This window comes from Rhipicephalus microplus, chromosome 4, assembly GCF_043290135.1.
Source record: "Rhipicephalus microplus isolate Deutch F79 chromosome 4, USDA_Rmic, whole genome shotgun sequence".
In the NCBI taxonomy this organism is placed as follows: Eukaryota; Metazoa; Arthropoda; class Arachnida; order Ixodida; family Ixodidae; genus Rhipicephalus; species Rhipicephalus microplus.
Genome location: NC_134703.1, coordinates 88,523,029 through 88,595,117, shown reverse-complemented (window position 1 = coordinate 88,595,117; position 72,089 = coordinate 88,523,029). Strand labels below are relative to the sequence as shown.

Below are 72,089 nucleotides of genomic sequence, written 5' to 3'. Positions count from 1 at the left end.
GGTAAACTCTACCAGCATTGCGAGTAGAGACGTGTTGTATACTTTGTCTAAAGAGAAAGCTAGAAAGCTGCACGTGGTTTAGTTCTGCGCTTATTTTCTCTCTGATGCGTTCACGCAACGTGTGACTAACTTGCAATACAGAAAGGAGGGGAATCCTCGGAGGGACTTGTCTTTTCGCTCAACGGAATCATGTGAGCAGGAAACAGTCGACCCGAGGAAAGCACGAGGAACATTATTTGTTGTTTTGAACCTTTGACTACGCCATAAGTTGAGATGAATCAAAGTGGGCGAAAACGATGTTTTCTGTCTGTGCGATCTATATACCCACAGCCTTAGAATAACGCGTCCGGTGCTCTAACACCCAACAATGACGAAAGATACTCCCTCGTTGAGTTTGCTGTGTATTTCTGCGCGTTTATTCACGTACAGCAGCTATTTTAGGCTCATAATTTAATTTTCCAACAAGGCACTATATGTTCGCTATTATGGAAACATTACTGTAGCTCCCAGCTAGGGCCGTAAGTTCCGTGCATTCAGACAAACCCCTTCCCCGCAATTTTTTTTTTCGGGTGATAATAAATTATTTACTACACGCCTTCTCATTGACCACCAGTTGCTAAAGTTAGCCGTGCTACACATAAGCACTCCCCGACAAAAATCACCGGGCACGGCCCTGCTCCCATCACTGTTCTTATCATTATCCTGAGGCGGTGAAGACTTCACTGCGCGAGAATGTATGACACAAAATATAAGCCCGCCACAACGCCGACGTGCATTCGAGCGAAATATAAGCCCCGTGCGGTTGCCTCTAAACGCAGGAAGGTCGACTCAGTTCACGGCTGGGGATGTACGCATCCATCGCACACCTGCGCATTTCGATCGGCAAGAGCTAAGGAGTAATACGGGCGTGGTATACATAACCTGCGCGCTGAGTGTTGCGAGCTCATTTATGCCGCATATATGCATGGGAACAACAAGTGAGCCTCGGGGCTGGCCACTCGGAGGCAGCAGCAGGCCATAACGAGTCCGATGAGCGCATCAGCTGGGCCTGCGCCGGGGTCAAGCGCGCGGGGTCGGAGCCGTTTCGACGCGGTGCCGATGCACCACCGGTAGCCGCTCCACATATTACTCCGGCCCACGCTGAAACGTGCAGCACTTGCAGAAGCTGCGTGAGAGACTTCGCCTGCAGAGTAAGTCCCACGGTAGACTCGTGGGCATGGCTGTAGGGGCTTTCTTTTGAAGACAATGATTTTCTCGGCCTCTTCTGGTGACGTTTTGTAACTTTGGTGATATAATTAGAAACAGCCATCATATAAAGTTGAAAAAAAGGAAGGTCATTTTAAATATTGCATTGTATTTCTTTTACATAAGAATGTATGGTCAACATTGTATGATGGCTGTTTCTAATTATATCATTTAGAAACAACCATCATACAATGTTGACCATACATTCTTATGTAAAAGCACTGCAATGCAATATTTGAAATGCCCTTTCGATTTTTTTTTTTTCGAAGTTGAACATATAGGGAACAGGTAAATCTGCGCTTTGCCGATTGCAGACACCCCATACTCGATCCCAGAGGCAGTCACAGCGCCCACCGATTGTGTCGTATTTTACCAGATCAGAATGGTGTCACGTCGCTTAAGTAGCTGTAAATATAAAAAAACAATACACTACGTTTAACAGCGTCGATGTGGACCATCCCGTATGAAGAGAACATATAGGTTTCGTCTACCTGCTGCTTGCACATTTGTTCGCCTGGTTATTCTCGCAGCTTTATTGTAATATATACTCCCATTCAATTGTATTGAACGTTATCGCGCTGAGCGCATCGCCCAGCATCGCCGCTGTATACCTTCTCTTCGTCACTCTCCGTGACAAGTGACTAAGCATGTTCTGTAAGCGTGTACGGCGTTCACGAACGTATACCATTGAGCACTACATGAATCGCTGTTCGCTTTCCTCATGGTTGCCGCGGCAATGCCCCACCTCCAGTGCACTGCACGGATTTAGTGAGGCCGATTATAGGTGCGCTCGCATCGCGGCCGTGTGTGCGCGTGTGTGTACGGCGTCGTCCCAGCGCCACCGGTAGTGCCTCCAACACTTACGTGCCACTTTTATGCGTGCACGAGCGCTCGTAAAAGCGCCGCGCTTCTTCATGCCACTGTTAGCGAATCGCCGCCGCCCAAAAGAGGCGTCCACGGCGGCGAATTTTATTATCATTCCACGGTCGGGTTTAAGGGTGTGTTGAACTTGACCGAGGGTGGACGACGCCGGGTCGAGGCCGCTTTGGCCGAAGCAGCAGCTGCGGCAGCGGCGCTCTGCGACCAAGCAATGATGCATCGCTCTGGAATCGGGGGAAAAAGAGAGAACTCAATAAAGCCCGGCCAGTGTAGCCTTGTTTTATAGTAGAGGGGCCCCTTTTGTTCTGAGAAAGCTGTTTTCTGCAGAGGAAATGAGGCTTAGCACATGACCCTCCCACACGTATATGCCTTTCTGAATGGGAGCCGCCGAGTATTTCCGCCGCCAGTGAGTGCAGGTCCAATGGTTGGCGGCTTCGTTTCTCATACTAGGAGCAGATAAACAACCCGACAAGAAAAAAAGCCGTAATTAAAGGGGTCTGAGTATGCAACCTGCTAAGCACAATATTTTCTTATATACGAAGAGTTCGTTTAAGAGTAATGAAATGCACTGAAAAAGAAAATAAGAAAACAATAGCGGAGGAGGTTGACGTCGTTTAACGTTTCAGAAAAAGCGCAGTGACACGCGTCATGTGAGAATGCTAGTACTTGGAAGGCTAATTATTTATTTCAACCAGGAGATTCTTAGAAGTAGCTTGTGTTCATAAATATATGATCTCCGTGGTAAAAAAACAATGACCATGAACTGACGCATACAGTGTGCGCGCGCTTTTGTGTGCGTATACATTGAGGCGCACTCTATACGGAATCTGTTTTCCAGCCTCGTGGTCAACGTAACTACAGCAGGAAAGAATCACAAGAAAGCAAGCAGATGTCGATGGCACTCGTGTCCTCTGCACTCAAAGTGGATGATTGGGCCAGTTGGTGGTTCATGTCATCGATGTAGGCGTTTTTTTGTTTTTCGAAAGACATCTGGGCGCTGCCATCTTTGGCTGTTAAGTTGAGGTTTTCTTGTTTTTGTGTATCGCAACGTGACTTATTAAGGCCATGAAATATCGTGCGCACCAACCAAAGCAGTTTCATGCGTGTGGATCTCAGACTGCAACTGTTCGTGGTGTTGTTAAAGACACAAAGCACAAAGGTTAACCGCCCAAAATAGCGGCACTCAGACCCAACCGTCAAATAGTGTATACTGCGTGGTATACAAAACACAAAGGACAAGCAGACAACAAAGGACAAAATACAAGTAGACAAGGACAAGCGCAAGACTGCGTTTGTCCTTGTCTGCTTGTCCTTCCGTGTTCTCACCGCGCAGTATAAGTCGATCATACCTCTATATTATATTCTTGTATGGTCACTCCTTCAGCATGCTCGGAACAACTCCGTATCACATACAAGCCCCTCAGAGCACATGACCTTTTTCTCAGGGAAAGCAGGCGGCATGCACTCTGATGTATCATCATCATCAATAAAATTTCACGTCCACTGTTGAAGCATAGTCAGGAAAGAAATAGAGGATGAAAAGAACACGCGTAAAGCAGAAATGGAACGAATGCTTAGCCAGCTTACAGGCGCGATGCAGCAGATAACAACTACAATGCAGCAAATACAGCAACAACTCGCCACCCTGCAGATGAGGGTTGAAAACAACGAGCGAAGGTTACCAGCTAGCAGCTGCGGGCCCCTCAAACAGACTGGGAAACCGTACCACAGACCAGTGGACACAGAGACTAGGGAGAACACTGGCAAATATTAAATTTTACTATCATCATGGCTACTCACAATATTAAAAATTACGTAATTTGGCAATGGAATTGTAGAGGATACGCTAGAAAGCGGGGACATCTTCAACAGTACCTGATTAACAAGGAGAAGCCAGATGTGATACTTCTACAGGAAACTAACGTTAAAGCTAAGTTATCCGGTTACAGGTCATTTCAGGATAGCGCTCCTCGGGACAAACCGGCCGTCGCGACGCTAGTCAAACGTAACCTAACCGTAACGCAGCATGAGATAAAGGTAAACGCGATACCGCACCTGTTGGTGGAGATAGTACCTCCAAAGAATCGAGACAATAGTCTCTTCATTCTTAATGTGTATAGTAGCCCTCGACTTAAGCACCGCTTCCGCGCGCTACTCAAGAAGGCGGCCGGCATCGCGGGGACCCGAGCGCTCCTCGTAGCGGGAGACTTTAACGCTCATCATTCCGCATGGGGCTACAAATACGAAAACCTGAAAGGCAAACACCTATGGGAGGATGCTCTACTGGAGGGTCTCACTCTCATTACCGACCCCTCCGCGCCTACGCGACAAGGAAATAGTGTTTGTGCTGATACGTCACCAGATCTCGCGTTCGTTAAAAACATAACAAACGTATGCTGGACGAATACACAGGAGGATTTGGGCAGTGATCACACTATTGTAGAAATTCGTGCCAATGCGGGGCCGTGCAAAAAGAAAAGCAAGCTACTAAAACTTGTAGAGTGGGACAAGTTTAGGCAAAACAGGGAAAATAGGATTGACTCCTCGGAAAATATCGAAGATATAGAAAAGTGGACATCAATGCTGAGGCAAGATGTCGCGGCAGCAACGCATGAGGTCCCTCCTGAAGCAAACCTCCAGGTCCTAGATAGTAAGCTCCTGCATATGTGGGAGGCTAAACGTAGCCTACAAGCCCGGTGGAAAGTACAACGACACAATAGGACTTTACGTAGGCGAATAGCTAAACTGAATAGAGACATCGAGGAATACGCTTTACAGCTTTGCAAGTCACAGTGGGAAGAGACGTGTAATAGCATGGATAGCCGGGTAGGGTTCACCAAGGCGTGGAATCTCCTCAGGTTCCTGCTGGATCCAGAGGAGACTAAAACAGCATATAGGCAAAATGTCAACAAGATAATCAACGTCTACAAAGGCACCCACGCAGAACTCTTGCATGAACTCAGGATGAGATACACTAATCCGACTAGACCCGTGCTCCACTCTGAATACAAAGGCACTGCGAACGAGTGCTTGGACAGACCTTTCAGCATTGCTGAAGTACGCGCGGTGCTGCACAGGCTCAACACGAAATCATCGCCCGGACCAGACGGGGTTACGAACAAAACGCTTCGGAATCTAGATGACACATCGATAGAGCACCTCACGGTTTTCCTTAACGAATGCTGGGAAAAGGGACGTATTCCCCGACAGTGGAAAACCGCCCGCATCGTTATGATACCCAAACCAGGAAAGCGCATACAGCTGGAAAATCTAAGGCCGATATCGCTGACGTCCTGCGTTGGTAAGGTCATGGAGCACGTGGTCCTCGCGAGACTAACAAACTTTCTCGAGGACCACGATCTGATTCCTCACACCATGCTGGGCTTCAGGAAGAGCCTCTCCACGCAGGACGCCATGCTACAACTCAAGCACCAGGTAATAGACAGCATGACCACTTCTACCAAAGCAATCTTAGGCCTAGATTTAAAGAAGGCGTTTGATAATGTCAAGCACTCGACTATACTTACCCGAATAATAGAACTAGGACTCGGTAAAAGGACGTACGACTACGTCCGTGATTTTCTAACGGACAGGACAGCGAGGATCACATTGGGAGAATTAGAGTCAGGAGAGATAGAGATGGGCAGCGCCGGCACTCCTCAGGGTTCGGTGATTTCGCCCTTGCTCTTTAACCTCGCACTCATAGGGTTACCAGCTAAATTAGAAGAGATTGACGGGCTCTCCCACAGTCTGTACGCAGACGACATTACTCTGTGGGTAACTCGGGGATGTGACGGCCAAATAGAACAGACGCTACAGCGAGCCATCGATACGGTTCAAAGATTCCTAGAGGACACGGGCCTCACCTGCTCGGCTGAGAAATCGGAGCTACTGGTTTACAGACCTACGCGCAGAGGTCGAAAGCCCAAATACAGCGAACAAAGCGCAAATCACGCAGAGGAAGCGATACAGCTAACGACCTCGGAAGGCCAAGTCATTCCCAAAGTAGACGTTATACGCGTGTTAGGCTTGTATATTGCAGCCAATGGCCACAATGGCGAAACTGTTCGCAGGTTGGAACACGCGGTAAATCAGACAATCCGACTTCTAAAACGAATTACGAACCGACATAGTGGTATGAAAGAAGGGAACACTATTAGACTTGTGCAAGCCTTTGTCCTCAGTAGAATCACGTACGTTGCCTCTTACTTGAATTGGCACGTCGCCGAGAAGATAAAATTAGATTGCTTAATCAGGAAAGTGTATAAGCAAGCTTTATGCTTACCCATGAACACAAGCACAGTGAAATTATTAGAACTAGGCTTGCACAACACGCTTGACGAATTAATAGAAGCGCACAACGTAGCACAGTATGAACGACTTTCTAAGACTAAAACGGGCAGGTACATCCTCGAAAAACTGGGAATCCACTATCACACGCAGCAAGGCGAAAAAGCCGACATAACCGTGATGGTGAGGGAAAAGATAGTGATTCCGCCGTTGCCCAAAAATATGCACCCGGAACATCACACCGGCCGAAGAAACCAGAGAGCGCAGGACTTGCAGAGAAAATTCGGAAATTGCAAGGAAGCGGTATTCGTGGACGCGGCCAGATACGCGCGAAGGTGTGGTTACGTGGCCGCGGTGGTCGACGGTAAAGGGACATGCATGACGAGCGTTACGGTGCAAACGCCACTGACCGAGACGGCCGAGGAGGTGGCCATAGCACTCGCGGTGGCGACCACTGAGGCCGAAGTAGTAATTAGTGACTCGCAAGCAGCGATACGCAACTATGCGAACGGTCGTGTCTCCCGAGAGGCGCTGCGAATCCTAATGACTAACGAAGACAAAATTCGGGAAAAAAATGACACTTTCGTCATATGGACCCCCGCACACACACAAACCCCGCTGGCCGGCAACGAGGCGGCGCACGCGGCGGCTCGAGCACTCACGAACCGAGCCGTTGCGAACGCCGACGCCGCCTCGGACGAAGTTCCACGCGGGGGGGAGTGGGAGTGGGGGGACCGCATGACTAGTTACCACGAAATAACGCAGCACTATAAGCTAGAAAGGCGAAAGTACCCTCCGCCACACAACAGGTTAAATAAAAAACAGGCAGTTGCGTGGCGACAACTGCAAACATATACTTATCCGAATCCAGTTCTCTTTAGTCTCTGTTACCCTGATCTGTATTTAACAGAAAAATGCAAGGTTTGCGATGAAAGGGCGACACTTTCACATATACTATGGGAATGCTCGAGTTTAGATGAAAGCAACGATGAAAACCACGAAGAGGCAGTTTCGGACCGCAGGACACGCTGGGAGGGGGCTCTGCTCAGCTCCTCATTCGAACAACAACTGTGGGCCGTCCAGCGAGCCGAGGAAGCCGCCCGAGCCCAAGGGCTCGTGGCCGACGCCTAGGCCCGCCCCAAATCAACTTCGCTGGACTTCATAAATAAAGTTATTCTTCTTCTTCTTCCACTGTTGAACGAAGAGCTTCTCTCATCGGTCCCCAACACACCTTGCTCTGCATGACGGGATCTTATATTTATGCCTGCAAATTAACAAAAAAATTGTTGGATATGCTCCCCACGCTCATGTTCCAATTTAAAAAGGAAAAGTTCCGCTTATTCGCAGACTACGCGCTTCGCATACTTATTGTCGCTGGCAAGCAGTAAAAAAAGAAGGGCTTTCAATAGAATTTGACAGATTCTGACCGAAAGCAAAATGTATGCGAACAACAAAAGTCAGTTATTTGGAAATGTAAGTTAAAACGAGAAACTGCAGAAAGATAGCCCTATATAGCAGTGCGAAGAATAAGTATAATCATAAAAGAACTGCCGAACAGATTATACGGCGCAACGTGCTATTCTAACGCGTTTCTTCAATGTAGTCAGTATTATTATCTCCCTGCGCCTTATGTCGTACGAAACTTCCAAAGTGTATTCGAGAAGTGCATAAAAAGCACATAATTAGAAGGCACCCCGGCGTTCTCGTCGTCGCCACGCAAGTTCACATACACGCGAAGTAAGAAAAAGCAAAGCATACTGAGCTTTTACCCCATGTGGGATTTTTAACATGCACCTATATCTAAGGGCACGGGTGTTCTTACCTTTCGAATAATTATTGTTGTGTTTTACCGTCCCAAGATCATGGTATCACTTACAAGGGTCGCTGTAGTGGAGGGCTCCGGAAATTGCGACCATCCGGTGTTCATTAACGTGCACTTAAGCATATGTACACGGGCCTCGGGCATTTTCACCTCACTCGAAAATGTGGCCTCCGCGGCCGGGATTGGAAACCGTAACCTGCAACTTAGAAGTGTGGCAACTTGGGCTAGTTGGTATGGCATGACGATAGTTATAGCGCGCGAACAAAACGACGACACGACGAGAACAAACGTCGACAAACGACGAGAACAAAACGTCCTTCTTGTCTCTGTGTCGTCGTTTTGTTCTCGCGCTATAACTTTCGTCATAACCTGCAGGTGAGCAGTCTTGCATCACTCTTCTACCGAAAGGCGTTCGTCATGGCCGGAAGTGGAACCCGTATACCGGAACTCAGCAGCGAGATACTTTACCTTCTAAGCTACAATAACGGTGTGTCGCATGGCTGGCTCAATCACAGTGGTTAAAATAAATATGTTTACCAGATAAAGAGATTTTAATTAAAGATTGGCACGTGCCAAGATAATCACATAGTACAATGATTGTGGACCATGGGCCACAACCATTGCACTATATCCACGAATTTGAGCAGTATTCAGGAATGTTTTTTCGGTGAGTATTTATGTGTAGAAGGGCCAACTTTAGCAAGTAATGATCGATGTGAGGAAGTGTGAATACTCTATAGCATCACCTGAAACGCTAAAGCCCGATAAAATTTTCGAGGGTGCCTCAAACCCACTCTGGTTACAGCCCTGTGCTGAATAGAATAGTTTATTTGTCCGTTCAGCTATAGTGGTAATGGTAAAAATGAAAGCGCACTAACATTTGTTTATTCACTGATTTATTCTAATCTAGCGCTTACGTTGTATCCTTATTTCATGTTGTCTTTGTCACAGCCATGCCACAGCCATAAGGGAGCTTAAATTGAGGACGACGCAGCGAGCGATAGAAAATTTGTGCATTACAAATTACGTGCAATAGACTGGTGAAGAATTCTGTAATATAATACCCTGTTAGCAACGCTGCAGCTTTGAACGAAGCTTTACGCGTTGTATGGAGAAATAAAGTCAAGTGTTAAAATGTAAATAAAGTTTGCTCAATATGTAACGGTACATTAGCACAAGCTGAGTTAGGTAGGAAATTCGCTTGCTATATAGAACGTTGTTTCGACTAGCAACTATCATAGAAAAAGGAGCTGGTAGTGCTGAAATCAATGTGCTGGTCATCTGCACTGCACGATCGGTTCATTATTCACAAACGTGTTACTATGAGTCATTGTTTCTGGAAAACTGCATTGTGTAACAGCCAATGAACGTTGTGACTCGTGCATCTATATCAAGAATTCTCTTTTGTTTGTGTAACCGATGCGGAATGCCAACATTTGTATTTACTGTGCGAGATGCACAGCTCTGCGCTGTATACTGTGGAATGTATTCAGTTTTATCGTTCAATTAAAATGCGTTGCTAATAAAAACAGTAAAGAAACTACTATTTTCCGACTACTCCTTTTTTTCTTGCTTTAAACAAAATTGTCGCACTTCAAGGCTTGCTGGCTGGCGCGCATTCAATACAAATATTTCAAAATATTTCCAAATGTTTCGTGGACGTTTTCAGAATCCGAGAAAAGTAGCCACAGAAAGCTGTCAAAAAAACTATGTATGCTGCAGCAACACAACCAGAAAAAAAAAAAACTGCAAGACGTGTTGTTTTCTGTTTGCGGTTCACAAGGCAGTCGAGTGCTTAGCAGACGACAAGCAGCTCGGCGTTTCTTCTTCTCTCAACAACAAAAGCGTTGCCACAGCAGTACCAGCAATTTTTTATTGTCTTGTTTTTAGTTTCATAGTTTGACCTACCAAACACCGGGAACAAATTGGCGCCAGTGGCACAATTATCGATTATCTGGAGGTTATACTAGCCGACCTAGCCATGGTCACGGTGTGACTGTGTTCCTTTGGCCGCGGCCCAAAACGCAGGTTTACTGCACGAATACACAGGCACTGTAGCCGAACGCTTCGAACCAAACGAGAAAATCCGGTGGTGGGAACGAAGCGCCCTCGCCGAACAGTTACAACGTTATCTCTGTCTAAACCTAAGCCGGCGCCGAAAGGCCAGCGTGGCAAATTTGTCAACCACGCCGCCCGCAACCACAATCAGTATTTTTTTCTCAGGGTTCTCCAAATGGCAGGCACGAAATAGCGGTCGTCGTACAACCAAACGAGCAGCCAGCATGCATCTCACGCTAATTTCCTGCGCGCTTTTGTTGCCCGCAGCCGGAGGGCCAACAAGAATGGCTTCGACGCGGCAGTGAGGCGCCTCAAGCCGGTCCTCTGATCTCTTCCGCTCCGGAGCAAAAGCTTCCGCCACCCTGGCCTCGGGAAAAAAAAAACAACGTAAAATGGGGTCTGTGGGCAGGGGGGATATACGGTTCTGGCAAGGGGTGCTTGTGAGTGCTTCGGGAGCAGCTACGCACCCCCTTTCCGTGCCTAGCGTCGTCTATTTCTTTTCTGTTTGCAAACGACAGTGCTTTTGGGAAACGAATTTGGCACGCCTGGCGTGGGTGCTTCGTGCACTCAGATTGGCATGGTCTTCAGCCCCGAAGGCTCTCCTCGTGAAGCGGTTGTACGGGCGGCGCTTCGTACCAAAGAGTTGAAGCTTCGTCGTCGTCCTCCGCTCATTACGACACTGCGTAGCCTCTGCCATCAACTACCTTTCGGCTTGTCCACAACAGGGCCGGCGGTGTCCATCGTTACCTTTCTTGGAGGGGGGAGAGATGATGTGCGTGCAAATAACATAATTGCATGCGGCGAAACTAGCTTTAAAATGTCAAGGGATTATGAATTGGAAGAAAGGGTAAAGTTTCCTTTGCACATCGGCACTACGGGGACGCCTTTGTATGATGTCTGCATCAGGGAGGTTTAGAAATGGTGCATCAAGCATCGTTGCTTACCTGAAGCACCCCGCCACTGCTGGTTTCCTTTCGTACGCTCGTTGGTTCGCGCGTAAACTTATAAAACTTTGTCACCTGAGTGAACAGTCGAGCGCGATTCGAAGGTTATCGCGTGAGCGTCGACCGAGAACTACAACAGCGCCACGTCACCGAATTGTCACTTTTTCGGGGAGAGGGTAGTACCATGCAAGATTCACTCGCTCTCTTTGTTGTTGCTGAAATCACTTCCACCCGACGAAGCTGTTTAAACTTGGCAGTGCCGAGAACCAGCTTTGCCACATCATTCCCAGAAATTTCGTTAGCGCTCGCGGAGATCAAGAGCCTACGAAAAACACACTTGATCGCAATGAATGGAAGTTTCGTAATAGAGAGAAAGGGGATTCGTCGTAGGGGCGATCGTAGTATGGTACGGAACAGCCAACGAGAGAGAGAATGCGCAAATCTTGATTACGAAACGTGCCGCTTGGCCCCTAGGAAGTTAGGTAGGTCGACGCTGGCGCAATAACCTTCATATCGCGCTTAACTGTGCATCACCAACTGTTGCGTGTTCACGGGCATTGTCAGCACCATCTTCCAGACCACACGCAACCCTCACAAATGGCTGCAGAGCGGCTTCCTTTAAACGCCTTCACTTAGTGTCTGCAGATGTTTATCAAGCACTGTTGTTCCCCATATGCCTTTTACTGTAGCATCACCAAAATGCTAGTCTGTGCGCGCGATAGATGTTTACGCATGCAGAACTGAATGCTTTACGCGCGACGCCTTGCAGGCCTGCCCAAACCTTAAGTGTACAAAACAGAATGACGACCCAGCGCAAGCGCCAATCAGCAAGCTCCGTTCAGAGTAGAGCATTGGTCAAAAGTTCGCAGGCCACGCTTTAGTATATACTATAAAAATACGAGGGATGGTAGCCTGCAAACTTTAAGCCACTACCCATGTACCAGTTGCAGCGAAGAAGCAGTCAAGGGGAATGGGGAGGCGTTGTCTTCTGATTCAATTGACTGCAACGAACTCGCATTGTAGTAAGTGATTGTTTATTCGGATAAATATGTACATGAAAGAGAAAGCGAAGAAAATTTTACAGATGACCATGCTGTCACTGTCTAGCGTGAGCTTCTGGCATCTCAGCGATGGCCTGCGCTGAATGACAGTATAGAGGGCAGGTAGAGAGGAGTTATGTACATATGTACACAGAAGATTTGGTCTCTTGGTTCGCTTGTGGAGCGACTTGCTCAACATAGTTTGTCACCGGCCCCGCACACCGGCACTGTTACGTCAAAAACATCCTACACAAGCATTTTCAAGCATGAGTTTTTCTCTCCTTTTTTCTCTTTGCGTCTCTCTGATAACATGATTGAAAATCACGCGAACGCTATAAGATGATGCGCATTGTAATCCCGTACTCCACATGCAAACAACATTTGGAACACGCATACGATGCACTGAATTTCCTGCGACTCGAAGGCAGAGTATATCGGAATCAGATACCAAAACAGCAGCGCCCACACTCCCTATCCGCAATCACTTGAGCTGTATGTGCTTAAGGCTCGCGAAGTTCTCTGCCTGTTTCGCGTCTGATTTCGGCAGCCTTGGTGAGCACAGTGAGCACGCTGTACGCAAACACTCACGAATACTTATATGAAGACATCCTAACTCGAGCTTGTGCGCGCAGCGGCATAATACTCACGAGGTTCCTCCCGGCTACCATGGACACTGCTGTTAGAGTGCTCAGCGCGGCAAATTTAATAGTAATCGCAAGCACTCCCGCACTCATCGTCAGGAATCAAAATCACAACAACTACATCTAAAAAAATGGACCCGCGCTTGTTAAGCACCGTATACGTTCTTATTCGAGCCTAGATTTATACTACATCTAAGTATCGAGAAGATTGTACGTGTCACGCACGTATTCCGGTCGCTTTTGCCATAAATAAATAAAAATACGGCAGCTTTACACTATAGTAGTACCAAGCTTGAAAGAACTGCGGAAATGGGCAGCCTTCTATGTTCCTATTCAGTTTCCTCTTTATTTTCTCTTTTTTCCTTTTTATCGTTTTACTTTTTGTTTAACCGTTTCTTTTGCATTTCTCTCTCCATGCAGCACATGCGTCCTCTTTTGTTTCTATTTTTACACGTGGTTTTCCTTGCGTTACGCCAAGCAAAGAAAGCATACAATCGCAGCATACGACAGTCCGACACCCTAACGTGGGCTGAACCTAAAAGTGTAGCGTGCACCGTCCCTTACGTTAAGTCAAACAACATCACTAATCTTCACGTTTCGTCCCCAGTGGATCACTGATCAATCTCTTGGAGTAACGGCTGCTCTCGGATACGAACGTTTATTGTTTGTGGTAGCTCGCAGGAGAAATAGGCGTTTAAAGTGAGAAACAGCAAGAAAGCGTTCTCAGTCCTAAATAGGTGTCCCCACCAGCCCGGGAAGCGGTTGGCAAGTGGCGAGCAGCTTGTGCTCGGCAGGCCAAACTTCGCTGATCCACCAGGCCGCACACTGCTGACCCTGTTACTTCGGCCGTCACTGCACAGTTACTTTGGCACATGCATTCAATGCAGAGCAGCGGCTCGGTGTACGCACGCTCTAAGTTACGTTACAGTACATTACGTTATACATCACAATATATTACAATATATTAACCCCAAACTTGCATAATCGTCTTTTGTGCGACCATAATTCCGTCTCACTCCCCCACAGACATGCATATCCACAAGGGGTAACCGGGTTGTTCATACCAAGGCTTAATGTCTCCCTTGATTAAAAAAAAAAGGGGTGGGGGAAGAGGTCAACTAAGCAGTAACATATATGCATAAGGTGCAGTGAAGCAAACTGTCTCTCGAACTAAATTAAACGGATGCTTCCGGATGTTATACAAAGAACAATGCGATAAAAGCTCGTTAATTCAAACTGGGAGCCCCTTCTTTTCATCGCTACTCGTAGAAGTAGGCCCACAGTGATCAACATATGTTGCAAAACCATACCAAGACAAGTTTACCAGAGATGCAAAACATCAAAAACAGCAGCATTTCTGGGCAGATGAGAATTTGGACGCTGCCCTGAAGCTAACGGGCAATCTGAAACCGATGTTCATTGGGTCATGACAGCACAAGCAAAAAATAAAATGGAAAATTACGGATTACTTTTAATTTTGATTGCATTAACTCTGGAATGTAGACAAAACTGTTTTGGAGCATAAATAGCGTCGTATATTTCGACTTTGGGGCTCACTGTTCACATGAATGAATGTCGGTGCTTGTTCCTGTAGTATAACTTGTTGATGAATTGATTCTGTTCGCTATTAGAGCTCCACGAACTTAATTTAAGAAATGATCTGCCACAAGCGTGTAGTAGCGCCTAATTCAAGATAACGAGCACAGAGGTGACATTTTGTTCTATCCAGGCAGTGTGGTGCGATGTTAGTTCATTCTAGCAAACGACTACTTATTCAAACTACGCTTAATTCGAACAATGTTATAGTCCCCTTCGAGCACGAATCAACGAGCTCAGAGTGCTGCACTTAAATAATGTGATGATCCAATCAATCACTCTAAAATGGTCATTTTCGAAAGGCTTTTTCAAAGATCACTCAGGACGGTAAGGGTTGGAGATATGCAAGCTCGAAGTTAGTAACCAAGCTACAGCACCGAATATTATTTTACTCGCTGCATCGAGGACCTCAGGCACGAAAACGCTATGTTTCATTACCACCTCTCCTTTCATAAAAAAAACTACCAAATGCATGCGTGTTTGATATTACACGAGACCCCTAATTCACAATTGAAATAATAAAAATTGACTGGTAACGTAAAGAGACCAAGGTGAACTTTATAATTCACGAGCATGTATGTTAACGCTCAGATGCCTCGTGAAACAGTATGCTGTGCCAAGAATTAAGCTGGCACATGAACACAACAATCGCGATTAAATCATCAATAATAACTTTGGATAGTTATACAAGTTCACTGCACAAAGCACTGCTGCAAAAAAAAAAAAAAAAACTCCAGCGCTTGTCAATGGGGTGTTTTGCTGCACGTGACCAGATGAAGAGGGCGCGGGAGGAGCTCTCCCAATAAAAAAAAATGGGAAAAGGAACCGGGCCCCCCGACCTCCCTCCTGACTTTAAGCACTGGTGTTTACTTCCCAAATATGGCGTTTGCATGCATGACTATTATGTACAAACAACACTTCAGGGGAAGATGGAAGCTTGAAACGATTAAAACAATGTCACTGGAGGAAGCACTTCCACAAGCGGACCGGTCTTCGTCAAGGGAGCAACTGCCTCGCTTAGCGACAAACAATAACTTCAGCAGGCAAGTTTAAATTGCTCATAGAACACAACACGAAAGAACATTGAAACGCAAAACGAAGCTTACGTGGTATTCCTACGTGTTGTCCTCTTCGCATAGTTTGAAAATTTTTTGCTGATCTTATGAACCAACTAGTCCAAACAGATGCCATACTTAAATAGTGATAATAATTTATGGCAATCTACGCGTCAGACCACAATATGATTTTGAGGCTCGGTTTAGTGGAGGGCGCTCGAAATTTCGACCATGAAGCGTTCCTTAACGTGCTCCTAAATGAAGTGCTATATGGGCTTTAGTATATCGCCCCCATCGAGATGCGACCAATGCGGTTAGGTTCGATCCCGCGACCTTTAGTTCAGCAGACCAAGTGCCCTAACCACTATAACAGCCCTGCGACCATCAGCGGATTTGGTATTAACGAAATTACAATAATAAACTTACTTTCTTTGAATGCAACGAATAATGCAACGAAAACTGTTCTTACAATGAAATTCAAATGTTCATTTTCTGCTCACCATGTGGTGGAGTTGTGGAGGATTGCAACGACACAATATAATTATTTTTTTAAACAACCCCAGTGGAAATCACGGCACAGCGCAATGCCTCCGCCCTGCCCCTCCACGGTGGTCTAGTGGCCGAGGTACCCGGCTGCTGACCTGCGGGTCGAGGGATCCAATCCCGGCTGCAGCGGCTGCATTTCCGATGACGGTTAAAATACCGTAGGCCCGTGTGCTCAGATTTGGGTGCACGTTAAAGAACCCCAGGTGGTATAAATTTCCGGAGCCCTCCAACACGCGTTTCTCATAATCAAATGTTGGTTTTGAGACGTTAAACCTCACAGATCTATCAATTAATGCATTCGCCCTGAACCCTGTCAATGCGAAAGAAAGAAACAAAAAACGTATTGTGCGCAACCTCACTAAGCGCGTGAAAGAATGAGAACGAATTTCTTGGTTAGTCATACTTGAATGCTCACCCGCCTTCCCAGTCCGGCCATGACACAACCTAAATCAACAGACAACGAAGACACGAAAGGGCACAGAGGTCATTTGTAGTCTTTAGCCCTAGTGTAGTAATTTTAAGGTAAATAATTATGAAATGAAGTGGACGAAAACCCGGCTAATACCCCCTTCCCATCTTCATTTTCCACCTGAGTCCCCAATTCAACCCGCCAGCCAATATCAATTCCCCCCCCCCCCTCCTTTTTTTGCCTTTTCACTTTACGCGTATTTCTCCTCTCTTCTATTTTTGAGACTGATACAGTGTGAGCAATGCGTGCGCCGACAAACTGCTGAGAAACACAGTTCGCGCCTTGACGAAGCCCTTGTCGGAACTCTGGTTCGAACGACATTTCGAGTTCAATGGCATGCCATATTATGTACACGTACTTACACAGACACACACGCTAACATACAAACATGCATGGCGTACACGGCATAATATACAAATAGAGTCCTGGCTGCAGCCCCTGCCGTCACCGAAGTCAGCACTTCCACAGGCACAGGCACGATGAGTCAGGCCTTCTCGGAGTCAGTTTTGAACGGCCGAAAAAAGCTGGGTGCCTTCGCCGAGGGCTCCGTCGTGGTGTGCGCTTTCAGGGTGATGGGTTCGGGAGCCGCGATGATCCGGGAAGTCGGCGGCGACCGGTTGGACCCCGCTGTCGAGGGCGTCGTCGACGTCGCGTGCTGCTGGTGCGACGGCTGCCCCGTGGGCGGCAGCGGCGTGCCGGGGGCGTACGGTAAGCAGGGGCAAGGGTACGGAGTCGTCGCGGTGGGCGACGTCGCCGTAGCCGGGTCCGCAGGCCCCCGGGCAAACGTCCCGGGCGCCAGCTGAATGCCTCCCGGGGACGGCGGTCTGACAGGACTGGCACCGGTGCTGTACATGTGGTAGCGGCCGAGCGGAGACAGCGCCGCTGCCGCCGTGTAGTACGGGAAGGGCAGCGCGTACGGGTATCCCGCGGTACCCGAGGCGGCGACCGCAGCCGCGGCGTTCAGCATGTACGCGGCGAACTGCGGGTCGGCGTACGGCCAGGCCAGGGACATACGTTGCCGTTTGTCCTTCATGCGCCTGTTCTGGAACCACACCTGCGAGGAGCAATGCGATGGTGAGTGGTCGAGCATGCATGGCAGACCCATTCTCCGCTGTTCTAGTGGCTAAGGTAGTCGGCTGCTGACCCGCAGGTCACGGCATCGAATCCCCGCTGCGGCGGCTGCATTTTCGATGGAGGTGAAAACGCTGTAGGCCCGTCTGCTGAGATTTGGGTGCACGTTAAGGAATCCCATGTGGTCGAAATTTCAGAGACCTTCACTATACGGCGTCTCTCATAATGATTCGGTGGTTTTTGGATGATACACCTCACATATAAATAAATCAGAGGCATTCTCAGGAGCGGCGACAAACCATTATTTATTCGACTCGAATGGCAAAGCCATTGACTTTTCCTTTTTATTTCATTCCATTGACACCCCCTCCCCCCACACATACATCGTTTCGGAAGCTTTCTTCACTTAGCGTGCTTTTGCACTTCTTCATGGATCGTAAGCGTTGCAGGATTTCATCATTACACGTGCCTCCGACATCGGCTTGACGTGATGTCATCGAATGTGATGTGATGTGATGTCATCGATTGATAGATTGATATGTGGGGTTTAACGCCCCCAAACCACCACATGATTGTGAGAGACGCCGTAGTTGAGGGCTTCGGAAATTTTGACCAACTGGTGTTCTTTAACGTGCACCCAAATCTGAGCACACGGGCATACAGCATTTTCGCCTGCATTGAAAGTAGCAGCCGCAGCCGGGATTCGATCTTGCGATCTGCGGGTCAGCAGCCAAGTATACCTTAGCCACTAAACCACCGCGGCGGGGCATGATATAATCGAATGTGACGTGATCTAATAGTGACGTGTTGATGACACCATCATTTTTGAAATATGTGATGTCGTATACAGTGAACTTATCACTTGGTCTTACTCGTGTTGACACGAACGTTCAACTATCTTGTTTGACGAGGCTTTTCAAGCATTCTTTTTAATACAAAGAACGTGAGAGACTATGACACAAACAGTATACTAACCACGTGCATCGGCTCACCACAAACTTCTCAACTGCACCTTACGTCTATTTATACGGAACAGAGTAAGCGGTACACACTCACCACGACGACACAGAAAAACAATTCCTCACAGCCCTGGCACTAACAATCTCAGGTTTTGAAAAGCGTATAGATGGTCAGTGAGACCAGAGACAAGTCTGCCTACTGGCTTTGGAAACAAGCACAGGTGGACGCTGACGGGATTGTGGGACGCATCTTTAGCTTACGCCTCCTTCCACAATGCGAAAGTATACGGTAGTTGTAAACCACCCCTTCAGCATAAATAGTCACGCATACGCTGAAACAAGAAAAGTGTGCAAAGAAGAGCCCATTTTGTCGCCCTAACTGAAAAGGAACGTGCGTAAAAAGTAATCTTCGTCGTTAGGGTATTATCTAAACAAACACTTACATACGCATTTGCCGCCACAAACGGCCCAAAGGGAAACCGAAGCACTGGAAATAACCCGTCACCGGCCGCTTTACACCCCGTCGTATAAGCCGCGCCGCGCTTTCGAACACGACATCGACAACAAACTAACATGCACGGTGCATGACGTATTGTTTTGGCTGGCCACCAACGTGCGCTGGTTGACGTTCGCCACTAAATCATCTCTTTCGAAAAGCAGAGGACCGTATGATCGTTCGGCGCGTTCGTTTTTAGCCCCGCGGTTTTTAAGTGCGCTGACTCGGATGTTTCGACTGGACTCCGAAATAGCTTCCGGACCATCTACGACTCTGGTCCCGCACCACTTCGTATAAGAAGCAAATAAAAAAGAAATGCATGCCCGTTACACTGGAGCATTCCTTCCCTTCCTGTCATCCGCTCATATAGCTCCATGAGAACAGCGCTCAAAGCTGTAATTTAACTAGTCTTGCGCGCTCTAAGCTCTAAGCCGCGGGTTCGGGGTTCCCGGTGACTACGGGTGCATTTGGACGTGAGTGAAATGAAGAACAGTGGTGTACACATAGATGAAGCGACACATTAGTAAACCCCAGGTGGTCTAATTTAGTCCCCACCCTCCGGCAAGCCTCATTACCATACATATATAGATTCATACATCTAGTAATACGTTTCTTTGGCTATTCAATTTGATAACCTGACATCAGGTTGTGTGGACAATGACAGAAATAGCCAAACGGAAGCTCGAACCGGAACAAAATAAATAAGACATAGGCATCATTTTCTGTAAATTTGACGCGTCCTCGCGGAGCTCCTTATTGAATATAGTTCTCATGAACTATATGCCTCCCGTGATATTTTTTGTGAACATGACATTTTATATCGGCGTTTCAGAAAGGGTGTTAACGCGAAGATAAAATCAGTGCTATTACTAATAGCCATGGATGTTATATTACACACGCACGCACGCACGCACGCACGCACGCACGCACACACACACACACACACACACACGCACACACACACACACACACACACACACAGGCGCGCGCGCGCGCGCATTTGTTTATAGGCTGAAACATGATTTCGCTTCTTTTTACCTTACTTTATCCTAAAGAGCCAATTTGGCACTCATGTTAACATTCTAATTTTTCTTTACCGTTCATATATATGCTACGCCACTGCGTAATTACCACAGGGTATGTACGGTAATTGTGGCCTGTGTGGGACGCGATGATTTATACAATGCGCTACATCCTATAACTTCAGGGATGCCTGTAGAAGTTTGTACTTTATCCATATATGGGCGTAATATAATTGATGAAGTAGAAATGCAGAACTAAAGGGTCCAGGTATAACTGACTAGAATTGCAGCGTATGTATGTATGTATGTATGTATGTATGTATGTATGTATGTATGTATGTATGTATGTATGTATGTATGTATAAATGTGTATGTATGTATGTATGTATGTATGTATGTATGTATGTATGTATGTATGTATAAAGGTGTATGTACGTGTATGTATGTATGTATGCAGGTATGTATGTATGTATGTATGTATGTATGTATGTATGTATGTATGTATGTATGTATGTATGTATGTATGTATGTATGTATGTACGCACGCACGCACGCACAGCGGTTGGCTGCCTTCCCATGCTCGCATTTGTGCAGGGCAGTTTGTAGGAGAATTGCTATATAACATACAAACCTTGATGGTGCTCTCTGGAAGGTTGAGCGTTGCGGCCAGCTCGCACCTCCGGGGTCTGGAGACGTAGTTCTCTCGGGAGAACTCCCTCTCGAGCCTGGCCAGCTGCTCTCGCGTGAAGGCCGTCCTGTAGCGACGTATCCCGCTGGCGTCCTGCGCCGCGGCGGCAGCGGCAGCCGCTGCCAACGAGGTCTCCGGACCTCCGCCTGGACAGAGGCAGCACACGTGGTTCGGGACACATCGACATGGCCGGACACCGAGAAGCAAGGAAAAACGGAGAGTGGCTCCATCAGTTACGAGCGCTTACAAACATATATGTCCCCCCCCCCCCCCACTGCATTACAGAAAGTGAAGCCCAGAAAGAAACATGCAAGTGCAGAAGACAATAGCAGACAAGACGTTTGAGACACGCGAGCGCTGACTTAAAACAGTGGTGCTCACTTTCATATCTCAAGCGTGTCCTCTGTCCTTGTTTTAAGCTCTTTAGCTTCTGTTATGCCTTACCACCAGGTCCAAACAGCCTTCTTAGTAAAAGCCAGTCGGAGGAGCAGCGGATTGGTATAAAGTTGGTCATGATACGTGGTTCGGAGTGGTACAAGGACCATCAAGACTACGTGTTGGTGGTCTCTCTCTGCCTTTTTACCATACATTGCTACGAGAGCGCTTTCCGCGACTCGTTTTATTTAGCGCTTCTGGCGTCACGAGTTTCAGATGAGATGTAACGGTGAAGATACATTTTTAAATGCGCAAACGAATGGTGACGTTGAGAAATTGCTGGAAGCTTATAGCTATAGCTATAGCTGTTTTTGAACGTGTTGCTGATACGACATTCTGCAGCGCCGCAATATAAAAAGCGCCGAATGTGGCGCTAGCATGTATGGTGGGCCTTTAAATTATATTAAATGCGCAGCAGCTTATGAAGCAGGCTTGCCCTCTGTCGCACCGTAGCCGCCGATGCCGATGCCGATGATGCTGATGACGATGAAGAACAAGCACGTTCCAGGCCACACATTCTCTTTCTTTCATCGCGGTGCAGGCCATGCAAGATACCCACTATACGCCATGATGATGGCGATGACGCTGACGACGATGAGGATGATGACAATGATGATCGCGGACAACGACCTGCTTGTGCAGCAGATGACGTCTCGATAACTGTACACCACTTGGCACTCATTTACATTCATGATCGGTCAATGTCACGCGGGATTTTACGGTCCCACCGAATGGTCCCACAGCTTCGCCCACTCGTCATTATTCACTTCATGGATATGCCATGATTTTTTTTCACCCTTTCAATCCATTCGTCAGCATTTCTCAGCAAGTCGGACATTTAATTGTCACGACTTGACCTCTTTGCCGTTCCTACTCGGCTTCCCAATGTCGTGCAAGTACACCTCGGTGCCATAACACATACCAAGCTGCTGTATACGGACAACTTTTACACAGCAACGACCTGAATGATGGCGTGTTACGTTTCGCTCGTCTTCAAAATATTTGTCACCCTTAGCTTGACCCCTGTGCCATAAAAATACCATGTGCATCGTACGGCTATGAACTGTGATGTCCGACCGATTTAGAAGAGATTCACTGTGCTGCGACCCCCACCGTCCACAACGTGAGCATAAAGACGGCAGCCAAGATGAAACCTAACCTTTATTTGACCGTATATACGCGGCCACATATTGCCACCATGCACACTTTATCCTCAACACCTACACCATAGACCTTCCACGTTGGTCTAGTGACTAAGGTACTTGGCTGCTGACCCGAAAGTCACGAGATCAAATCCCAGCCGCATTTTCGATGGAGGCGAAAACTTTTGAGGCCCCTGTGCTCATGTTTAGGTGAACGTTAAAGAACGCCAGGTGGTCGAAATTTTTCGAGCCCTCCGCTACGGCGTCTCTCAGAATCATATGGTGGTTTTCGGACATTAAACCCTAATTATTATTATTAACATCTGCATGGTACACGGAACTCATCGCGTAGATATTTTATTGATCATTCGATAGTCCAGCCATTTCAATTGGGTTAGCAAACCTCTTGGGCACAGCAGCCAAATATATTAAAAGAAAATGACCATTGTGAGCAGGCACTCGCTCAGTCATCGTGCAAGCACTCGGTACACATGTTCATCAAGAGAAGCTGAAACCTGTGGCCTGTGTGTTCTCTTAAAAAAGGGACCAGTGTGGTGAAATTCGTCAATTTCAGTGACAGACCTTCCACAGCAGAGTTTTCATGGTCGAGGATTGCCTACAAGCATTGAGAGAAATGGATAGAAATACACATTCTAAAAAAAGATAAAGAAGGAAGCAAGCATATCCATGTATAGTTAGTATAATATATTATAGTATATTATAGTACAGTACAGTATAGCAAGGTGTGGGAAAGAGACCTAGGAGAGAGTAAAAACCAACCTCATTCAGGAAGAGCTATGTAACCACCAGCTCAGCTGTCACCCAGCATTGTACATCCAGTGCTAATAGTTTTCATTAAAAAAAATCTAGCGACATGTTACCGTACTCAACTCGGCAGCTAGTCGGCCATCAATTAGTTGACAGCTGTTTGTGAAAATGCGTCAAGTCTGCAGCCTACCTGCCCTGCCTCCAATTGTCCTCCGCTCTGCCCGGCGTATACCTTTCGCTAGAGAAGAAAACATAGCCCAGATTCTTGGGGCACCTGCCCGTTCACAGCTCCGCAACATTGCCAGCGGCCCTCCCTGTGCACACCCCACCAGCGTAGATACTTTGATGACGTCAACTGTAACGTACGGATAAAGTCGCAGAATTAGCGAACTAATTCGTCCGAGCTGAGCGAATTCCCATCGACGTATCAAGCAGACGTCAAATCTAACCTCCCATCACCAAACCGTATACAGTGATTTCGTGGCACATGTTCAGTCAAAGTTTTGGTGCATGTCACATCATAAATGTGCATATTTCAATCGCATGGGCCATCACACTTGCGTTTCAATCAATATAATCATTGTCGGTGTTTTTGTCCCCAAACCGGCAATATGATTATGACGGACGCCATAATGCGGGGATCCGAAAATTTCGACCACGTTGGGTTCTTTAACGCACATCTAAATTCGGTCACCGAGGCCGGGATTCAATACCATGACCTTTGTATCAGTAGTGGAGGTCCATCGCCACTAGACCTCTGTGGCAGGGTTCATCAAAAGATCTATCTAATTAACAGAATTTGATAACAAAAGTAGGTAACCCTCTATAGTGGTGCGAAGACTGAAGCAGCAGCGGAGCCAGTGGCGTTCCCATTCTCATCACCCTCAATGGCTCCCTATTTCTGTCAATTTTTGTTCCTCCGTCTTCGATTTCTTTCTATCTGTATTTATTGCTTCCTATTCCAATCTCCTTTTCTCAATCTACATATCTTCCTCACTTCCTTTGATTAAATTTTTTCTACATCTGTTTTTTTCTTCCTTTCGTTCTCGCTGTTTCTATCGGTATTTTTGTTTCTCTGGTACGTTCGGAAGTGATATACGCGTCCATTATGCGGCGCGAAAACACCGCAGATAAACTCTCTCGCTCCGAGCATCCAGCGAGCTTTCTTTCCACTAGTGGGAGTCGCCCATCACGCCAGAGCAGCACGAGACGTCCCATGCATCAAAGCACCAAATCGACGTGCCGGCATAAACAAACAAACACGCCACCGAGACACTTCGGCGCGCGCCTTGAACTCAGCGTCGCCACCACGGGTCTCAGAGGTCGGCACCAAAGTGCGTTTAATTGCCGTCGAGGCAGGCAAGTCGCGCGTCACTGGGACACGACGGCGCGGCTTTATTTAGACACCGGAGCCCGCACACCGAAGGACCCGGTCCTCAGCGAAAGATTTATCAGGATTCGACGCCCGGAACTCGCTCGCCGACCCCCCTCTCAACTCACTCAAGCGTGCGCAAACACGCCAGCTAACTTTCTAGTTTCGGCGGAGCCGCGCACTTACACACGGGCGCTCCCGTTATGTGGTCGCCACCACTCATACACAAAACGCGCGCCACTACCGAGTGTCCTTCCCCTACATCTCCACCATCTGCAGAAGCTTGGAAAGGCGGTAGCACTGCGCTTGTCGTCGTGCGACTCGAAATGGCTGTTGTCGCGTCGGCGGCTGACAGTGTCCAGGCACGGGCGCTTGCCGCGGGAACTGGCGAAACGCGAAAGCCTTCAGTATACGCAGCGAGACTTTTGTTGTCGAGGGACTTTCACACGCAGTGTGTCGCCTATTCAGCTCGGCAGCTCCGTTCGTTAAGAACCGTACCGCCGTAAATCAAATCAAGCCATATTTTCCTGTAAAGTAAACTGCACGGCCGGCCACGTTGGTCCAAAAGCTTAACTTTACAGCGGCCAGAAAGACGTCACATTGGCGAAAGCATGCGTAGTATAATACATTGCATATCAGAATTGGCAGCTACTCAGACGCAAGTCTGTTAAAAAACAAAAAAACACTGGATGTCAAAGGATTGATTGATTGATATGTGGTGTTTAACGTCCCAAAACCACTATATGATTATGAGAGACGCCGTTGTGGAGGGCTCCGGAAATTTAGACCACCTGGGGTTCTTTAACGTGCACCCAAATCTGAGCACACGGGCCTACAACATTTCCGCCTCCATCGGAAATGCAGCCGCCGCAGCCGGGATTCGAACCCGCGCCCTGCGGGTCAGCAGCTGAGTACCTTGGCCACTAGACCACCGCGGCGGGGCGGATGTCAAAGGAGTAACAGCATGCCAGCAGCGGACAAAAAAAATAAAAATGAATGACAGTTCTTACGAACGGTTATAGATAAAAACAGATAATGAATGCCCATGAATAATAACTTCGCAATTTAGGACAAGTAAAATGACTCATCAACACAATATCCTACTTGCTTTAGACATACTTATACTGCACAGCAAAGAAGGAACACTGGCATCTAATTGAGAACGTTGCAAACATCATTTTTAGTGCGTCAATATAGTGATGCAATGAAATTTCATGATCTAACTCATTAGTCTTCGTAAACGTGCGATTATGCGAAAATTTCAAATAGCGAGACGAATAACGTTATATTTGGCTCGGTATACGCGAATACAAAAAAGCATATTAGAAATGCCAAAATTTTCTCAACAGAAAACACCTCAAAGGAAATAAATACTGGAACAGAGAGCTGTAATGCTTCTTATTTTAGTAATCGAATTAACAAGGTGCATGCAGTTCAAGGTATCAAAGCACTATATATGGGCACTATATTCATCACATACAGAGGCGTTTTTTTTTTCTTCTTAAAACTCCAGTGTCGTAGAATTGAGAGTCACATCAATGCGCTATATTTCTTCATCATGACATTTTTGATGATGATGACTATACTAAATATCGCTGAAGTTTATATATCTGATTTATTTAGGTGCTGCTGACTACTGTCTACTGCTGCTGACTATTCACTACTGTATTTATACTGCAGTTAGAAGATACTTCTACGGCTTTGTGGTCGCTGATATATACTAGCTTGCCTCGGTCTACTATAATTATGGGTCTTTTTTTACGGTTAGAAGTAATTGTAACGTTCCTTTGTTAAAGGTTGCCAGTATTTGTTTCAGATAAAATGTTGTGGAAATTCTGGGCTGTTTCGGAAATGGTTACAATACTATTCCAGGGCATGCTTTGAAAATTGCTGCCTTTCTATTCAAAAACTGTTCGAATAGTATTCGATTCGTATGCAAATTCGATTTGGTGTATCGCTATTCGATTTGCGTTTGATTTGGTTCTAAAATTCACTGTTCGCACACCCCTATACTCCTCGTTTACTCTAAATTCTGTTCTAGACAAATCAGCCTTAATAATACTACCTGTAATGCAACGACTATACTATGCGAAGTTATCTTGATATTGCTTTAGCGCAGTCCAGTTTGAGCGTGAAGGAAAGATACTATGCAGTCAAGAAGGGTAAAAAAACATACGGCAGTGTGAGCGCTTTTTTCTCCTTCTTGACTGCATAGTATCTTTCCTTCACGCTCAAACTGGGCTGCGCTAAAGCAATATCATTTCATCATGCACCAGCTCGCCCTGTCAGCAGTACTTGTCGGAGTTATCTGTCAACGACAACATCCTTGTTATAAAGCGGCTCTACCTAAAACGTCAGGCACTACCTAAAACACAGACAATGCCATTTTGCGATCACCGCGTTGAAGCAGTCTAGTGACAAATGGACGATAGACAAGTGCCAAAATGCAAGAGTTCACGTTTATTCTTCATTTGAGCGATAACTGGGCAACGTCTTCAGTTAAGCAAACGTGGACAGAGAATCTTCGACCCCCCCCCCCCCCTTACACACACACCGGGCAACTGAAATCGGTGGTTACTATTCGGTATTGGCAAAAAGTTCCGGGTAGCACTGTGCATTTGACTCCAAATGTCCAAAATACTATAGCCATCTTTGCCCGTTTCGCTGAAAAAAGAGACCATGTCAAAATGAAACCAATTGCCTCGCACTTCGAGAACAATCCGACTGCGCTGATCCGTGTCGATATATACATACACACACAATATTTATCGTAAATAAATTTAATATCTACAACGACTTCAAGATCGGTCATGTTCATAACTAAGAACTGCAAGCGCACATACTGCAGTGTTCTTCATAATGCTCTTCATCGGGTACTGAGGCGCACTTGTAACGGTCCTGCGCGAACTGCAGGGACGCAAACAGATCTTTAGTTTTACAGCTCAATATCGCGTGCCGCGCTGTGAACTTCACTCCTAGTGTGACATCATCGTATTTTCCGCAAAATCTCTAACGAACAAAGAGTAAGTAAGCAGAACAACGGCTATGCACAAAGTATAGCAACGTGTCCACAATACGTGGATATGGAAATAAGGAACCCCTCGCCGCGGCATTTTCCCGTTCCTCTGTGGCTATCTCAGCGTGAAGACTTGCAACGGACGTAGTCTCACTCACTTCAACCACCTAATAAAAAATCTGTTTTCTGCGTTTACATCTTCATTTCCAACCCCGTTCCCACATCATGCACGCATACATCGACAACACGTTTTTTTGTGTGTACTGCTGGGCGGGTTGTTCACAGAATGTACGATCTACGCGCGCGTGTGTATGTTGTGTACACTGGCACCGAAGAAAGGCATTGTGCGAGTCTCAAGAATGGAGGACACACACAGGCCCCACGGCGGGGTTCCGAGATGCACACGGCCAGCTGCTTGCCTACCGCGAAAGGGTTGGCCTTCACTCGCCGTGGATGATGAACGATGCGCCACCGCGCGTACTTTGATCTCGAGTGAGATGTGCGTCAACTTTTCCGAAATATACACGCGGGACTATAACTCTCACCTGCCTGCCCACGTGACTGATTCAACTCACGTAGCCCGACTCACGCACACGTATACTTCGCATCTTGTCCTGTCGTGCGCCTATGTAATGCCACACGCCGTGTTTGAGAGAGGCACAGATACGAACTTTCACCATCTAACCGATCGACCGTGTACGTCTTGGAGTTTGAGAGAGCGACGCTATGAAAATGACAGATGTAAGGCTAGTCTTTTTCTACGCTCCTAGTGTAGGCACAAGAATTAATGACCTGGAGTTATATAGCCTGGGATGGCAAAGACAACCGACAAAATAATGAAAGACGCCAGAGGGTCCGTTTATGCCAACGTTGCTTATATACCCAGTTCCTTATAACAAGAGACAATATGGTAGTTCCGTATCAATACCATGTGAACACACCATGCCATAAACATAGATACCATGCGAAAAAACTAGTGAGTGAGAGAGAGAAGGATAATTTAATAGAAATGAACGATATCGAGTCTGCTATGCATGGGGCTGTCATTTGCAGCTGATCTGGCTTATGTGAAAAAAATAATCGTATACATTCCACAAAAAACACAAAACGAACAAAACACATAAAAGATGTTTAAAATATGTTCATGAGGCAGCCCAGCTACGAGAAACTCTAAAGATAATGTAAGCTAAAGCACGGCTGAAGGAGGTAGCCAATACAGTGCATGCATCGTGCATTTACGATTCGAGTTCGCGGGAAGCACTTGTTGCTGAACTTCACGAAGAGAGAACGACGATTAAGTTAGCTTCAGTGCCGAACAACAAACTCCGTGTGAAAGATATTGACGTTCAGAGGCTTCCATAACACAGGAACTTGAAATGAGAACGGTGCGGCGTCCTGAGTGAAGTCATCTTCTATGAGTTTGAGGATGGTACAGCTAACCGTTCAAAGAAAAGTGATAGGCGCTGCGTTAACGAAGAATGAAGTATAGAGGGTCACGTAACAAACAATGTTATGAATATCATCATTATCAGCCTGACTACGTCCGCTGCAGGACAAAGGCCTCTCCCATTATCCGCCAGTTAACCCGGTAATGTGCTTCAAGGCTGCTGCCAATTTATACACGCAAACTTCTTAATCTCATCTGCCCACCTAACCTTCTGTCTCCCTCTAACCCGCTTGCCTTCTCTGGGAATCCAGCTAGTTACCCTTAATGACCAGCGGTTATCCTGTCTACGCGCTACATGCCCGGCCCATGTCCTGAACTTCTTACGAACAATATACCTCTTCTTGATTTTAACTATGATATCCTTAACCCCTGTTTGTTCCCTAATCCACTCTGCTCTCTTCTTGTCGCTTAAGAATACACCTACCATTTCTTTCCGTTGCTCGCTGCATCGTCCTCAATTTAAGCTGAACCTTCTTTGCAAGTCTCCAGGTTTCTGCTCCGTAGCTAAGTACCGGCAAGAGACAGCTGTTATATACCTTCCTCTTGAGAGATAGTGGTAATCTACCTGTCATAATTGGAGAGTGCTTGCCAAATGTGCTCCACCCCATTCTTATTCTTCTAGTTACTTCAATCTCATGGCTCGGCTCCGCGGTTATTACCTGCCCTAAGTAGACATAGTTTTTTACAACTTGAAGTGCACTATTACCTATTTCGAGGCGCTGCTCTTTTCCGAGGTTGTGGTACATTACTTTCGTTTTCTGCAGATTAATTTTAAGGCCCACCTTTCTGCTCTCCTTGTCTAACTCCGTAATCATGAGTTGCAATTCGTCCCCTGAGTTACTCAGCAATGCAATGTCATCGGCGAAGCGCAGGTTACTAGGTACTCTCCATTAACTCTTATCCCTAACTGTTCCCATTCTAGTTTTATGAAAACCTCCTGTAAGCACGCGGTAAATAGCATTGGGGAGATTGTATCCCCCTGCCTTACACCTTTCTTGATTGGTATTCTGCTGCTTTCTTTATGAAGCACTATGGTAGCAGTTGATCCCCTATAGATTTCTTCCAGAATGTTTATATATACTTCATCGACGCCCTGATTCCGCAGTGTCTGCATGACGGCTGATATTTCTACTGAATCAAACGCCTTCTCGTAATCTATGAAGGCTATGTATAGTGGTTGGTTATATTCTGAGCATTTCTCTATTACCTGATTGATAGTATGAATGTGGTCGATTGTTGAGTAGCCTGTTCGAAATCCTGCTTGTTCCTTTGGTTGATTGAATTCTAATGTTTTCTTTACTCTGTTAGCGATTACTTTTGTAAATAGCTTGTATACTACAGAGAGCAAGCTGATTGGCCTGTAATTCTTCAAGTCCTTGTCATCTACTTTCTTATGTATTAAGATGATGTTAGCGTTCTTCCAAGACTCTGGTACTGTTTCCGTCAGGAGACACCTCGTAAACAGGGTGGCTAGTTTTTCTAACACAATCTGTCCTTCATCTTTCAGCAGATCTGATGTTACCTGATCCTCACCAGCAGCTTTGTATCTTTGCATGCTCTCCAAAGCTTTTATGACTTCGTCTATCATTACTGGTGGGGTGTCATCTGGGTTAGTGCTAGTTCTTATAGTATTAAGGTCGTGGTTGTCCTGGCTACTGTACAGATCTCTGTTAAACTCCTCGGCTATTTTAACTATCCTATCCATATTGGTAGTTATTTTGCTTTCTGTGTCCCTTAGTGCATACATCCTATTTTTGCCTATCCCTAGTTTTCTTTTTACTGCTTTGACGCTATGGTACGGTCTCGAATTCACCTAGACTAGAAGAATGAACGACATAAACTGATACGCAAGAAGCCAATCAATGAGCTAGCACTGAGAGGGAAAGTACAGGAATTCAGAGTTAGGAATATATCTTAGCGCAAATGAAGAAGCGAGCATTTGCAAGGCATGTAACAAGAAGCCAGGATAAGCTATGGTCATTTGGAGTAATAGAGTGGAATTAAAGAGAAGGCAAGTACACCAGGGGGAAAAAGAAAGTTAGGTTGGAAGATGATCGAGAACTTCGGGGATATTGTGGTAATAGCAAGGACGGAAACGTGCCCACCGTAGGAACAGCGGGAGGTATTTGCCCGCAGAGGGCGCCGTCAGAGTAATGCTGACAAGTGCGAGAAAATTCTAGCTGCTCCACCGCAATTGTATACTGTTCTTGCAACCCGAACACTGCAGCGCTAGTCCGATGAAGAGACGAGCGTCGATGAATGAATATATGGCACTGGGCCTAAATGAGTGAGTGCGGGATTTAATGAAGCAATGCAATAAACGAGTTATTACGACTTGGCATCAAGTGATAACCGTGCTCTAATTGTCAAAGATTAGCGGTTTTACGGGAGTGCACATGCACACGACGGGGATGTGCAAAACAACTGAACTTTGATTTGTCTCATTCATCAATGTCTAGTGTGTTTGGGCTCCTAGAGTATGACGAATCAAATGTTAAGCCGTATACACTATACGTGCCACGTGCAAAAAGACAAGCCTCCTTATAGATGTCACCAATCACTTCGTTTTCTGGGGACTGCATGTAGCATCATTCAGTTACACTATAGAGAAGATGGGGATGAGGCGGCATCAAGTACATAATGTCTTCACAGCACATCCAGTATAGTATACTTGTGCTAATAGGCATAAACGAAGAATCGCGCGCGTTTTATGCAGTAAACGTCGACTCGTTCGGACGCACTCCGCGCAGCGAGAGAAAGGAAAGCAGGACCTATAACTAATGGCAGTTCAGCGCGCGGTTACGACTCACGTGTAAAACGCCGGGGGAGGTTCGCCCCCTTTTACAACTTTCTCAGATTCTCTTCACCATCTCGGCAGGAAGCTAGAGTCAGCAACGCGTGCGTGCCACACAGAGCGCAGCTCGTGAGTGTCGTACCAGGATCCCTCATAAAGAACTCTGCAGGTCGTACTGAGAAGCGAAGCCTCAGTATACCATCCTCGGAAAAAAAAAAGCATGCCGCGGCACGCGGGAGGTGGCGCATGCGTCGTCACCGCCACATATATAGACGCACCCACAACACGAGTGCGCACAGCGCGCGCCAGAGAGATGCATCGATTGAAATGCGAGCACGAGTCAATGGCGGCTCCTGTTCGTCTCGCAAGGCGCCTTGTTCTCCAATGGTGATGGATGAGCATCCCGCCCACCCACGCGCACGCCAACTCCCGCCGCGGCGCGCTTTTCCCGACGAACGACTACTCTTCGTCGGCAGCCGGAGCTCACCGCGAAGAGGCAGGCGCCTTTGGGGAAGAAAGCGCGGGGGATCCTGAGATCACGCTTCCGAGAAGCCGGGCCGCCGGCTTGCGGCGACGAGAGCCGGCCGTCACTGCTTCTTGTAGTGCAGACTAAACGTGCGTTTTGCTTCCGAAACTGCGCCTCGGAGAGTGGCAGCTTGGGCTAGTTGGTATGGTATGACGATAGTTATAGCGTGAGAACAAAACGATGACACAGAGACCAAAACGACGACTTAGAGACAAGAAGGACACGAAAGACTCTTTCGATCTTCTTGTCTCTGTGTCGTCGTTTCGTTCTCGCGCTGTAACTATCGTCATGCGCCTCGGAGCTTAGGTTTCATAAAGTTAACGTGTCAAGACAGCATTGCGTTCACCTTTTGTCGGAGCTGTAGCCCTCCGCTCTCTTTCACAACTGGTTTGGACGGTACTTTATCGATTCTAACGAAGCCAAGAGAAAATGAAGTATCTAGGAGCATTGGGGACATTATTCGTAACATTTAAGTGGAGTGTTGTAATTATGACATCTATAAAGATGATTTAAAAAAAATGGATAAAGAAATAAACTACTTCCCTTCGGTGGGTACGGAACCTAAAACCTTCGAGTTATATCCTCAATTTTCCGCGACGCCGGTCTTTGCATACCGTTCATTTAAGAAAACATTTATGTGCGTGTAATTCTGGGTGTTAGTGGAGCACATTCGGCAAGCACTCTCAAATTATGACAGGTAGATTGCCATTATCCCTTAAGAGGAAGGTATATAACAGCTGTATCTTGCCGGTACTTAGCTACGGAGCAGAAACCTGGAGACTCACAAAGAGGGTTCAGCTTAAATTGAGGACGACGCAGCGAGCAATGGAAAGAAAAATGGTAGGTGTAACCTTGAGAGACAAGAAGAGAGCGGAGTGGGTTAGGGGACAAACGGGGGTTAAGGATATCATAGTTGAAATAAAGAAGATGAAATGGACATGGGCCGGGCATGTAGCGCGTAGACAGGATAACCGCTGGTCATTAAGAGTATATAACTGGATTCCCAGAGAAGGAATGCGGGTTAGGGGCAGACAGAAGGTTAGGTGGGCAGTTGAGATTAAGAAGTTTGCGGGTATAAATTGGCAGCAGCAAGCACAGGACCGGGTTAACTGGCGGAACATGGGAGAGACCTTTGTCCTGCAGTGGACGTAGTCAGGCTGATGATGAATTCTGGGTGTGTGTCAGCGATACTCACGGCCATGGTGAACTCTTCTTCATATATTTTTTTTCCCAACTGGCATCACTTAGCAAGTGACGACGTTGTACCTGACCAATAAATTCTATAGCATGCTATATGCCTAAAACATACAGTGATGTCTGAAACACGGATGGGCGCACTTTCCCAAGCGTTGTTCCTTCGCTATCTTTAGTTGCTCATGATTCGTCACGATTCTTTACTCCACATCAGTGAGAAGAGAAGTTACTCTTGGCTGGCTTTCTTGAGCAGAAATAAGGTGGCGTTCAACATTGTAGGCAACGTTCACGATATCTCGGGACGTGAGAACATGCATACATTATAAGTGGCGCAATTATATCTGTAGCTGCTTTCGTATAGCTCATGGAAGACATTCGACCGTTTTTGAATTATTACTGGCAAGAGTATGTTTAAAGAAATAAATTAAATGAAAAAGTGTGGGCCTCTTTCCTGGATCAAATCAAGGAACGGCGGCTATGCACCACTGGGCCGGTTTGTTCGGAGGAGAGAGAAACTCACAGAAAATGCAATCGCTGGAATGTTTCTCGCGAGACATACAAAATTTGTACTTGACGCTGCTGTTTTATGATTTGATAAGCGATTCTGTAAGTCACAGTTCCTGTAATATTCCCGTTTTGTATTATTATATCATTTCTAAAGTAAACATGCACCCTATCATCTCCAGCCGCAACAAAGGCGCCTGCTTGTACCGACTCTCTCCAGCTCCCCCGAGAGTGCATGCTCCTAATAACGACTGCATAAAGCTTACAAAAAAGTATTAACGAAACAGAGGCCACGCCCTGCTGATACAATACTGTTGTGAGGAGTCCTAAGGCAACTAGTCGTTGAATAGCGATGTGGGGAACATCGCACTTTTTTTTTCTTAAGTCAAAGCGCAGCAATTTCTTTTTCTTAGACACACTCCGGATTGTGTGACTAGAAAAAGTGTTGAGCGATTTAGAGTACTTGGCACTTTAACTATGACAGAGCAGAAAGTCGTCCCAGTACGTTTATTTAGCGAAAATGTTCGACGATTTAAAGTACAATGTATTCTACCATGGGAGAGCAATACGCTGTACCAGTACCCAATGAAAACAGGGATTAATCAAGTGTTATGCAAGGAGTACCCATACCGTCTTGCCAGATATACCAAGCCGAGATATACCGTATACGTTAAACAAGGAAATGCCGTACCGCCATCCATCGTCGGCCACGTAGCTTTCTTTGTCCACCTTTATCTGTAGCAATGATGATATCATCAATTTACTGTGAGCAATAAGCAACTTTCAAACTAAGTAAAGTTATAAAAGGAGTAAATTGCGTTCTGACCACGATGGTGTGTTACCGTGCTTACCGTACCGAACCGTGCACGGTAGCCGGATAAAGCACTCGGCTGCTGACCTGCAAGTCGCGGGATGGAATTTCGGCCGAATTTTCGTTAGAAGCTGAAGTGCTTGAGGCCCGTGTGCTTATATTTAGGTACACGTTAAAGAACCCCAGGGTGGTCGAAATATTCGGAGCCCTCCACATACAGCGTCTCTCATAATCATATGGTGGTTTTAGGACGTTAAACACAAACGATTATTACATTATCTGTACTTACCTTATGACATTACCGTCACTGCTGCAACTCCTTAATATGGCAAAGTTTAAATAGCTGCACTATGAGAGTCAGTGGAACTTAGATGTTCAACCTTACGATTCCCGCATATCAGTCCAAACTTGCAAATCGTTTGTCACAGCTTCAACATGACTAAATCACTAGCGGGTTCTCTATAAATAGCGGGAATCTGGTCATATTGGCTGTGATAAGACCATGCAGTAAGCGTGAAATGCTGCTTACGTAAGAGAGAGAGAGAGAGCGACACGGAAGCTAAATAGACCACACTATCTGGTTTACTACACTGCAGGAGAAGAGGAAAAGTGTATATGACAGATAAATGAAGATAAAATGAGTTTATACAAGAACACCCCCGAGTACACACACATGTCCAAAGTCAAAACATGCAGAATGTGTTGACATTCGCCCAAGTTTTTGTTCGAATAAGCAGCGCTTGATTTCCCGCGGTAACAATCGGTGTGACTGAGTATACCTTTTTTAGATTTAGAGGATTTAAATGCGCGGGGAGTTCATGCATTCTATAGGAATGTCACATTCGCACTCAGTGCCTATAGCACATACATCGCAGTTGATGCCCATATGCTTGACGTGCTGGTTGTTGAACGGATGGTATCCGTTAATAACCGCACAGTGCAGGTGGGATTCATCAATAACCGCTGAACGGACATGACTTGCCGATCGGCACCAATTTCGTCGCCAACATGCGCACTGCGTTTCAGGGAGCACGCAGAACGTTGCCACTCGCTTACAGATTTTCGGTCATACTGAATACGTCAAGTAACGCCTCACACGTGTGCAAATATAGATATTCAATCGAAATGTGTAGATCTTCATTTCTGGGCTGTTGCACGGGGTAGTGCAAAGAATGACGTCACTTCTTTGGAAGAGCCGAAATAAACAGGGAAGTATAAAGGCTGACGTCACTGCCTCGGGGGAGTACAAAGGCTGACGTCACTTCCTCTGGGAAGTACAAATGCACGGTGGAGTACGAAGGCTGATGGCACCCAGACTGCTTCGTTGTATAAAGTGTATAGACGTATACATGTGAAATCTACAAGCGTGTCTCGCATACGCTTATAAGTTTGAACGAGTGCGCGTATGTGCATTATTTCATGCATTCAGGCTTAACTCACTCGTCAAACATGTTCCGCTTCGCATGTATTGTTCACGCAGTATTAAAGAAGCAATCAAACTGCTATAACAGTGGCAACCACCAAGCCACCGGGAACATCGGGTGTAAGAAAACGCTATATACACCGTGGGCTAAGATACACCAACAAATGCGTCGACAACACACTGCCCGACAGTCGGTCGTCTTGCAATTCACGCTTCACGCACCACCTGGAAAGCTCGCAGATACAGCCGCTCTTCGAGAGGCACACCGACGTTGCCCGTCCCTGCTTCGTCTCCCGTCGGACCACCGAAGAAAGGTCTCCCGCCGAGAAAGCACCCCCTGCCACCCTCCCCTCGTCTTTCGCGCTCTTCCCACTGACACGAGCACACGCGGAACAGCAGCGACTGCTCACTTTCGTTATCTCTTCATGGAGAAAGCAGAAAAGGAAAGAAAGTTACATTCTTATCTTTTCTGGCTTTTTGGCTTTAGGCGAGCAGTAATGCTTTTCACCCCTGTAGCAAAAATGTTAGGCTTGTGATGAGGACATCACTCCTAAAGACCGTTACACGCAGACTGAGAAGGAGCACCGCACGTGCTATAGTTGCCCGTTTGTCAATACTTCCTCAGTCGTGTTTCTACCTTTTGTTTTGGCGACGTTTTAGCCCAAACTTGTGAATTCCTTTGTTGGAGTATCCTTTGCTTTCCTTCACGTCTATTTGTTCCTGTCCTTCACGGCTGGTGTTTGGCAGCGCTGTGAATGTCATTCTGAGGCCGTCCTTGACAGTTATTCTTGATAATATTTGTTCAGGCTTTACGTGCTCAAACCAAGATTTGATTATGAGCAACTCCGTAGTGGAGGGCTGTGGTATTGGATTGGATAAACTTTGTGCCAGCAGATGTGCGCTCGCGCGCCCGACGCGGCCCTATACGTCGTCTTCGGTGTTGCGGCGCGGATCTCCGTTCGCCATTGCCGGCTCGCTGGGTCCCTGCCTTTCGAGCGCCCCGAGGACCTGCTGATCTCGGCCATCTGTTGGTGTTCTTTCACATGCACTGAAGTCACACAGTACATGGGACCACGGCGCTCTAAGATCTCGCTCCATGAAAATGCGACGAACTGCGGCCGTGATTGAAATTCGGCTCAGCAGCGGACATCACAGTGACATCACCGTGACATCATATACCGTGACATCACCGCGGTGGACTGACACTTATTCAGTGCACGACGTTAGATCTCTCCGTATCGTAATGATCACTCGCAATCTCAGAGATATAATCTGTTCACGTTTATACCTAAATGTTATAGCTGCGTTACAAACATTTGTTTCATGAGCGCAGTACATTCATGCATACTTGTTCACAATAGTGATCGGCAACTTCCACAGATCTGGAGGCGAATATTTCCGATTCGACTGCACATAAAATGTCGCATTCATTTTCTCTTGACTTTATAAAACAAGCTTACTTAATACTCCAAAGCACTCGTGTTGAACAATGCATACTTCTTAGTCAATAACAGAATCGTTATTACCATTTACTCACAAGTCACCAAACTGAGAACAGAACAACGAAGTGATGATACTGTGCGGGTTTTTTATTCAGCGCCAGTTGCATATGCTGTAGTGCTTAATCTAAGAGAGACACTTGAACAGGGTTATATTTAAGTGCTTCATCTGTCGATCGTAACTTTTAGCACACTGTCTAATCTCTATTTTTGTATTCTTATTTTGATTAGAAAAAACTGTTCGATCTGATTGATGTCAACGGTGCTAGCATCAACTGAGATTCTTTAAATCATACTTACATTAATACGATTCTTGTAAACTCTCTGAATGGGTGGGAGCAAATGGCTGACCAATATCTCTTGAATCATCGTCATCGACGGCGTCATTATCATCATCATATTTCAGTGCGGTGATACGACGTGCAAGTAAATGCATGCGTGTACTGCCTCGTTTTTACATATAATACCGTGTAAATATTTTTACGAGGGACCTTCGTTCTGCCGGCTTTCCATACTTGCTTTTTTATTAGACCCAACACGTACGCTTTTAACACGGCGAAAAACAGCATGGCGCGAAGAACGTTAAGATGTGTATTTTTCGCAAACTCTTCTTAAAACAAAAATTGAGTATGAAAGAAACACACTCTTCGCAGGACAAAAAGGTGGGACAGGGTCCTCCTGTCCGATTACGGGTCATTTTCTCGCACATGTATTCATCTGGAACATACGGCACATATGCAGCACTTTGTTGATGTACGTAACTTAGTCCGAAGCAACCTGCATAATTTATAAAGAACAAACAAGTATATTCTGGGAATGTTTTTGTCGAGCTTAGTGCTCTGCCTGTTCGCCACGGTGGATCAGAGGTTCTCGGCTGCTGACTCGGAAAGTTCCATCTCGGCCACGGCGGTCGCAATTGGGTAGAGGCGAAATGGTAGAAGCCTGTGTACTATATGATGTCAATGCACGTTAAACAACAGCAGACGGTCGAAATTTCCATGTATCTCATTCCGGTGTCTTTTGTCGTAGTTTCGGCTCGTAAAACTCCAAATATTATTAGTGATATGGTCGGCTTTGCGGACAGTACCCAGTACCCACATATGCTTCTCAGCAGGTATTTGTTATTACACTGAACCGTTATGACGCGCGGGTGAAACTAATAAACAGATAACGTAATGGCATTTGCAGGCGTGTGATATGGTAAAAATTCCTCGATAAAAAAAAGCGACAAAAAATGACTCAGGTTTCACGAACGCGTGATTTCGAGTATATCCAACGCACCACATAACCATATATCTTTCATTACCGCATAAGGCTATGTAAAGGCTTCAACTCACTGACATATCATCGCGCTAAAAATAATATAATATCGGCAGGTCACACTTGCAAGTCCTCGCACAATGCGCCTTTGTTTCGTGCGTAGTTCCAAGAGCCAACTTTGTAAGCAGTTTTCATCAACTGCTCTGTCATGCGTTATTTTTCATTTAAAATGGAAAGGAGGAAAAAATTATTACGACCCATGTGAGCTTTAAGCTTGGAAACAGCATTGGGAGAATCAGCGCAAGCTGCATTTGTTTTTCGCGGTCGAAAGTGCGCGGCAATTCTGGGTCGACGATGTTGTAAGCAAAAGACGCGTGCTCTGCGATGAAACATGTACTGCAGCTGCGCGGCGTGCGATCACAAAGAGATTGATTGATTGATTGATTGATTGATTGATTTGTGGGGTTTAACGTCCCAAAACCACCATTTGATTATGAGAGACGCCGTAGTGGAGGACTCCGGAAATTTTGACCACCTGGGGTTTTTTAACGTGCACCCAAATCTGAGTACACGGGCCTACAACATTTCCACCTCCATAGGAAATGCAGCCACCACAGCCGGAATTTGATCCCGCGACCTGCGGGTCAGCAGCCGAGTACTTTAGCCACTAGACCACCGGGGCGGGGCAATCACAAAGAGAGAAGGTCTAAAGTCGCAAATGGTTAAAATGACAACATAGAAACCAAACGGCATGAATGAAAAACAGGCACGTACAAAAGCGGCTTGGGCATCGTGTTCGCGACAGAAACTATAATGATGGAATAATTACGACAGAAAAGGGTGCGACGGAAAGCAAAGCACATCATTATTAGCCTCTTTCCCGTCTTCAAACAGGCGAGAATGCGTCTGAGCTACACTGAGGCTGCGTAGGACGACAATTCCAGCTTATTTATCGACGTTGAGCCTTTTTATTCGATTTATTTTATTTACAATACTGCTATCCCCGAGTAGGGGCCACAGCCGGGTGGGTTTACACATGTACGATATCAGAATAACTTCAATAAAACTCGCCTATAATTTGAATGTGCATGCTGGAGGATGACTCTTCTGGGAGCATTACGTGCTGGTCTTGATGAAGAAGCCGTTTTTGACTGGCTAGAAATTTGTCTGGTTTCGGTTCGTGTGCCTATAGCGCCAACTATAACACTCGCGTCTTTTTTCATGTATATGCACACTGTTGCACTGCCGCATTGCACATATTGCATATACTGCAGTGCATCGTAACTGTACTTTCATTTCTTCTTAGATATAGCGATCCCAGAATTAAACATCAGAAGCATTTCAATTAACGTAAAAACACTCAACCATGCGCAAGCTTTCGTCGGGTTGGGGGCGTTTAATGTTCCCGAAAGAAACAGCAACATAAAAATATAACGCTTCATTTCGAATATATATATATATATATATATATATATATATATATATATATATATATATATATATATATATATATATATATATATATATATATATATATATGGGATCGCTATATTTAGGGAGAAATGAAAGTACAGTTACGAGATGCACTGCAAAGATGAAGGCTTAAATTGAAGATTGTAGAGATGAAAGTAATGAAAATTAGCGAAGCGTGCAGTAAGTCGAGCAAGCCTTGAAACACTGACACTGCATGAACGATTCTGAAGAGTAATCTGGTTCCTTCTAGATTCTTTCTGCCGTATCTACGTGATGACAGTTGTTTAGGTTGCTTCTCAGGGCAGAGAAGTTTGAGATAAACCGCATACATGCAGTAAGAAAATTTACACGAATGTCCAAACTTCACCGACCAGGAAACGAGGCATATTTCGTTTGGTTTCCTGGATATAACCGGCATATAACGAGGACATGAATAAGAGTGGTACTATAGGCCTTATCTACATGACGACGGTTGTTTCTAGGTTGCTTCTCAGAGCAGAGAAGTTTGAGATAAACCGCAGACCTGCAGTCAGAAACGAGACACGGATGCCGAAACTTCACCGACAGAAACACGCGCTGAAATCGAAAGTTTGCGCCTTCCATAGATCTATGGGCATGCCGTTATTGGCTTCCATCGTTTTGGGATATATTGTGCATGGCCGCCGTTGCCACTCCCGTTCCCCAGTATTTTCTTGTTCAATGTAACCGGGGTCTTCGACTCGCCGCCGTCGCTTCGCAGCCATTTCTTGTTGGGCTAACAGCTGCCTTCCTCCCTTTTATTAAACCAGTGGTGAGTACTTGGAAATACATCCTACTTCTGTGGCACATACCCGGTTACGATTAAAAATTGCCCCTATATAATACTGCCCTGTTGTGCCAGCATATTGCAAATTTCTAATGTTTATCGCCCCGTTATTTTACATGGTATACATCATCATCATCCTCAGCATCGTCATCATCAGCCTGACTACGTCCACTGCAGGACAAAGGCCTCTCCCATGTTCGGCCAGTTAACTCGGTCCTGATTTGGGTGCACGTTAAAGAACCCCACGTGGTCGAAATTTCCGGAGCCCTCCACTATACGGCGTCTCTCATAATCATATGGTGGTTTTGGGACGTTAAACCCGACATGTCAATCAATTAACTCGGTCCTGTGCTTGCTGCTGTCAATCTATACCCGCAAACTTCTTAATCTCATCCTTCTGTTTCCCCCTAAACCACTTGCCTTCTATGGGAATCCAGTTAGTTACCCTTAATGACCAGCGGTTTTCCAGTCTACGAGGTATACATGCCCGGCCCATGTCCATTTCCTCTTCTTGATTTCAACTATGATATATTTAACCCCCGTTTGTTCCCTATAATCCACTCTGCTCTCTTCTTGACCCTTAAGGTTACACACCTACCATTTTTCTTTCCATTGCTCACTGCGTCGTCCTCAATTTAAGCTGGACACTCTTTGTAAGTTTCCAGCTTTCTGTTTGGTATACATACAACTCTTTTATAGGTATACAAATCGTGAGACTCCTAAAGCAGACAGTCTCTTATCAACGTGCATGCGAATTTCTCGCCGAAGACGGTCCTCCAAGACCTGTTAAACAGGGGCCACAAGGAAGACGTGTGAAGTAAAATACGCACTCTTGTCGCTGCACATCAGAAGGATCATATGCAGATCGTGCAGTAATACATTGCTTAAACAGGTACATCAAGTCTCGACAAAGTCAAGCGTTTAACACGCGCAAGCTATACCCCGAGCCGTTTGCGGCACGGTGCGATTGAAATTTTGCAGAGTAAATATAAGAAGATAGCTTAGCGGGAGAAGGACTTGCATTGGGAAGCGTGCCGTGTGCTTTACAGAAACGAGCGCCGTATGTGCACGTCAGCATAAAAACAAATTTACTAAATTACTGCGACTCTGAAAAGGTAAAAAATAAGAAAAGTGTCCTCGTGGAGATATAACATGCCCTATATAGTACTCCTTTCGTGCTTATTTGTGTGCGTGTGTGTGTGTGTGTGGGAGGGGGGGAAGTTAAAGACTATATATATATATAGTCCTTCACTTAGTCCTCCCAGCTCTCGACATGGTGCACGGTGTTTTATTTGTCACCGCTTTTGTTTCCGCACAGAGTGGGTCGTATAAAGATGATATCATTCGATGGCTCAAATTTACGACGTTCTAAGGCAGATAACAGGTGCTGACAGCGAATATTCGGATCCGGGGGTTCGCTGGAAACCAGGTCGCCGTTCTTCGGCAGTGAATGGAATGAAGCGATCATAAATTCGGTGCCTTTCAAAAAGAACACGCGCGTGCAATCTTCGCAAAAAGCGATTCCAAAGATGAGTATCGTACGTGATTCATGATATCTTTGTCATACAGATGCTGCCAACTCATGCATGCAGCGCGGTACCTTGCTTTTGCCACCGCAACCTAGTCTATTTGTCACTGGCACACGATAAAGAAAATAATGAACGCTGCGCAGCCAATGCACATTCCTTGCAAGCGTGCCCCGCCGCAGTGGTCGCGGGATCGAATCCCGGCTGCGGGGGTTGCATTTCCGATGGAGGCGGAAATGTTGTAGGCCCGTGTGCTCAGATTTGGGTGCACGTTAAAAAAACCCAGGTGGTCTAAATTTCTGGAGCCCTTTACTGCAACGTCTCTTATAATCGTATGGTGGACTCGGGACGTTGAGCCCCACATATCAATTAATCAAATCAAATGCTTTGCAAGCGTAGACTTCACTGTTCTGTGAGTTCGGACGTATACACTTCAGCGCTCAATAACGTATATTTAGTGCAAGCAATGTTCGTAAGGATGCTCGTGAAAAAAAAAAAACTCATTCAACGAGTATATCAACGAAACTCATGGTAGTGCTGTGGCCGCAGCGTTGGTTTATCGGCATTCTTTCCTCTCAACCCTTTCACTTCTTTTACTCAATATCATTTTTCAACATGTCCCCGCAACATGCGTTTCTTGCGTATTTTTCTGTTTTGTTGCCGTTGAACAACATGTATACGCCGGTCACCTACGTATCCAGCTCAGTCGACTGGAAGGCGAAGCCATCTTGTTCATTTTCTTCTCGGTGGATGTACTGAACCTCCCGCGCCTCCCTCCGAAATTTTTGTGCAAGTGTAAGCCGATATCGCATTGCCTCCAGGATCGGAGGCGTTGAAAGCTTTTTTTGCAAGGCCTTTGGGATCGGTCCACCTTTGACCAGTGATGTCATGATGTGATGACGTTTCTACGTGACACCACGTTGCCCCGCCGCGGTGGTCTAGTGGCTAAGCTACTCGGCTGCTGACTCGCTGGTCGCGGGATCGAATCCCAGCTGCGGCGGCTGCATTTTCGATTGAGGTGAAAATGCATGTGTATACGCCTGTGCGCTCAGATTTAGGCGCACGTTAAAGAACTCCAGAACCGCTACATCACCACAGAGGGCAAGTGAATCGAAGGAAAGCCCTTCAAACTTCCAAAGGTATACGATGTGCAACGGTGTGCGCACACAGGTGATGACGCAACACCCAGAACTTCGAAGCAGCAGCTCAACTCCCGTCCGCACCGCCATTAGACTTTTACTTGTGGGGTTACATGAAGCAGCATGTGTCAGCGAACGCATCAATGGCATTAATAATTTGAGGTAGAGGATCACTTATACTTTATGCAGTCTGTTATATACAACAGACGTCCTTAGCAGTGGAAGAACTTGCACATCGCAGGGATGTGTGTACTGTAACAAATAGAAGCCACAGTGAACTGCACGAAACAGTTATGAAACTTGGGAAAATTTCTGTTTGTTTGGTGCCGATTTCGTACATATGTCTTGTTTTTTTTTTTTTTCATTTCCTTTGACTAGCCAAAAGTGCACCCCGACTTTACTGACGCACTTTAGACAGCTTTAGAACCCTTTAGAACCCGGAAAGTTGGCTCCCCCCCCCCCCCCCCCTTCGTTCGGAAAGCGGACTGTCGAGCAGAAGAACATGGTACGTGTGTCCAGGCAATTAGGGCGTTGCGCTTTCTTTTTTGGTCTCGACTTGTTCGAAAACGTCTCCACTAAACCTGGTGCCACGTGCCACATCCATTAGAGCCCTTATTGCTCATCTCCTTTTCTCCCCTTCTTTCTCATAATTCAATTACTCTTTCACGTTCCTCAATTTTATGGTATACCCAACTGGACACGACCATATTCCTTCCGCATCGCTGTCTCCTTCATTGTGATCACCTCCACGCCATGGTATATTAAGCAAAGGTATAGCTTAGCAAGTAACGTGTCGCACTCTAAGCTCGATCAGGACGTCTTGAGTGGCTAGTTGGTTCATTCTATGTGGGAAATATTGCGCTAAGTTGGAAAGGACACTATACAGAAGGAACACTATAGAGATATCGAACGCCAACTACAAAATGTTTTTATTGACTGTAGAGCGTCGGTTAAATAGGCAAATCTAGTGTTCAGTGTTCCTTCTTTGTGGTGTCCTTTGTAGTTTGCGCAATTTCTCCTGTCTCAGCTCGAAGGCGTGGGCTCAACTTCCGGCCCCGTGCAAGCAGCATTTAGATAGGCGTGTACTGCAAGGCACATTCCTTTGTGTATAAAACACTCAGTTCATGGGCCTTGTACACGATCATGTCAGTGTACGTTCCCGTATACTCATAATGAGGTCCTGCGTAAATGCTGGCTATATGCAGGAAATGAGACGAAAAAATGTCCGGTTTCCTGGCTATATCTGGCACTTTAAGCGCTTTGGATCTGATTAAGAGTGATATATATTGTAGTTCGGCATACATGAACTATCGTATACGATATAAACAAGGGCACTCGTTTCAGAGACCTAGTTCACTGATCTCATAAAAACCTATACATGTGGCGCTTCCTGTACGCATATCAAGGATATAATAACACACATATCAAGGATATAATAACACACATTCATAAACCCAAATGCAAATTTTTCTGCTTATATATACGCTCAGTCGTCGCTAAAGCGAATGGAAATTAACGAGCGACCAAGGCATATGGCAAGTTTAAAATATACTTTGCCATTTTGTTTTGCGAACTTTTGGACAGCGTACTGAACGTCGTAAATATGTAACGTACGAGCTGCAATAATTTCCACATAATGTGGCCTCCGTGACTGCTTCCTGTTTTGCCGAACGTATTCACTGTATACATTGTTGTTCGTGCCATCGTTCACTGGGAGATGTATAATTGTTTTAGGCTTTCTTGCCTACAAAGTGGAGTGAATAAGGGCCCTGGAGTTCAGACACACACACACACACACACACACACACACACACACACACACACACAACAGATATATATATATATATATATATATATATATATATCTTTTTGCGTCTAAGTGAATGTCTAAGTGAATGCTTTCTTTTTAACTACATTACAGATAAGTTGCTCTAGAATATGACAAAATACCAAGTGACAGCCATATTATCTTTTTTTTCTCTCTCCTGCTTCATTCGGTCCAGATGCAGCGCTATGATTTTTTTTCTGGGCTATAGGGGGCAGGGGCACGATAATGAGTGCGTGCCCCTCGAAAATAGACTCGCGCAGTCCAAACATTTTATGCGTTGTAACGTGGCATAATATTTTCTTGCGCGGTCGCGAGGGGGTGCAGATGAGGTACAGCAAGAAACTTACGGAGAGGAGAGGGCACGTGCCCCCCTCTGCCGTTGGCGCCCGCATCCATGTAGCCACGTGGCGTTCCTTTGTAAGGTTTTTTTATTATTTTGTAGTTGTATCGCAGCTGTATCGCTGATTAGAATGTCATCGAGATTGCTGTCCTCGTTTGAATGAGATAATAAACTGGCAAGTACGTTTATATGCGAAGATTTACCGCAACGATTATGGGTCTATAATAGCTCACAACGTTCTCACAGACTCGGACGAAGTGGAGACACGCAAAGACAAGCGTTTGTATTCGTGTGTCTTCACCAACTAGCAAAAAATCGTGATTATATGGGTTTATTCGTTATCCAACTCCACGCATTTTCATACCGCAGAAAGAAGGTTCTGCGGGGCTAGGGTGTCTGCTCCTATACATTAATTAACAAATTAAAATGTGCGCTTGTAAACTAGACAACAGCAAGGCGGCATTTTGCCGTTCACACATATTCGTAATTTTCAGATACCGGATGTCATGGTGAGGTTACGAGAGGTATGTTACACGTCAACGTATAGTTTTTACGTGTTGCATGTATGTCAGAGTCCTTGCTGGGCCCCGAAAACTTCCCTTACGCGGCCGCCCCTTGTAAACACGCGAAGGCGGACCTATGCATGGTGCTCTGGAGCACTTTTGCTGCAGCAGCACCAGTTGTCTCGTTATCATATATATAATAGAGCGCCGCTGAGCTTTGGGATGGGCGGAGCATATACGTGCCGTGGCGTCGTTAAAAGCGCCTCAGTATGTCGATGACGCTTGCCACGGTTGGCAATCATGATGTGTCGTCGTCATCATCATCATCATCATCATCATCATCAATCAGCCTGACTACGTTCACTGCAGGACAAAGGCCTGTTAACTCGGTCCTGTGCTTGCTGCTGCCAATTTATACCCGCAAACTTCTTAATCTCATCTGCCCACCTAACCTTCTGTCTCCCCCTAAGCCACTTCCCTTCTCTGGGAATCCAGTTAGTTACCCTTAATGACCAACGGTTATCCAGTATACGCGCTACATGCCCGGCCCATGTCCATTGTTTTCTTCTTTATTTCAACTATGATATCCTTAACCCCCGTTTGTCCCCTAATCCACTCTGCTCTCTTCTTGTCTCTTAAGGTTACACCTACCATTTTTCTTTCCATTGCTCGCTGCGTCGTCCTCAATTTTAAGCTCAACCCTCTTTGTAAGCCTCCAGGTTTCTGCTCCATATAACTAAGTACCGGCAAGATACGGCTGTTATATACCTTCCTCTTGAGGGATAGTGGCAATCTACCTGTCATGATTTGAGAGTGTTTGCCGAATGTGCTCCACCCCATTCTTATTCTTCTAGTTACTTCAATCTCGTGGTTAGGCTCTGCGGTTATTACCTGTCCTAAGTAGACATAGTCTTTTACAACTTGAAGTGCACTATTAGCTATAATGAAGCACTGCTCTCTTCCGAGGTTGTTGTACATTACTTTCGTTTTCTGCAAATTAATTTTAAGACCCACCTTTCTGCTCTCCTTGTCTAACTCCGTAATCATGAGTTGCGATTCGTCCCCTGAGTTACTCAGCAATGCAATGTCATCGGCAAAGCGCAGGTTACTGAGGTATTCTCCATTGACTCTTATCCCTAACTGTTCCCATTCTAGGCTTCTGAAAACCTCCTGTAAGCACGCGGTAAATAGCATTGGGGAGATTGTATCCCCCGCCTTACGCCTTTCTTGATTGGTATTCTGTTGCTTTTTTATGAAACACTAGTTGATCCCCTGTAGATTTCTTCCAGGATGTTTATATATACTTCATCGACGCCCTGATTCCGCAGTGCTTGCATGACTGCTGATATTTCTACTGAATCAAACGCCTTCTCGTAATCAACGAAGACTATGTATAGTGGTTGGCTATATTCTGAGCATTTGTATATATTTGTATATTCTGACCATGATGTATATCTTTCTTTAAAATGTGTGCGAACTTCTGATTTACCCTTTGATAACTGGAACCATACTTCTTGAGCCATACAAATAATTAAATTCATTACTATTAGCTAACTAACTGGCAGTGTTACTGTTATATTTTCCTACTGGGGACAAAATGTACGTTACCCTCGCGTATACAATGTAATCATATTTTTTCCCCTTTAACTTCGCGCGTGGTAGCTGGCACAAACTGTATATAACAAATCACAGAGCCGACTTTTTCACAATTCCTCCATGATATCCACGCGAATGAACGGGCCAAATCACTGCATTATCAATTACCTAAAGAAGTATTAGGCCATATGTATACGCGTGCATCAGCGACACTTGCTACCTTTGCATATTGTGTGTGGCACCATGGGAAAGCGCCATTGCGATTCGAGGCAAACGTTCTCCGTGACCTTGGCTAGACTTCTGGCGCAACGAGCTTTATTTTTCACTCCGCTTCATTGTTTTATTAGGTTACGTATTGTACGCATACCACGCCCATTATGTGATTGTCGTAATTTTATTTTAATTAATACGCTAGTATATCTACAACCCACGCAACGGAGTAGTGCATATCGTCCGTATAAAGGCCGAATAGAAATAGAAGCTTGAAGGGAACGTGTTAGAATGCGATAGAATGGAAACTATTAGGGGGCGCCAGTTCTACAAGTTGTCATAGTTGTTTTTTAGTGATTCAATAGAGAAGCAGCCCCCATAATCCCATACATTAGCAGTTCACGTTCATTGATTGGATAAGAACTTCACAGATAAAAATACATACGAACGTGGTCATGTATATGTGAAATTGTATCTTTGCTAAGAAAAAAAAATGCTTCGCTGCTACTACATTATCTCTATATATCCACTGCGGTTCCAAGTGTCAGCGTATTCCAAGTTATTGCACCACATAATTTAAACAACCACCGATTTTAGCCAAATTGAGTATAGATTGAAATTTAGGTCGCTTACCTATCGACTGTTAGATGTTGGTGTGATAAACAGGCTTATTGGTAGCAGGTCTTAATGATTTACGATGTCAGAGGTGAGCACGACATTTTTGGATCACATTTAGGTCGAAATGGGGACGTACGAAAATTTCGAATAAGTGATACGTTTTGACTGTGTATGCTCGAGAACATCATAATTCTTAAGGTCTTTTTTTTTAATCTTGATACTGGTGTGATGCTTGAGATATGACAAATAACAAACAACGAGAATGTTGATGTGAAAGGTGGCTTCATGGCAACGCGTGACAGAATTGCAAAAAAAAAAAAACGACATTTCTACTTCAGAAGCTCGGAGAAAGTTCAGTCGCCTTTCCTTTCTTTACAATTGTTTGTGCGGTATTGTAAAAATTGATCTCCCTGACTGTGTTAAACCGCTCTCAGTACGACGTACTCGTCATGGTCATGAACATGCTCTAACCCCAATTTTTGCCCGATCAAATGCTTTTAAATATAGTTTTTTTTCTAGAACTGTCGATGACTGGAATTGTTTGCCATGTGACATCTTTCATTCTAATAAGTTTCTTGGTGACCTTGAGCGTCACCTTCTTTCTTAACCTTTTGTTTCTTTTGTATTGTTGTCTGTTGTTTTCTACAATTACGTTTTGATGTATCCACTCCTGTTTGGGCCAGCACATTGGCCTGCAGTATTGTGAAATAAATAAATAAAAACATAAAAACGTGACTTCAAGGCAATTCAAGGGGATTTTTTTCGTAAGTTTTCCGCTAGTTGCAGTTGGGTGTGCGGGTTATAGGGCTGCTTTATATACAAGAAATTATAGTATTCTATAGTTTAGTTATCAAAATAAAATTAATGAAAATGCGCAACTTTCAAAGATTTATGGAATAATTGTTGACTTAACATATAAGTGCAAAAAACAACAGACAAGGTGAAGAAAATAAGACCTTGATTTTTGCACTAATTAGTTATGTCTGCAGTTAATACGCCCAAACTAGCCCAACTTGCTTCTCTAATAGAAAAAACAGTATACAGTTGCATCCGCAGACATATGTAACATCACGTGCGTTTTTTTTTTTTTTCAGTTCCAACGAATTGCGCTAAATGACCTAGAAATATATAAACATGGGCCCCATCATGCATTGCACGCCTGTTGCTCCTGAATATTTTTTTATATTGTAGTCAATATCAAAGTACAGATTCATTCATTCATTCATTCATTCACTCATTCAATAATTCATTCATTCCGCTCCTACCTCTGACGCCCTCTTACGGTTATTCAGGCTCAGTAACACACCAATTATATGTGTCTGTTGTACAGGGGAAAGAGTAAAATGATCAAGTATAGTCTCTAGGCACTGACGCCTGCATTACTCGATCATTTCTGGCCACAAGTAGTGCACCGTTATTCATATGCGAAGTCAAATGATCCTATTACGCCATATAGACCAACGAGCCTCAAGAACACGTTGATATGAAAAAATTATATTCTTCTGGATATATACCTTCAGGTGAGTCAATGTTATTTTTTTGAGTTTTTGATCAGGATTGGTAATGGCCGATAACGTTCCGTATATTTAACGTCCACGCCTTTGAAAACCGAGCTAACAAATTGGACGTTCAAGGCATCTACCTATATATTTACACCTGTATTGAGAAAGAGGAAGCAGACAAGACGTCATCATCAGCGTGCGTAGCTATGCATGCTCTGCGTTTCAAAACCCCTTTTTTTCAATATTGTCGGAAAGGGTGGCTAACATAAGGGGAAAACGATCGCTATTTTTTAAAGCAGATTCACTGCTATGTATAGATACCTGGCCTAGCGCTGTTACGGTTGTCCGTTCTGAATGTAAGACCAACTAGATATGTTCTATCGGGGTTAAGTTACTAAGCATATCTCTCGACATAGACGTCTGTGTATTACTATTTCATGCCTGGTCAGCAGTTTGTGTACAAGTGTTTGCAAAATAGTTCTTGCTTGTGTACCTCCTTTGTCTAAGATGATAATCCCACAGACTTTCAGTTTATACCAGGACGTGCACTTTAAGGTAGTCAATAATTTCTTTTGTAACTCTTATCGCTGTTGCAATTGCGTTCCTATAGTTATTCGGAAGAATAGTTCATCATTACTGTGGTCTCTCAATTTTTCCGGTGTGCCTCTTTCCCATTAGAAAAACGAGTGGATACCCAGCGGCATTTGGAAAAGAACCCAGCACATCCCGCTGTGGGGCCGGACGCCCTGCTATACTCCACTCCTGCCTCCGTAAACTCGACCAGAACAAGAGTTCATCTCTCACCACAGCCTACTCCTTCACCATACCCAACCCCCACCACTTAAAATTTTCTAGGATTACTGTAATCCATTAATGCCTCCTTTCTTAACCATCAAGCTTCATTGTACTATTATTCCTGATGGGATTGGCTGTTATCTATGCATTTATTCAGGTACAAACACGCACAGAAGTTGCATGCAGAGATGGGAAGAGAAAGCAACAGAGCTGTCCCAGCTCCTCTTTTAAAGCTGCAGTCTTCACCAGTGCACCTTGTCCTTTCTATTGGCGTCCTTAATGCACTCTGTTCTTATTGACCCCAATTTCTGCGTCAATCAAGAAATCACAAGGCAGCGTCTCACCCTTCTTGGACTTCTCCTTTGGGTCGGAGTTGAGCAGGATGCACTTTTCGGTGCTCGTCTTGTAGGCGTTGGCCGTCGCGTCCGTAGCGCCACTGCCACCCCTTACGACGCCCGTCTTTCCTCCGTAGGCGGTGGCGTCACTCTTGGAGTAGCCGTCATCCTTGGAGTAGCCGTCATTCTTGGTGTAACCGTCGCCATAGCCTCTATCGTGCAGCGCCGAGCCGTGCAGCAACGTCTTAGTGTCGTAGCCTTTCATAGCCTCCTCGTGGTGGTGCTCTAGCATGAGTCGATACGATTGCATCACAGCAGTAGTCCCAAACGAGACCACGAGAACTCCCGTTCAGTCCGGTGCGGAAACGGAAACCGCACTCAGGTCAAGGCTTCCCAAAAATTTCACGCCCACGCTTCCAGTACCACTGATGGCAACGCGAAAAGCAGGCGAGGCCGCACCGCTGCCTACTTGGCAAGTGCGCGACTGTTTGCGGACTGCATGCTCGACACCGGCTTGCGAGAGTCGGGGGAGAGAAAAATGGCAAGCTCGTCAAAAAACATCAAAAGCCGCCAGGCCTTGCACGTTCACCGCGACCATGAACGAAAAAAAGGCGGTTACTCCGCCCGACCGCCTCCATCGCGGGGTGCCCTGCGGGGAAGCCGAGAGGGAGCAAGCGCGAAAAGGCCATTGGGCCGGCGCTCCCTCTACGTCACTCGCTCCGTGTCCAATCAGCACCGGCCCGAGGGCCAGCTCATGGAGGCCATCATTTTGGGCATAAGGAGGTCTAAGGAGGGAGAGCCGATGCCTCTGTAGAGGTGATCCAAATAGGAGGATGGCGAGAAGAGGCTTAACAACGCCGGCAAGGAAACAAAAGGCGGAAAGGAGCTGCCGAACGCTGCGGAGCGGGATCCCTTTGCGCGGAAAATGGCAGCCGCCATTTGGCGTGTTAACTAATTGCTTTACGATCGGGCGAGGGCGAGTGCTGTACTCGGCCGCCATTCTCCGCGCTCGCTTGGTGGGAATCATGGGTTTCGCGGCGCGGAAAACCGATGGCCTGCGCGGAAAGATGAGTTTGCGGAGGGAGACGAGGGGGGGTGGCCGTCCAGAGTGCTCCGCCATGGGCGAGGTGGCGCTAATGCACGCGTTTTATGGCTCCTCCAAGGTTTTGCGCTGCGTTCTGCCTGCTTGTTAGCCTTCTTTTTCGCGTTGTTTTTTTTCCTTACCACGATGCGTCTTCGAACTTCCCCCTTCTCGGTTCCCGCGCCCGCTGCGGCAAACCTCGTACCCATCGGTACCTTTGTTCTGGGGCCAATTTCGCGCCCTCTCCGGCTCCTCTTCCATCGTCGCGGACGGGCGGCGACTGCTTTCATGTCGCGCCAACAATGCAGCCGCCGCTAAAGCCGCAGCGGCAGCCCGCAACAAAGCATCCAGTGCCCCTTTCTGTTTTTTTTTTTTTACCCGCTGTACTAGCCACAGTCATCGGTATCAGACACAACAATGTAGCGAGTCCGAAGAGCTCTCTTCCATCTTGCGGTCCCAAACTATCGGCGCAGAAATTGCAGTGCATCCATTTTGCGCAAATTGGTTAAACCATTTGTGTACTTAGGGAGCCTGGTATGTCGTTATGAAAGAGATGAATTTCAGTTGGTGTCGTTAAACCCGACGGCCCCATAATCAATACAATTCTCGCCTCCTGAATTATTTATGAGGCGAAGCCTGCGTGCTTTGCACATGCCGTTTCCTGCGTGAATTTTTTTGTGCGGCTGCAGCAGTGCGCTGGCGCGTGTGGAGATGTCAGTTACACCAAATTGAATTTCTGTGGTTTAACGAGTCAGAACTGCGATATATTATAAGGAATGCCCCAGGAGAGGGTCTCTAAATCGACTTTAAAGGAGTACTGACACAAAATTTCGCCGCTGAGATAGCTGGCGGGGTCGATACCTGTGAACATTCGTACAAGTCATCTGCAAAATATCAACAACTAATATAGCTTAGATGGCATTTTACGTAAACTTTGAAGTTTGCGTGACTGCTATAGACTCCACCGTGCCATTGACAGCCTCGAAGGGGACCCTTTGGGTACCCCTTACTTCCCTCATGTCACCACGCTGCAGTCAATAAAACAAGTTTTGATGACGTCATAGCCGCCATTTTTTCTTTTGCCACGTTTGTTCCCGCAGTTAGCACATTCGCGAACGCGTTATAGCTGTGGCATGCACGCTTTGAAGGCTTTGTTTGAAGGCTTTTCGCCAAGTTGGCGAAAATGCAGTCCCATTTCCCATTCGAAAGCGTGATGCTCGATGTGGACCGTGCGGAAGAGTGTCACAGTTCCGTATGCTAACGTGGTCGAGAGCTGCACATAGGTGGCGCTAGTTGCAAACGGCGGCTTCTCGTTTTCGGGGCTCTCTCTCAAACCGAGACTAAAAGTGGCCAATAATGAGGGGCCTGTAATTGTCTGTCACGTGCTGCAGCAAACGATGTGTCGTGTTATCACTAACAGGCCCCCAGCAACACATTCAGCCCTATATATATATATATATATATATATATATATATATATATATATATATATATATATATATATATATATATATATATATATATATATATATATATATATATATATATATATATATATATATATATATATATATATATATATATATATATATATAACAGGCGTTCTCGTACATATATATATCTTCACCAATTGATATACGGCCTATAGAGTTCAGCAGCGTGACACCTGCTTGACTCCGAGAGGAAGGTTCGGAATGAAAAAAAAAAAATGGCATACGAAGAGAACAACTCGTAACACATGCTGATGTTTCGCCGATCATAAACGCCTCTGGAATACAGAAAAAAATTGCACATACGAAATCAAATTCATGTGTGGTTTTCAGATTAGGAAGTAGCCATTACATACAAGAACTGTTGCCATCCCTGCAGGAACGATATTAAAAAACATACAGCATGAAAGTTGACTATTTCCCAGTTTTGGAACATTCGCACTGACGTTGTGATTTGGTGGTATTGAAATATCCGCATATAAGTGTCACTTCTCTGTCGAATTGTTATACTCAGCGATCATCAGGAATGGTGTAGCCAACGATCACAACCACATAAAGAAAAATTAGTATCACGCTTCATCTGCCGCTTCATTCCAAGAGGAGAAACTGGAGACAATGAAGGAGCGATGATTGATAATGGCTTGGTACAGAATAGAAAGGTGAAGTCCGTACGAATGTCTACGGAGAAAGAAAGAGAGAGACAGAGAATTCAGAGAAGTTAATCAAGCTTTAGCTCGGTTGTCTACCTTACATTTGGGGGGCGAAAGCGGGATAAAATGTTGAACACAGAAAAACAACAAGAGTAAGAAAAAAAATGACGAAGCTTGCAAAAGCTGCCGCAAGTCTAGAAACAGTGAAACTAGACAATTCCGAAGATATATCCAGTTTCTTCGAGGTTGTTTCTTGAATGCAGGTTGTTTTTTTTAGTCGCTCGCTGCAAGGCTTTAGCTATAGGTGATGCTAGGTTGTTTGTACGTTGGTTTCCAGAGCAGAGAGGTTCTATAGTTGAACCCCAGGTAGTCGCATCCGCGCATTGTTATGGAATAAAAGTAACTGAATACGTTACTCGTTACATTAAAAAAAAGGGGGGGGGGGGAGAACGCGTTATCCCACTACGCTACTTTCGAGACTACGAAACAATCTAAAACGTAATCATTAGCTCCCTATTCACCACCCTCCTTCCCCCAAAAAAGTAATGGATGTTATCTTAGCCATTCTCCGCAATCACCAGTTTTAATCAATGTGCCTTTGCTGTAGCCCACAATAAGATTTTTTTAATCTGACATGTATGTTTTTTTCATAATAATTATTGTCCATATAACGGTTTTATCCAGAACGCTGCAGTACCTGGTGCGAATTGTTCGCACAAGTGTACAGGACCTTATAGCAATGCTGCAGCATCGCCTCCCCTATATGCTTTAGTGGCTTGCTAACTTTGCTAACTATACATGCTTTAGTGGACCTTAGCTAACGTGCCTACATACCGTTATGTGTGGTGTCACCTGGCTTTGTGACCACGGTGAAGCCATTTTTCTTAATGTGGCACGATACACAGTACAGTATTCTATCATTTCAGAGAAAGCATCACTGTATTCTCAATAAATATACAGAAATTATGAATAAGCACTTGTGATATATAGCAAAATAGATGCGCAAACTTTGTAGTAGTAAAGATATACTTTAATGGCCTATGTTCGCTGAAAATTAATTGTTCAGAAACATCTTTTGTTCACTTTAACCCATATATTTACGGCGAAAATTGCGAGGGTATATGTGAAAGTGTTCCAGCTTATCATCCTGGCTCGCTCGAGAGTACTGTAGCCAGAAACGTATACAGTTGTTTGCATATAGGAAGAAGGGAAAAAATATTTTCAAGACCATGTGCCTTACCAACTTTGTAACAACTATTATAAAATCTTGTATAATTAAACATTTAAGAAAAAATGATTTTCTTCGCTATACAAGTTTCAAACAATGTATATACTTGAGGTAATATTTAAGGGACGCTTTTTTTCTTACTACACAATAATAATGCGAACTAACAAATCATGATGCCAAGGAAATTACGTGGTTTTTTATCAGTAGTAATTGCAATGTACGCGTGAAGAAAGAAAAGAGGACGGAAATACGACTTGCCACTGGTGTGTGCGGGCCGAACATGCAACTTTCGAACAACTCACCATATGCTCCACCAGGCCCCGCCGCGGTGGTCTAGTGGCTAAGGTACTCGGCTGCTGACCCGTAGGTCGCGGGTTCAAATCCCGGCTTCGGCGGCTGCATTTCCGATGGAGGCTAAAATGTTGTAGGCCCGTGTGTTCAGATTTGGGTGCACGTTAAAGAACCTCAGGTGGTCGAAATTTCCGGAGCCCTCCACTACGGCGTCTCTCATAATCATATGGTGGTTTTGAAACGTTAAACACCACAACTCAATCAATTATGCTCCACCAGCTGAGCTACAGCGGCGGCCATGCCCCCGACCACTTTATTGGGTATAAGTGCGCATTTAAACGTAGGTGTGTTAGTCAGCGCCGCCAGTAGCAATGACGGCAAGTGCAAAACACTGTTTTCTGCGTGCTGGCTTCACGTAGCACGTGATCTGGTGTCAAACCCATAATCCCTTACATATACTATATACCTGAAGGCATCGAGCCTGCCAGAACGAGATCATCGATATGAATGAAGGATGAGCAAACTTAAGGGCTAGTTTTTTTTTTCTTATTGACACAATTTTAATCATCTGCAAAACTAACAAACCATGATGCCAAAGAAAGTACAGGAGTATGCACTTGTCATCATAGCTATACTACGGCGTTGTGCGGCCCCCGCAGAGTGTTCGGCTCACCGCCATCGAGGCATTTCTTGTCGGCCTAACCGTTGCCTTTCTGATATTTAGTGAACCAGTACTGGAATTTACTCCATTCTTGTGTTGCATGCCCGTTTGTGATTAGGTTAGCTTTGTTATTTTGTTTTCCCCCTTTTTTTTGTGCGGGAAGGGGTTCGTCGAACAACGAACGATGTGCTAAATAGTCTTGTTTAAAGAAGAATGAACAGAGCCTGCCAGACTGGTCGGCTGGCAAGCCTTTGCAGTCCTGATGTCCCTTGCAGTGCCGATGTCCTTCTTCATGGTAAATCTAGGTGCAAATACGGTCCACTGTATTTGGTTTCTATTGGTGTACAACTCTTTCGAATTGAAACTTACCATATTCAAAGTTTATTATTAAATAATTGCTCGATGACTTTCTGTTGTCGCACACTTTCATATACCAGGGTGCATATTCTTGCAAACTCTGGCCTTGAGTGAAGTTCTGCGGGTGAAATTAAATATTTATTTATTTAAAATTCCTTACAGGTCCTTTACAGGGCATTGAGTAAGGGGGGTAATTGGAGAAATTTTACATATCACACAAAATTAATTCACGCGTTACAAAGCGTATCAGCACAATGAAAATATGACGCGGTTTGCAATATAAGCTGAAGTTAACAGGCGATAACAAGAAAAAAGAAAAGGCGATGTCATAGTGCACACGCGACAGTGGGAACCGAATACAGTCATTATAGCATATGAAGGCGACATCAACCAAAGATAGCCAGCTGGCTTTACCTCAACCATCTCCGAATTCATAAGCTGATATGGCTTTGGCCAATGTGGCTTATACTCTACTTTCCCGATCACATTGAAGCCGTTAAGGCTATATATTACCCTGAGAATTTTTTTTAAAACGGTGCATATGTTTAAGTCGAACGTCGGTCCATAACCTGTGAAGAAAAATTATCATCATGTCATCTTCTTATCAGCAGGCTTTCTCTTCGTACTCTCCGCATCTTCTTCGCTCACAGAATATAGGTGCACTATATTTTTTCGGCGTGGGATGCAGTACCTCAGATAAGCGAGAGAACGAAATCAGAGAATGAGAGATAGACGGAAAGAAGGAGTAAGAAGGAAAAAAAGAAAGAAAGAAGCAGAGAAATAAACAAGTTAAAAATAAGGTGACGGAACGAGCGTCGAGAGAAAGTGAGAAAGAAAGGAAAAGACTGAGAGTGAAAGAGATACAGAAACACAGCTATACAAAAATAGACAGATAGAGAGAAAAATAGAAACAGACACAAAAGTAGGGGGAAAAGGAAGATGACATTTGCAGTGTATAGCAAGGTGTGTGAAAGGGATCTTAACGTGATTAAGAGGAAAAAGAAAAGGGCAACGTATAGCTAAATCATTACATGCATAAAGCTGTTCTGACTCCTTCGCCTCTTTGCCCATTGTGTAACGAGAATGAAGCAATCCAGCATTATTTTTTTATCGTGCAGCCACTTCAAGTTACTGAGGAAAAACATTCTTAAAGCAGGCTTTAATCGTATTAGATTAGATATGATTATCTTTAATGTTGTCCCCTCGGGAGCCTCCGCATTAGGTGATTGTCACCGGGATATCTTTTCTGCTGTAGAAATAATCTTAATCAAATCGAGGTGGTTTCGATCGCATATCTCTCAGTTAGCAAAATTTAATTTCGTCAAACTATATTATAAGTCATTAGATTTCGAATTATTACGTTATCCCTTCTATCTATATACTCGTTTCTTTCCCAATCGCCTCAAGTTGGTGTGAGCCATTCATTTAGGCCATCATTATCAACAGCTCCGCTGCTTCAGGTTTCGCCCCACTGCGTAGCATGCTCCGATCTTTTCGATGCCAAATAGTTATGCAAATATTATTTACTTTGTTATGTATCGGAGCAAATATACCGTGACGTGTAGAATGTATTTTGTTTACGCCAAAGTGTTTTTCAAATTCTACTTGTATCAGTTTCTCTCTTTTTTTTTTATTCAGAGATGACAATAATAAACTTCTCGTCATTGGGTAAGAAATAGCCGTAACACCACCTATAGCCACAAGTCTCAGCGTTTGCATCATTTCGTGCGTAGGAAGGCGGTCATCGCATACGTGAAACAGGAGCGCGTTAGATGCGGGCGTCTTTCGAAGATTCCGGCCGTGCATGCACTTCTCCATGTCAGTGCTCAGCGCCATGTATTAATCACGCAAACGGAAATAAAACTCTGCCGAGTGGAACTGTCGAGAAACACGACTGTGCCCGCTTACAGAAATAACTAAAAAGTTCACTGTTCAAACTTGGTTAATTAGGCGGATTACAGCGATATTTATCTCCTGACTTTGTGTCCCCCTGAATAGATAACCTATCTGGCGAGGAGGTTTTCACGTGCTCAATTTGAAGTTGATCGTAAACCTTATTTTTGATTACGATGTATATCTATCTATGTTTTTGACGAAAATTTTGAGAGTGAAAAACACGCATTCACAAGAGACAGGAGAGGACTTGTGAATGCGTATTTTTTTCGCTCTCGAAATTGCTGCCAACTATGTACCATCTCGCCGAATTTCAAGTTTTGTTAAACCATCTATGTTTGTTGCACTAATAATCCTGCGTGAAATGCGACGATGTCACAGAAATATCCTTAAGTGGAAGTCCCCACTTTGACGTGTTTTCAGCTCTGCCGCTCTCGGCGCCTGCAGGTATAGAAAAAAGCCTATTCTGCTATTCCATTTCTGCTTCCTGGAAAGCCATATCGCCAGGGTGTATAGCCTGTGTGCGCCGTGTCCACTCGTTCCATCGCAGGGTGGGGAATGATCGATCTCTTGTCGTCGTGGGCCCTGCACGAGAGGCGACGCGCATGCAGACACCCTCGCGGGCGCCCCTGCAGAATCGAACACCTCTGTTACCTCTGTTTCACTCCACCACCAGCGCCCGCTGCGCCGTCCGTGAAACGTTCGTTTCGCACGGGTCTCCTTCGATGAGCTTGCTCGTTAGGTCTGATGAGGGCACGACTTACAGCGCCACCACTCGTTTTTTTTGTTTTTTTTTTTTTTACCGTATACGCGTTTCAAAGTGCGCACAGGCAGGCCTGCTTGTGAAAAGAGAGAGAGGTGAGAGATTGTTTCTGTCGTACATCCGTGCACGAAGCGAGCACACGAGAAAGGACTGCCACAGCGCGGGAACATTTCCACGCCAATCGCGCGGTGCATTTTGGGCACGCGCGTTCACTCGTCTATATTTCATGGGCCAATCTTCCACGAAAAAGTTTCTCACCCGCGTGTGGAACGACAAAGATGCGTCTCCCTGAGGATAAGAATGAAACCAAATTGCAGCGTCCTGCCTTGTGCACGTTTTTTTTTTTTTTTAGGTTGAGCCGCGTTTGTTGCATTGCCAACATGGCTTCACGGCACGTATACACACGTATATCTCTATAGTAGATATGCCATATTTTTCAGGTCGAACCAAAGCAGCGTGTTTACACGACTGACTTGAAGTGGTGGCGCTTGATGCAGTAGGGGGGTGCATCCTTTCTTGCTGGAATAAAGGTCTGACGTAGAAGAAAAACTCTATACCTTACTTGACTTCCTTGTCGGTTAGTTTCACTAGGTCGTGTAAACAAAGGAGAAGAGTCCTTGACTCATTGCCCTTGTGACACGCATACAGTTAGACTGTGTGGCTTCGTCAGCGTAAAATATATAGTATTTCAGAAGTTATCATAGCTGGCAACACCCGGACTCAAACAGAAATGTGAATAACTTGATCAATTTTAATTTTTTTAACTTGTAACATTCACATACACAAACATAAATTGGTTTTCTAGTTATCCTATGTAAGATCTATACACTGTCTTTACTTGTTTTTGACTGTTTGTCTGCGCATGTACAAGTTACGTGCGCACTAAAACTTTCCTTCTTCAACAGCAAGCACAATCTTGCAACGTTTTTTTTCTTTTTGTAACATTATCACATGACTCGCACGTTGCGCCCCGTTGCGAAACATTATCTATGTGCGCCCTAACAAGCCTGTGTGAAAGTCTGCAATAGTTTCAAAACGTTGCAATGCGTGAAAGCGGATTCTAATAAATTGCTGCTATGTATGACGTGCGCCGTTCGAGCTTATATAGTGACTCACTTGAATTTCATTGCCTCCCCGTTTCTCGCTGCGTTTCCTTTCTTGCTTCTTACATGCGTGAATCATATCACGTACAAATGAAACGCGAACACATTACGTGGCTCGAGATACGTTATTTCACTCTATATATACTTTCACCACGTAACGTTGGCGCTACGTAACAGAGCCGACTTGCGAACATAGTAGGTGAGGTGCGGGATCATGCGCTTTCATTCGCTTGCGTTAAAATGGTGTCGGCAGGCTTTATATACCTTCATGCTCGCGTTCAATTCCCGTACAATTTCGCACGCATTGAAAATAACTATTCTCGGGATTTCACGTTTCAATACCACAATATGATTATGAGAGACGCCGTGTGGTGAATGGAAATTTCGATCCCCCGGGGTTCTTCAACGCGTACCTAAATCTAAACACACGGGCTTCCGAACATTTTGCTTCCATCGAAACGCTGAAGCCGCCATCTCGCGGCCTTCCGGTCAGCAGTCAAACGCCTTGACCACAAGGCAGCCACGGCAGGTCACAAATTGAAAAGCGCCGAACTTAAAACTATACGCTGCCACAACGCGCCGCTGAGGCCGCGCCTCGTCTCTCATTTCCTCCGTCCTCGAGCTTGTTTCTATTTCTTCACACAATTACACTGCAGCGGTTGTGAACAGCCCCGAAACGTCGCGTCTGGACGGAATGACCCACTGGTCTTTTTTTCCCACGCTGCGACCCGCCTGCATGCCTTGGGGCCTGAGAGGACCAAAGCGCGTCAGAAAGAAGAAGGCGCCAATTTCGGGAAGCCTCTTCTTTCTTCCTCTGGCTTCGGAAAGGAACAATGTCGAGACAGATCGGGACGAGGGGGAAGCAGTCAGAGGAAGACGACAACGTTGCCGTCTCTGCGTCGCTGATACGGAAACAAAAACTTGACGCAGAAAAGAGAATCGGAGGAGGGTCAGAGAGGAGACCACGTGGACCAAAAGTCGCGACCACAACCGCAGACGGGCCTCGAGAAGTGTTGAGACGCCGATGGCGGCGAGCCACAAAGCGTTGTGTGTGCATGCGGTCATGACCACAGGCTTGAGAGACCAGTAACAAAAGCAAACAGTGCAAGAGGGTATAGAGCGAGAAAGAAACGAGAAAAAATGACAGAGAGGGAAGAGTGATATCTTCGCAATTTCTGTTTGGTCTATACATGGGACAAGATGAATACGCGAGCTTATCTCTGTGTCGCTGTCCTGTTAGTTTTTTTTCCCAACTCGTATATGTTATCTCTTCCCTTCCTCGGGGAAGAAGAGGGAGCACAGAGAAGCTGGCGGCGCGTCTAACTTCTGCAAATCTTTGCGTCGCAAGGCCATGTATGCATGTACGCAGATCTGTCATGCAATTATAGCCGCATAAGTGCCACTAACGACTTTTTGTATTTCGAAAAGCCCACGCACGGGCATTCACGACGAAGACGTCTACGTCTCGCAGTTGGCGGGAAACTTATGAAATGGCCGTGTGCGTTTATTTATTTATTTATTTATTTATTTATTTATTTATTTATTTATTTATTTATTTATCTATCATAGTACCCCCAGCACACAAAAGCATTACAGGGTTGGGGTGGGGAGATAATACAATATTTCAATAGAAAACACAGATTCCAACACTTCAACATTACAATAAAAACGCAATTCACTTGTTCACTTACGTTGTGATACACGGGAGTTCACAGTATAAAGCAGGTTCGTATAACGCCGTTTCATACTTACACGCACGCATTGCAGACCCTTTCAATACGCCGAAACAAAGAATGAATGCCAGAAATAAGCTAAGCCGCAAATTTTATGCGGTGTCACAATATCAGCGAATATTCAGAGCGCTGCAAATATACTAAATATACATTTGCATAACTACGTTTTTCGCCGATGAGCTCTTAAAGTTCTTTGACGTGCTCACTTTCACTTCACTTTCCGAGGTTAAAAGATTCAGACTGCCGTTAAAAAGATTCAGACTAAATGAGAAAACGATTTTCTCTCGTTATTAGTAAATTACTCTTAGAAAATTGTAATATCACCTCGCTTGTCGCTAGAGTACGCTCGGTAAGCAAGAAAACGCGCAAGAAAAGTAAAAAGTAAAATGGTTTGGTTATGCCAGATTTCGAACGAAACGCTATAACTTCATGAATTTTGACGGCGTCTAGAAGATTCTACATAGTTTTTAATCCGTAAGAAATGAAGTACACTAACCTCTAAAGGGCACGGACTTAACTTACCAAGTTTCAGGAAATTTTAATCAGCCAGTATTGTCCAATATACGAAAAATATACTTTCGAACCCATGACGTCAAGCACGGTGATTTAGGCGCTAAGCTTAAAAATTAATCTTTGAACAAAATTTTATCCTCCGTTCGCAAACGTACGATGACGAAATTGATGACATTAGAATGATCAATCTAAATTGTTTCAGTTTGGTGTCTCGTTAACTTTGACTGGACCGGTATGTTTCCCTGAAGATATGTATTTTGTGAACGAGAATAATAACTATATGTGCGCACAGAATGTGTACCAGCTATAGCTTTTGCTTCCTTATTCCTTCTGCATCTGCATTTTCTGCATTTACGTCTGTAGTGGTTTAAAGCATTATTTTTTTTTCTTGAGGTACCCCGTGCTCTCACTGAGTTGGGCCATCAATGCTGAACGAAAAGTCCTACGCTTCGCGATCCCTGTCGAGAATTTAGTCACTCTATGGAGACCAGTATCGACATGTTGCACACTCGAAATCTGACGGCAGTTCCCCATCAGAAATGATGTTTTAAACATTTTTACTGTCTCAGCCATTTTGAGACCAAATGTGTCTGCGGCCCGTTAGCTGAGTATTTCTTTCTTTCTTTCTTTCTTTCTTTCTTTCTTTCTTTCTTTCTTTCTTTCTTTCTTTCTTTCTTTCTTTCTTTCTTTCTTTCTTTCTTTCTTTCTTTCTTGTCCAACGAAAGCATTCCACCAAGGAACCACAACAACACACACGCGGACCAAAGGTCCCATAGTCCCTCCTGTCCTCTTCTTGCTTTCTTTTTTTGTTCCTTCTGCGTCTCCGCCTTCAGTTTTTTACGTCTTTGAGGAAGACAACTGACGCGCCGGTGTCGGCACCTTTGAAGCAGCCATCCCTTTGTGCGCGTATATGAGCAGCCTGTTTGAAGTTCTCCGTGTTATGTCCACGGACATGTAAAGGGGACATTGCGGCACGGCACATCCTCGTTCGTACAGAAGACGCACGAAGGAGTCCAGCGCGCCGGGCTCAGCGCGCGTTTTGTTCGAAGCTGTGGGAAAATGTTTGTCGTATCTTCCTCTGCGCGCAACACTCGTGCTCATTTGCTCGCCCCCGAGGCTACGCAGCGATCGCAGATCACGTCCGATACCCGATCGAAATGCGCAGTTATCTGTATATATGAGGGGTAAGAGGAATTTGAGTCGCATATAAGTAGACGAAAACTAAAACAGCGCTAAATACGGGACGAGACAACTATACACGGCGGTGAGACGAGGAGAGCAGACATAAAGGAAGCTGACGAAATTCCTCTTCTCGTTCGGTCTCTGGCGCTGTTCTGTTCTCCATCTACCGCGCAGCACCAACCAACCTAATCAAGCACTCTGATATAGAGTCATAGGGCCCTCGTTTTTTAAAGACGGCAGTCTTTCTTGGGAACATTCAATGCAAAAAAATTTGGTCTATCTGTCTGTCTGTACATCTGCCTGTTCATTCGCCCGTAATGGTACCCTAAACGGGCACAGCCAATACCCGAAACGGCCGACCCCATCCGCAGCGCCCATCAATATTGCTCAAGATTCAGCGTTCATAATTGTGCGATCGTCAATTAAAAATCAATTATTGAGCATATCAGAGGCACCATAACAACACGTCGATAGTTTGTATGCGTGTCTTTTACTAGAAAAGGCATAAATGAGTAATTCTAAGGACCATAGTTGTTATCATGCTGCGCTGACCATGCAACGCTTGCACGAAAAGGCAAGTGTTTACAACGCTTTGCTAAGACGACACGGTGGTGGCACCTACCCGTCGCCTTGCGTTCTACACCTTAACACCTCCGAGATGGGCGCGCACGCCGCGCGCTTCGTTTTCCAAGATAACTGCCAGATGGCGCTCATGTCTCACGTGTGACGTGACTTGATGCGCTCGTTCGCCTCCGCTGCATGCTCGAGGCACTTCTAACGCAGCGCCTCCAAAATACCATTCACCGATTTTCTCGCGCAGAATATTAAATAAACGTTTTGTTCCCTTAACTCCGGACGCAAGACTATCGTCTTTCGACGACATTTGCAGTGAGACATGTAGATACAGGGCCAGTGTTTTAACTAGGAAATATCTTTGGTGGAGATGTCCAGAAAATAATTTTTCGCCGATATTATGCGGTTAGAAAACATTTGTGCCCCTACATGTACCGCGACGTTGTCGTTAGATTCGCACAAAAATTTTTAGAAGCCTTTGTGATAGTCGCGCACGAAGGTTTTTCAAAAATTCCCGATGAAATGTTAGGAGTATTACGCCAAGGATTTGCACAGATGTCACGGGAATCTAACGAGCACTTAACATATTTTCATGAGTGCATCGGTATCTGCGCCGGTACAAGGCCCCGATTGTGAAATTTCGAGTGCAAAATTTCAATCCCCTTTTCCCGCCACCATTCCATATGGATGCGCATATCGTTCATTAGTTCCTCGTTCGAGAACACTACAAAATATAATGTTAATCTTCAAAATCAAATAAATCTACATTTTTACGTAAGGTTGCTCGGTACACCCTACAGGGTTTCCAGAATCAGTTGTATACGAATTGTATGGCCAGCTCTCCAGTATGAATCAAAAGACGAACATTCACCGCAGAGTAACAAATTGATCCAGGGATCCAGAGAAAGACTTCCCTGGAGGCCTAGCCAAAATAATACTTACGCATTGAAATTTCCTTTCTATAAAACATATGACGACGATTTATAGGACAGAAATGCCAAAACCCGTAGCGTACATGTGTATGCAGAGCATAACGTATATTACGTGGGATGTTCCCGCTTTAATCCAGAGCGTAATATGTACAGCGTCAATTCCCTCATCTTTCTGTCTGTGCTCATGTCCATTTGGTTTGTTAATGTACGGGAAACGACGACCGCGAGATGTCGTCTATTCGGCGCAGTGAATGTCCCGCGCTCCCAGCTCTCTTATCGCATGTCATTCTCTCCGCGCGATGCACTGACTCTTCCTCCGATGCCGACGCACGTATCGACCGGAGTGTAGCGGCGTGCGATGGACGCATCGCCCGAGCCGTGGCCCCAGATACGGTCGGTATAAAAGAGAATGGCTTTCCACGAACCAAAACTATACGCACAGCAAAACCCATATATACAGCGTCAACACACGAAGAAGCTCTCAAACCGTGCTCAGATAGTAGCGCCATCACTCCGCAAGCAGAGCAGTATACGAGGGAGAGAACCAATCACGCTTCGGAGGGGCATTTCGTCATGGCCTCAAACACCCATTACGCCCCACCCTCCTCGCGGTTCGGTCGCTGTCTGAGCGGCGCTTCTCGTAGGGGGCGCCACTGAAGCTCTCGTTCGGAGGCCTCATAGTTGCTCCCGTTTATTAACGACCGGAACGAAGCGGCTCCGTGAAGGCGGGTATAAGGAGGGTCATCGGGGTCGAGATTATGATCTCACTCCCGCGAACAAAAAGGGTGCGTTTCCCCGAAGCCCATATATACTGCGCGCCAGGGCACAAATCAAAGGCCGATAAAACCTCATAGAAGTGACCCGACGCTATATGTAGTGGGAATACTGCTGTGTACTGTAGGGGTGTAGTAGATCAGGCAACCGATAAGAGGGGCCTCATGCTTGTCTCTCCGCGTGTGCACGTCAAATGGGTCGAGTCTAAAGAGTGCGATTTGCATACGTTTTGTCTCTGCGGCCTACGCGCCGTGCTCATAACTTTTTCTCGACCCGCTGGCTCTGTCCTCTATACGTCATGCCGTTGTATATATACTCTTACTCAGGGCGAGCGCTTAACCGTGCTCCGTATTCTCGCGTTCAGCGCCGAGCTTGAGAACCGACGGAAGATTGGATGCGGTCGTTTTCGTCCGTGACAAGTATAACTCGGGCCTTCGAAAGGCCGACCGGCTGCACGTGTCAGAGCGTCGTAATGGCGCAGTGTGTTTGCGACGCCCGGGCGCCAGAGATCTGCAAAAAGATCTGTTGCGCTCGCTGAACGTTGGTCATACGTGTCTGACATGACCGTTCCCGGGATGAACGTCGGTCAGGTGCATCGTGTAACATTCGTTTTAGACGTTTGTCCCCTTTTATTGTGATAGCAATTATATGGACACTCTCGGCGGGATTTTTGCCGCCGGCGTCGGCGTCGACGTGGGCGTCGTTGTCATGCACCGTATATGTATACATATCTATGTATATGAAAAACGCAAGAAAGAAAGAAAATCCAGAAAAAGATTGGCCCGTATCTGTATGTTACACTGCAAATATCGTCGAACGACGGTAATCTTGCGTCTGGGAAGAGTGAACAAAACGTTTACTTGATGTTCTGCGCAAGAAAATTAGTGAATGGTATTCTGGATGCGCTGTGTTAGCGTGCCGCGAGCGTGCAGCAGAGGCGAACGAGCGCATAAAGTCACGTCGCACGTGAGACATGAGCGCCATCTGGCAGTTATCTGGGAAAACTAAGCACGCACGCGGCGTGCGCACCCGTCTCGGAGGTGATAAGGTACTGTCGAACACAAAGCGACGGGTAGGTGCCACCACCTTGTCGTCTTAGCAAAGCGTTGGAAACACTTGCCTTTCGTGCAAGCGTTGCATGGTCAGCGCAGCGTGATAAACGCTACGGTCCTTAGAATTGCTTTTGTATGCCTTGCCTAGTAAAATATATGCATACAAAATATTGACGTGTTATTATGGTGCCGCAGATATGCGCAGTAATTGCTTTTTATTTGACAATCGCACAAGCATGAACGCTGAACCTTGAGCAATATTGGTGGGTGCTGCGGATGGGGTCGGCCGTTTGGGTACAGTGTCTAGAAATATACTGCCTAGTGTGCTGAGCGCGCGCATTCCGTACGAAAGAGGGTGGCCCCGCATGTGATGACTTCACTCAGATACCACAAGCGGCGCTACGTGTCGAGAGGGTGCACGAATGCGCGAAATTCATCTCGTCCTGTTGCTGCCGGAGCCTCGCCGCGCTTGAAATCAGTGTGTTAAAGCTACCATCTGATTTACTGTGAAGTTTCACGGCGCCATATGTACACTGCAACACCCTGAGATGTTAAAAGCTAAGCGGCCATGCAAAGAAAGGACGCGTATTGTGCCACTGTGTCAAAGAAGTTATCCGTCGAACAAGGAAAAGGTGTCTTGTTTCCCGCACTAACGGATCCAGCACGGTTTCCTGAATGAAAAAGTAGGATCAAGAGGGTAGACAGAAGGCTGAATCCGAAGGCTGCTGTGAGAAAAGCATTCTGAGAGTGACTCCATCGAACTATCTTTTCGAATTAGGGTGAACGGTGTCGGGAATGAAATCGCTATTTAGGTATAATTTCAAATATCAATATTTATCTAAGAAATTGAAAATACCCTTTCGAGTTTCATTCACACAGTTTTTCTCTCATGTCAACGTCGCACTACCTTTCCAACAACGTTTTGAGTATCATATGCGGAGAGTGTCAGATTGTTCATTGGCATGTTATCATTCTTTGTTTTCACTCGAATCCTAATGGAATGCAAGCTAAGAGGTATAGGTTTTAGGGTCTTCTGTGATAATTCTTACTCTCAAGAACAAAGCACATTTTAAAAATAACCCTGGTGGTTATACTGTCAATTGTTTTTAAAATTAATTGTTTTGCGTACTGCAACCACTTTGAGCATCTATCTATCTATCTATTTATCTATCTGTCTGTCCTTCCGTCCATCCGTATGTCCAACCGTCCATCCGCCTGTCTGTCCATCTGTCTGTCTGCATGTCCGTCCGCCCGTCTGTCTGTCCATCCGTCCGTCCGTCCGTCCGTCTGCCTGTCCATCCGTCCGTCCGCCTATCTATCTATCTATCTATCTATCTATCTATCTATCTATCTATCTATCTATCTATCTATCTATCGAATCGCCTACGTCTGGGTGCCCTCACAATCACCCCCTTAACTTAGGGTCTTCGAAATACTTTGCAAGAAGAGCCGAATGTTCGTGAAACGCCAATGCTGGTTCCAGTGTTGACTATCCTATTTCTTGCATATATTTAGCGGCAATTCATCATCTTTCATTTAATAAAAATATTACAATAGAGTCGCCTTGCATAGCATTGATTCCAGAGTTACTGGGGAACTGCATCTTTTTTTTTTTTTTTTTTTGCTGGCAGTAGCGGATGGCGAAAGATGTGCCACGAAATTATCTTCATTTGGTATTGCAAAGCGCCAGTACTGTGAAAGCAATCGAGCAGTTCTTATACAATACAGCATTATGAAAAAAAACACTCCAAAAATGCAGAAAAATAGTAGTTGGCCTCGCACGGCTCGGCCTTCCGCAGGCTTCGCAGCGCTTGCGGAGCGCAAGGACTGAACGCAAATGCACCCACTCGCACAGCAACGTGCCATGCGGGCGCCGCCGGCAGTCATCAGCTGCGGGGCCATTTCCTAGCCCGCGCTCAGCACACTAGGCAATGTATTTCTAGACACTGTAGTTTGGGGTATCGGCCGGTCACTCCGGCGCCTTTGGGGTGCCGTTAAGAGTGAACAAACAGAAAAATGAAGGTCCCCAAAAAAGACTATCGTCTTTAGGCCGCGTTCACACTGAGCATTCCGGCCGCCGAAAGTGCTCCGAATCCGGTTCGGCGGCGGCGAGATCCACCGAAAGGGCCCTCTCCGCGCCGATCGCTCTCGGACCGATTTTTGCGGCGTCTGCCGCCGAATCGGTCACCGCGGACCAATAGGAGCTCTAGTCATGAAAAATGGCGGCAAGCCCTACTGACTTGTTATGCCACAGTGCACGTAAATGAATGTTGAAACCAACGGGAGTTTAACCTACTCTGGGCCTACTTCGTCGCCTCCGTATTTCGTGAAAGAGGTGACCGAGCTTGCTGTTGGCGTGACCTAGCTTGTTGCGGTCTTGCAGAGCAAAACCAACCAACCAACGCCGCTGGCGTCGGTGGTTTTTCTGCTCTTCGTGCATTACAAGACAGCCAGCAAAGTAAGCAGTACTGTCTTTTCTTGCTTCTTGCGTTCGAGAATCGTCGAAGTATACGCCACCGGATAGCGTAGCAGCGCATGCGAGCCGCGACAACAACCGGGTGACAGCGCATCCATCCCCCGTTCACCCCGTAGTAGGTGGCATATTCGGCGGCGCGGGGCGCGTCCAGTGCGAACGACGCTGCGTTTCGGCGGCAGGGGAATTTCGGTCGCTGTAGAAAGCGGATGTTTCAGTGTGAACTAGGCATTAAAACACTCCGGCGCGCGGAATCGAACGTGGGTCCTCTGTGTCGTGAAAGCGAGAAATTGACCACTGAGCCACCCCGGAGCCGATACTTCACCGTTCAAGCAGCAAGCTACTTATATCTACCACTTACCGCTGCTCACGAGCATCTCGGGAAGGAATTGTGTTTTCAGCATTACCAGCAAGATGGCGCGATGAGCGTGCGTCGCCACATCGCGTGGCGGCGCCCGCTCTAATCTCCTACGCTTACTTTGCCCGGCTTAGAGAAGGGGAGCGACGCTCCCTCATGCGCCCTTATCTCGCGGTGGCGAGGAGGGGAAGGTCGTACGCCTTGGCTGGCCTCGCGGGCTTTACCTTGAACGATTCTGCTGTAGCTACCGGGTGCACAAAGGTCACTGCAATCACTGCAGTCTCCGTTTTCGAAAAGCACGTGCTTTTCAGAAACAACAAAGTAGCAAATGAGGCGCTTATTCGCGTGCATCTCTACCTGTCAGTACGTTTTGTGTGTCATTTGTGCGTGAGAAACGCGGGGCATGTTTCGATCTGCTTTCCATTCTGCGCCTCCTTTCATTTTGTTGCTAACGCGTTCATTGTTTCGCCTTTCCGGCAAAGCTGCGACTTTTTACAAGAAACAATTGGCCTCGCGCAGTGTGGAATTCGCGTAACAATTTTTTTGTTGTTGTTGTTCCCCCTCATTGCTCCCCGACTCCAACTTTCTTTCATGTTTGTGAGTCCCAACCGGTTCAAATTTTTGTATGCCGTATAAGATAGCGAAGAATTAAGTATTACGATTGTAAGTCGATAATTTGTTCAATAAGGGCGCTATGAAACGAATGTAAACAAAAAAAAAACTTAGTAACTTTCAACATGGGCACTATCACAATGCCCACGAGAGCCACAAAAAAACGAAAGAAGAAAATACCGCTTTAAATATGATCAAGATGGTTCCGATTTGAATTCTTCTGCTACTATCAATAACTTCCACCGAGTATTCTAAAATGGTTCAGAAGTCATACAGGTTATCTATATATTCCTTTGTGTTAGAAAATCCGTTTATTAGCCAATCTTCCAAGTGGGCGTGAGCCAATCACGTAGTGTGTTAAATTCATGATGCTGAGTATGTTACTAGCCACGTGTAACTATGGATTAAGTGTGTACACCTCATCAATAATGGAAATTCAATGCTCTAAAATACATGGGAACAATGCATAATGCCCATATTTTTCGTTTTTTTTGTTTATCAGTGTCATCTACGCCATCATCATTCAGCATCACTACATAGCACGCTCCACTAGCGGGGTCTCCGGTGCAGCTTCCGCCACTTTTGGGCCGCAAGTGCTCACTAACTCACGCCACTTCACGGCTAATAAGTAGAGGCATCATTTATTAGAGGCATTTTTAACCCTTCCCGCCATGGCGGTGTCAATCGA

The 72,089-nt window shown here is 45.7% G+C and overlaps 1 protein-coding gene across 1 annotated transcript; it reads right to left on the bottom strand.

The window, feature by feature from the left end:
* Positions 1-16,834: 16,834 nt before the first annotated feature.
* On the bottom strand, positions 16,835-51,974 carry LOC119172786 (uncharacterized). The gene is made up of 3 exons (XM_037423931.2): positions 51,692-51,974; positions 20,765-20,967; positions 16,835-17,639 (listed from the first exon to the last, which is right to left on the bottom strand). Exons 1-3 carry the CDS (start codon positions 51,972-51,974, stop codon positions 17,070-17,072), a joined length of 1,056 nt encoding a protein of 351 aa, XP_037279828.2. The 3' UTR covers positions 16,835-17,069.
* Positions 51,975-72,089: the final 20,115 nt, after the last annotated feature.

Bases quoted from the DNA above. Each gene is read 5' to 3' on its own strand.
- LOC119172786 (XM_037423931.2), bottom strand. From the start codon at position 51,974: ATGCTAGAGCACCACCACGAGGAGGCTATGAAAGGCTACGACACTAAG. The intron at 20,968-51,691 runs GTGAGACGCTGC...GCCTCTGTCCAG, and splicing joins AAAGGAGAAGTCCAAGAAGG to GCGGAGGTCCGGAGACCTCG. The intron at 17,640-20,764 runs GTTTGTATGTTA...TGCTCCTCGCAG, and splicing joins TTCCAGAGAGCACCATCAAG to GTGTGGTTCCAGAACAGGCG.